General features: G+C 44.8%; 3 protein-coding genes across 3 annotated transcripts; 1 reads left to right on the forward strand and 2 right to left on the reverse strand.

Moving 5' to 3' along the window:
• Nucleotides 1-28617: 28617 nt before the first annotated feature.
• On the reverse strand, nucleotides 28618-31887 carry LOC136486195 (protein ZINC INDUCED FACILITATOR-LIKE 1-like). The gene is made up of 11 exons (XM_066483045.1): nucleotides 31842-31887; nucleotides 31722-31771; nucleotides 31562-31637; nucleotides 30833-31033; nucleotides 30135-30222; nucleotides 29586-29671; nucleotides 29395-29502; nucleotides 29235-29279; nucleotides 29049-29137; nucleotides 28850-28893; nucleotides 28618-28768 (listed from the first exon to the last, which is right to left on the reverse strand). Exons 3-11 carry the CDS (start codon nucleotides 31565-31567, stop codon nucleotides 28668-28670), a joined length of 768 nt encoding a protein of 255 aa, XP_066339142.1. The 5' UTR covers nucleotides 31568-31637; nucleotides 31722-31771; nucleotides 31842-31887; the 3' UTR covers nucleotides 28618-28667.
• Nucleotides 31888-33507: 1620 nt separating this feature from the next.
• Nucleotides 33508-37268, forward strand: LOC136486194 (uncharacterized). Its single transcript, XM_066483044.1, has 5 exons — nucleotides 33508-33874; nucleotides 35753-35802; nucleotides 35989-36192; nucleotides 36273-36408; nucleotides 36495-37268. The coding sequence occupies exons 1-5, from the start codon at nucleotides 33608-33610 to the stop codon at nucleotides 37266-37268; spliced, it is 1431 nt and encodes a 476-aa protein (XP_066339141.1). The 5' UTR covers nucleotides 33508-33607.
• A 3721-nt stretch (nucleotides 37269-40989) lies between these two features.
• On the reverse strand, nucleotides 40990-43189 carry LOC136486196 (protein ZINC INDUCED FACILITATOR-LIKE 1-like). Its single transcript, XM_066483047.1, has 6 exons — nucleotides 42950-43189; nucleotides 41861-41901; nucleotides 41599-41659; nucleotides 41414-41516; nucleotides 41191-41293; nucleotides 40990-41112 (listed from the first exon to the last, which is right to left on the reverse strand). Exons 1-6 carry the CDS (start codon nucleotides 43104-43106, stop codon nucleotides 41038-41040), a joined length of 540 nt encoding a protein of 179 aa, XP_066339144.1. The 5' UTR covers nucleotides 43107-43189; the 3' UTR covers nucleotides 40990-41037.
• Between the last annotated feature and the right edge of the window lie 28900 nt (nucleotides 43190-72089).

Genomic DNA, 72089 nt, shown 5'->3' on the forward strand with positions numbered 1-72089 from the left:
CCCACTGCAAAGTTCGAGCACCTAGGCTCAGGAATAAAGTCACTGACCCACCCAAACTAGACGTAGGGCACGTTGCCTGAACCAGTATAAACCCTGTGTCATTGAGAGCTAGGCCACCTTCGATCACAACGTACGGCAAAACTACAAATATTCACGAGTTGGTCACTTTCTGCACCGATAGTTGGCGCCGTCCGTGGGGAAGACGTTGTACGTTCAATATTTTTTGGTCATCGGATGGCCCACTTTTCCGCCACCCTCGCCGTGGTGGGCTCGGGCGATACGATTCGCTTCGGCTCGCTGGAGTTTCCCGCACTCTCACCCGCTGGGATGCGGGTTCCACCCATCTTCGAGCCATCCCAGGCCTTTCTCTTCAGAAGCCTAGACTTCATCGCTGACCGGCTCGGCATGCTACACCTCCGCAAGGAGGCTCATGTCCCGGCACCCATCGGAGGGGTGCCCTCCATCGACTCCGGGATGCACGACTTCGACGACGCAACATCTGCGCTTCTTTCCAAGCAAACTCTCTGCTCAAACCCCGCTGTGAGTAATATACACGCTGCTATTTACTTACTATTCTCTATCTTCCGCTGATTACCCGGCGGAACCCCGTTGTCCCCAATACAACCGCCGTACAACTGGTTCCCCTATGGCCTCGCGTCTTCCACGGACGTATACGCCCGAGGGCTCCGAAGGATGCCTACGCCGCCCCCTCTCGCATCCAAATTCATGGGAATGGCGAGCTATGCTCCCACCTGTTTCCTCGACCTCATGGATGACGATGGCGAGAGTGACGGCTCCAGCATCGGCGACATGGCACCTAGCCACCGTCCGTCCTGGGAGTGTGCCATGGCGGACCCCCTGGGACACCCACTGGTGGAAGCGGAGTTCTCATGGACTCACACCTCTGTGAACCCTCATGCGGAGACCCCCGAGCTCACACTTGAGCACGGGGAGGAACTACGACAATGGTGGCTGCATCAGCCACCAACTGCACCGGCACGCTCGGCGCACCACACTACACCCTGCGCGCATAGACCGGCGAGCGACGCCTGGGGGTGCACCCGTCAGGTCCAGCACAACACCATGGACAGGGGGAACGATCCCCCGCACTTCGCTCAGGCGAACCAGAACATCGCCGCCGCGGCAATGCTTCTATGCGACCTGTCCGAGCCGAACGCCCCTCATGAACAGGCGATCTACCGGAACCTCTGGGCACTAGTGGAGACTGCCGCCATTCAACAAGCGAAGTGCTCCATATCACAATGCCGACTCACGTCCTCGCTCTCCACCAGGGGAACGAGGATGCGACAGACGGGTCGCTCCACCCGATCGCCGCTACAATCGCTAAGTGCGGCATAGGAGGCCGCACTAGCACCTCATCTTGACCCAGTGACCGCTCTACACCGACCACCTGTATTCACGTGACTCGGACTGAACCAAGACACACACAGCAGCGACCGGAGTTCCAGCCCTAATGGCCCGAGACCGCGGACCTTTGTCCAAAACCCTCAACAAACGCCGCTCCCGCCACGCTCTGATGGAGGCTGGGGCAATGGCAAGGCCAAGCTCTGGGATTAGGACGAAGGCCCCTCCACGCAAAGGGGGAAAAGAACAGAAAGAATTGTCGCCAATCGGCCAACTCCGCGTTGGTCGCCACGGCTGATCATGCGGGCACGCAGCCCCAGCAGGGCCCTTCCCGCCACTTTCATGAGCTCATGGAGAGCCCATGCACCAACCATGACTACCCCATAAAACACCTCTACAAGGACTTCCAGCTCTTCAAGCACCTTCTACGGTAGGCCGGCAGGCCAAAGGAAGAAAAAGGCAAGGAAGCAACAACCAAGAAGGGGGCGTAGTGGGCTAGGATCCGGACGACTGAAGGATGAAGTGATCTGATCGGACGCGTACTGACCGAAGGACGACAACGACGCCCATTTCTCCGAACATCTGGAACAGCTATGTCGCTTTTTCCCTAAGCTTTAATCTTACCATTGTTTACTTAGTATATGCTCCTACAAAAGCACCCCGACCCGAACACTTTTTGGCCCGGGGCGCTCGGGGGCTCCACTAGGGTACACTACTATCATTATGCTTAATGACTACCTCCCTGTTTTGTTTACATATGGTGAAATTCCTTCCTACCCAACCAATGGAATAGTTTGTTCCTTAGTTTTGCTTTATGTATCTTTGCTTTAAAAACATTCCAACCGATCGCACCCCGCCTTTCCCTACGGTTACGAGCAGCCGAGCCTCACGGGCCACGCCCCGGGCTCCCAAGGTCATGGCCTGCGAGACAAACGGGCAGGTACGAGAAAGAAAGAATAAAAAACAAAATTATGCTAAGGGAAAACTAAGGAACAAAAGGGAATAGGCTCCCCCGAACGGAGCAATTCTATCACAGAAAACAAAACCGATGGTAGTCATTAAGCACACTGTAATATTTACATGGGGCTCCCCCACAAACTTAAACTTCTACCTTCACTAAACTACTTATATTTTGCAAGCTATTGGACCGGCCCGGCGGCATCTGCTGTCAGAGCGAACGACAGGGGCGCAGGCTGCTCACTCCCCGACGGCACAACATTCGGTTCACCTCCGACCTAGGCTCCGCGTCGTCTGGAGACTAGGCAGCATCTTCTCCACGCATGCTTCTGGTCATATCTTCACGGTGAACATCCATCACCCACTGGGCAGAGACTTGCTTCGCCACCGACCTTGCGTGCGGCAGCAAGCCCTCCCCGATCGACTAGATGTCCTCCATGCTCAAGCCTTCAGCATACCCACTGCAGATGGCGACGAAGTCCAGGTTTGGATGGTGCGTCGCCACCGATGTCAGCACCCCTGATGCCCCATAGAACAGCCTGCTCCTAATAAGGTCCCAAACCATATCCGGGACCTCCACTAGCTAGACTGCGGGCGTGCTAGTACTGGGCGCTGACCCGAAGACGTCCGAGATGACAAGCTAGGCAACGTTGCGGATCTGGTCAAGATCTCCCTCGAGAGCACGTCGCTCTTCATGGAACTTGGCTAGTTCCTCCGCATTCTGGCTGAGGGTCACCTTGATCGTCTCGAGGTCCCGCTCTAGCATCTTCACCTTTCCACCCAGCTCTGAGAGAAGAGCGACAAGCTCAGAAACAGGCTGAAGGAAAAAACCAACAACGAAGAACAGAAAAAGCACATACCGACGTGGAAGTTCTCAAGAATGGAGAGATCCTCTACCTGCCGGGCCACCTGCTCGCGTAGCTAGGCACTTGCGTCCTCCGTCCCCATCATCTGGCCTCGGAGCACGAGCACCTCCTGGTCTGCCTCCGACCGGGCCTTCCGCTCCGCCTCCAGGGCCTTCCGTGTCGACTCCAGGGCGTTCTATGCCAACACCAAAGCGGCCCGTTCTGGCTCAAGGGCCACCAAGGACTCTTGCAACGCCGCCTTAGTGTTCGCCAAGGATGTTTGCAACCCCACTTCGGTCTTCGCCTGACGGGCCTTCGCTGCCTTGAGCCCTTGCTCGGCGGCAGTCACCCGCTCAGCTGCACGCTACCCCTTCACCCGCGCCACGGTCGCCTTGGCTGCCTGGTCCTAGGACTCACGATGGGCAGACGCTAGCTGACGCTCGAGCTCGGCCATTCGGGCGTGCTCCGTTCGGAGAAAGCGGGACTTGTGGGACGACGTCCCCTTCAGTCTCTACGAAAAACAAACATGCTAAGGCAACCAACAAAAGATTCAGAGGTCAAAGACAAGTCCATGAAACTCACCTCCATAGCCAGCTGCAGGTCAACCTCAATCAATTACTGAGCGAACTTAACCTACTCCTGGGCATCTCCAAGCTTCATGGATAGATTGGCGAGTTCAGACACCGCGACATGCCCCATCTCCCCGAGGATGTCCCAGAGCTGACACTCCTAGGAATCCCAGAGGATGAACCACGCCTTCACCGGGTCCTCAGGGCAAGGCCACTCTAGGTCACCCTTCGACAGGTCACCAGAGGGCCTAGCCTCCGATCAGACCACCGCCAACTCCCATGATGACACCGACGGCTCCGCCGTATTATCTGCCTCATCATCGGATGGGATATCCACCACCTTGGTTGCGTGGACCGCCATCGGACGTTCAAACTTTGTCTTGACCGCGCTCTCCCCCAATGCCTTCGGCTCTGAACACGCGGGTGAGCCATGTGGCCCTCCGCCCAGCGAGGCAGGGAGCTCGGTCCCCCTCTCCTCTTTTGCCGCGACCGGGGGAGGAGGGGCCGCGGGGGTTACTTCCGACGTAGCCCCTGCCATCGGCATCGGAATCGCCACCAACTTCGACACCACCGCCATCACTATGGCAGCAACCGCCCCTGAAAGGGAAGGGCTCGCCGCTGCCATCCTGCTCTCCCCGCCACTCATCGCAGCACGCTGCAGGGTGGGCCTCCTTGCCTCCCACACGGGAGTTAGGGCGATGCTCAACCCCATCATCCCCCAGCCACTGACAGAGGGCGCAGGTAAATTACACTCTAGAGAAAAACTCAATGGCAAAAGATTAGAAAGAAACAAAAGAGAACATACTAGGTGGTGAGTGGTATGACTCTGAAGGCGAGACTCGACGTCAACGGGCCTGTAGGGCATGGGCTGCTCCTAGGCTGTGACCCACACCCCCTCGCTTTGGCCGAGGGTGGAGTCATCCCAACTAGCTCCTTCCTGACCTACGGGTTGCCCCAACCCTTGGCTCAAGACTCCCCGATCGGAGCAGGGGGTGGGGCATCCTCTGGCCATGAGTCGTGTGATGCGTAGGCGCCAGTCTGCTCCTCTAGCTGCTCAGCTTGCAAAACCGCATCCGCGATAGGTGGGGTCACCCCTGACTACGAGTCACTCACCGTCGTCGGCCCTGGCGACGCACAAGTGTTAGTCTGCTCCATAGACCGACCGGCTTGCTCGGCCATGTCCGCCATAGGCGGCGACGGGACCAACGACGCCGCCAAAGGTTGTGGTGACCGTGTCCGCTTTACCGCCCGTTCACCGAAAGCGTCCACGTTTGCCACGCGCTTCCTCGGCGTGGAGGCCACCGCGTGCCGCGTGGCCTCTTGCTCATCACCGACGGACATCGCCGTAGGGACGCGATGCTCCGCTGAGGTCACAACGACCTCTCAACTTCTCTCCTCCTCGGAGAAAACCATGCCATCCACATCTATGGGGTCCTCCAACTTGAGCTCGGCCTCAACATCGCTCTTCCTCTCCCTGGCCTTCATGCTCCAGCCAACCTCCTTCTCCTTCTTGTGCTTCCAATGGGCGACCTCGGCCTTCTTCTTCTTCCTGGCATCCACCACCTCCTTCTGACCGGCCTGCTTGGCCACGCCCTCCAAACCCTTAGGAAGGTGTGGCCGGGACTTGTAATTTCCAAGCCCCTACAGAACGTGTGACTCCCAATCAAAAAAGAAAAATACACATAGGAAAAGCAGAGGAGGACATGCGGGCTAAAAAGAAGTAAGCATACCAGGGTGGACACGATCGAGGAGTTAAAAGGTGCGGGCCTCCCTTCGACCTTCTCTCTGGGCTTCAACTGCAGCACCCAGCCAAGGCGACTCCAGACCTCGTCGTCCGGTAGATCCTCCGGCGACGCAGGGTCCGGGTCCGACGGACCGCTATACAACCACATCAGTCGTGCCAACGGCGTGACTCAGCGACGGTACAGGGTGTAAAACACCCGTACCCCATTAAGGTCGCACTTTACAAGCTTCCAAAGCTCCTCCTCGATGACCCCCACCTTATGCTTCTCCTTTTTGGCACAACCCCACGTCCAACTATCCTGCTTCTCCGGCCTCCCACCGGTGAACGCCGGGAACGGCGCCGCCACTGAATTCCTGATGTAGAACCACTCCCCATGCCACCCCTGATTGGAGTCCTAGCGGAGGTGAAAGGTCCTAATGGCTAGAGGGGAGGTGAATAGCCTAATAAAATTTCTACAACAACACTTAACAAAATGGTTAGACAATTATGAGGCGAAGCAAGTGTTGCACTAGCCTACTCAAAATGCAAGCCACCTACCACAATTCTAATTTAGATAGTGTCGATTCACACAAGAGCTATGACGCTACCCTATGTTGGTGTGCTCTCAAAGGCTAACTAAAGAGCAACACCAACCAAGCAAGTAAGCTCTCACAACTAGCTACACTAAAGAGCTTGTTAACTAGTTTGCGGTAAAGTAAAGAGAGTGATCAAGAAGGTTATACCACCGTGTAAATGAAAGAACCAATCAATCACAAGGATGAATAACAATGAAGACCAATCACCTTGGAATCAATGACGAACACAATGATTTTTATCAAGGTTCACAAGCTTGCCGGCAAGCTAGTCCTTGTTGTGGTGATTCACTCACTTGGAGGTTCACGCGCTAATTGGCTTCACACGCCAAACCCTCAATAGGGTGCCGCACAACCAACACAAGATGAGGATCACACAAGCCACGAGCAATCCACTAGAGTACCTTTTGGCCCTCCACCGGGGAAAGGTCAAGAACCCCTCAATCACCACGATCAGAGCCGGAGACAATCACCACCCTTCGCTCAACGATCCTTGCTGCTCCAAGCCATCTAGGTGGCAGCAACCACCAAGAGTAACAAGCGAAATCCACAGTGAAACATGAACACCAAGTGCCTCTAGATGCAATCACTCAAGCAATGCACTTGGATCACTCCCAATCTCACTATGATGATAAATCAATGATGAAGATGAGTGGGAGGGCTTTGGCTAAGCTCACAAGGTTGCTATATCAATGCAAATGGCCAAGAGTGTGAGCTTGAATCGGCCATGGGGCTTAAATAGAAACCCTTACGAAGTAGAGCCATTGTACCCCTTCACTGGGTACTGATCGGGGTGACCGGATGCTCTGGTCTAACTAACCGGACGCTGCTCCTCAGCGTCTAGTCGTCCGATGGCGGCCATGTGTCTCTTGCATTCAACAGTGAATGTTTGATCTCAACGGTCGACATGTTGATCGGACGCTCAGACAGAGTTGACCGGACGCTCCAACATAGTTGATCGGACGCTGAACCCTCAGCGTCCGGTCGTTTATAATAAGGGTCCAAAACGAGTTTTTGCCGACCGGACACAGCCCAGCGTCCGGTGCTTAACCCTAATCACTATGCCGACCGACAACACGACCAGATGCAGCCCTTCAGCGTCCGGTCACTGAGCGACCCAGCGTCTGGTCCTTTGACCGACGCCATCATCATTGCAACTAACTTCATTTCACCTCTAACTTCTTCACCCTTGCTCAAATGTGCCAACCACCAAGTGTATCACCTTGTGCACATGTGTTAGCATATTTTCACAAATATTTTCAAGGGTGTTAGTTCTCCACTAGATCCTAAATGCATATGCAATGAGTTAGAGCATCTAGTGGCACTTTAATAACCGCATTCCGATATGAGTTTCACCCCTCTTAATAGTACGGCTATCAAACCTAAATGTGATCACACTCTCTAAGTGTCTTGATCACCAAAACAAAATAGCTCCTATGGTTTATACCTTTGCCTTGAGCTTTTTGTTTTTCTCTTTCTTCTTTCCAAGTCTAAGCACTTGATCATCATCATGGCATCATCATCATGTTATGATCTTCATTTGCTTCACCACTTGGAATGTGCTACCTATCTCGTGATCACTTGATAACTAGGTTAGCACTTAGGGTTTCATCAATTCACCAAAACTAAACTAGAGCTTTCAATCTTCCCCTTTTTGGTAATTGATGACAACCCTTTCTCAAAGATATGAATTGAAATTCAATTGAATCCATATTGCTTGCCCAAGCATATTTACCATGTGCAAAAGGATATGGACAAGTTTCATGAACCCCAAATGGTAGGAATTGCTCCCCCTACATATGTGCTAAGAGTTTGGATTGTAGCTTACACATATGCTTAGATAGGAAATATAGGAGTCAATGTCTACCACGTGATGCTAAGATATAAAAGATGGACCTTTAAAGCGTGATACCAATCGGAGTGTACCAATATACCATCCTTGGCACCATGATTTGCTTAATACCACTTTAGAAATATTTGGAAGTGAAATCACTAGATATCCTATGCATGCCAGTTTTCATTTCATCATTCAAACCGACAACTAGCATACACCACACAAGCATGGATATTGAATTTTAAAACTTGTGCCATGCAAGCAAACATATGAAATGCACATTCAAATACACCATATAAGTTCATGAGCTTGCTCCCCCTACTTGTGTGCTTAAAATTTTAATTTATCCCTTTCCTTTTTCACTTTTCTCCCCCTATTTCATACATCAAGTATATCTTTATGTTTCTCTCCCTTTATGATATTTCTCCCCCTTTTTCACTATCTTTACCACTATCTTTGTTTCTCTCCCCCTTTGTCATCAATGACCACAAAAGTTTAAAATATAGATAGTATTACTTGTAGGGTCAAGATTATCAATGTCAATCAATGGGATGAGGATAAAGTTCCGAATTTGGTTCAAACTAGAATATATGCCAAAGATATTTGACTCGGTTTGATCCAAGGACAAGCTTTTTCACACCTCCAAATAAGGGTTATCTTGTACCATGTTGAGTTAAACACTTATAGCTCATTTTCTAGATTAAACACTAGGTTTACAAGCCCATAAACATGTCATATGCTATCACTAGATTAAGTCAAGCATAGAGGCAATAGTGATATCATATAAACATCAAAATCATTTGATTTTCATGAATGAGCCTAATAAAATAGAACCACTTGAAAGGTTCTAATAAAATTGAAAATGTGACTAGATGCACTAATCATGTCCTTAGGAAAGATATATGTCATGCCAATCAACTTTTACCTTGGATTGCTCGAAGGAGAGGCATGTCATATGAATGGGGGGTGCATCAACACATATTTGAGAAATCCAATATATTCAACTCATTCCTTAGCTTGCAAAACCTTTTCTCATCCAATGGCTTGGTGAATATATCGGCAAGTTGATCTTCGGTGCCTACACTCTCCATGCAAATGTCCCCTTTTTGTTGGTGATCTCTTATAAAATGGTGGCGGACATCAATGTGCTTTGTTCTTGCATGTTGAACCGGATTATTGGTTAACTTGATTACACTCTCATTGTCACATAGCAATGGCACTTTTTTGAACTTAATTCCAAAGTCACTCAAAGTGGCCTTCATCCAAAGTATTTGTGCACAATAACTACCGGTGGATATGTATTCGGCTTTGGCGGTTGATATTGCAACACTATTTTGCTTCTTTGATGACCATAAAACAAGTGATCTTCCCAACAATTGATATGTGCCCGAGGTGCTCTTCCTTTCAACCTTGTATCCCGCATAATTTGAGTCGGAGTAACCAACTAGCTCAAACTTTGCTCCTTTGGGATACCACAAACCAACATTTGGTGTATGCTTTAAGTTCCTCAATATTCTCTTTGTAGCCTTCAAATGACTTTCTCTTGGTGAGGCTTAAAATCTTGCACACATGCATATACTAAACATGACATCCGGCCTTGATGCGGTCACATAGAGTAGGCTTTCAATCATAGACCGATACATCTTTTGATCCACCATGTTGCCACTTGCATCACTATCTAAGTTGCCATTGGTTCCCATTGGTGTACTAATGACTTTGCTATCATCCATGCCAAACTTCTTGATCATGTCCTTGATGTACTTGCCTTGATTTACAAATTTACCATTCTTTAATTGCTTGATTTGAAGACCAAGGAAGTAACTCAATTCTCCAATCATGGACATCTCAAACTCATTAGCCATCATCTTTCCAAACTCATCACAAAATTCTTGATTTGTTGATCCAAATATGATATCATCAACATAGATTTGCAATATAAATAGATCTTTTCCAATCTTTTTGATGAAAAGAGTGGTGTCAACTTTGCCCATTGTGAACCCCTTAGAGAGTAGGAAATCCCTCAATCTCTCATACCATGCTCTAGGTGCTTGCTTCAAGCCATACAATGCCTTCTTCAACTTGTACACATGGTTGGGCTTCTTGTCATCTTCAAAACCGGGAGGTTGCTCAACATATACTTCTTCATTGATGTAGCCATTGAGAAATGCACTCTTAACATCCATTTGATAGAGCTTGATGTTGTGGGCACAAGCATAGGCTAGCAAGATTCTTATTGCTTCCAATCTAGCAACCGGGGCATATGTTTCTCCAAAGTCAAGACCTTCAACTTATGTATAGCCTTGTGCTACTAATCTTGATTTATTCCTTACTACTATCCCATCTTGATCTTGCTTGTTTCTAAAGACCCATTTGGTTCCAATCACATTGTGTCCCTTTGGTCTCTCTACTAATTCTCATACTTGATTTCTTGTGAAGTTATTCAATTATTCATGCATAGCATTCACCAAATCAACATCCTTCAATGCTTCATCTATCTTCTTTGGTTCAATGGATGACACAAATGAGAAGTGTTCACAAAATAATGCCAATCTTGATCTTGTTTGTACACCTCTTGAAATATCACCAATGATAGTGTCCAATGGGTGATCTCTTGCAATATTGGTTGGTTGGAGTATTGGAACTTGATTGCTTGCACTTGCTTGATCATTGGGTTGAGATGATGTACTAGTTACTTAATCTTGTTCATTGTCATGAGAGTCATTTGCACTAACTTGATTTGTATCATCTTGTATATTTGAGTTGGAGAGCACTTGCACTTGATCATGTTCATCATCATTCACTTGCCTAGGCCTTAATTCACTAATATCCATGTTCCTCATGGCATTTGAAAGTTGAATGCCTCTAACATCTTCCAAGTTCTCATTCTCTACTTGTGAACCCTTGGTTTCATCAAATTCAACATCATAAACTTCTTCAAGAGTACCATTATCCAAATTCCAAACTCTATATGCTTTGCTTATAGTGGAGTAACCAAATAGGAATTCTTCATCACATTTCTTGTCAAACTTACCCAATCTAGTGTCTTTCTTCAAGATATAGCATTAGCAACCAAAGACCCGAAAATATGTAATGTTGGACTTTCTACCATTCAAGAGCTCACATGGTGTCTTCTCTTTCAATCAGTGACAATAGAGGCGATTGCTACAATAGCAAGCCGTGTTGATAGCTTCGGCCCAAAAGGATTGACTCACATTGTACTCACAAAGCATAGACCTTGCCATATCAATAAGTGTTCTATTTTTCCTCTCAACAAGGCCATTTGATTGTAGAGTGTACTTGGCCAAGAATTAATGTCTAATTCCAAATTCATCACATAACTCATCAATTCTAGTGTTCTTAAACTCACTACCATTGTTACTTCTAACTCTCTTGATGGTTGTTTCAAACTCATTATGAATGCTCTTGATAAATGATTTGAATGTTGCAAACACATCACTTTTGTCCACTAGAAAGAATACCCATGTGTATCTACTGTAATCATCCACTATCACAAAGCCATATTTATTACCACCGATGCTAGTGTATTATGTTGACCCAAACAAATCTATGTGCAATAACTCAAATGCTTTACTAGTGCTCATCATGCTTTTCTTAGGATGGGTGTTTCCAACTTGTTTGCCGGCTTGACAAGAGCTACAAAGCTTATCCTTTTCAAACACAACATCTTTCAAGCCTTTAACTAAGTCATGCTTAACCAATCTATTCAATTGTTTCATTTCAACATGACCAAGCCTTCTATGCTATAACCAACCCATGCTAGACTTAGTGAACAAGCATGTAGATAACTTAGCTTTACTAGCATTGAAATCAACCAAGTATAGATTTTCATATCTAAAACCTTTGAAGATCAAGTTAGAGCCATCTACACTTATGATCTCTACATCATCTAACCCAAATATACATTTGAATCCAAGATCACACAATTGAGCCACGGATAGCAAGTTGAAATTCAAGCTCTCTACTAGCAACACATTGGATATGCTCATGTCATTGGATATTGCAATCTTACCAAGCCCTTTGACCTTGCCTTTGTCATTGTCACCAAATATGATACTATCATAACCATTATTACCATTGGTGTTGATTGAGTTGAACATTCTTGCATCACCGGTCATGTGTTGAGTGCACCCACTATCAAGAATCCAATGCCTTCCTCCGGCTTTGTAATTAACCTACAAAAGAAGATCAATTCTTTTTAGGTATCCAAACTTGTTTGGGTCCTTGAAGGTTAGTCACTAAGCTCTTTGGTACCCAAATGGCTTTCTTCTTTGAGCCCATCCATGGTTTACCAATGAACTTTGCCTTCACACCATTTGTGCCCTTATTAAGCATATAGCATGAATCAAGCTTAAGGGAGGATACATTAACATTTTTGCTCTTGTTTTTGCACTCTTGCTCTTTATGACCAACTTGCTTGCAACTAGTGCAAAACCGACCATTGTTCTTCACAAAACTAGTCTTGTGAGAGGCAAAGGCCGCCTTGCCTTTTTTGGGGGTATAGCCCAATCTCTCTTTGTAGAGAGAAGCTCTTTGGCTACCCAAGCACATAAGCAACCGGTCCTCACCACCATAAGCCTTAGCTAAGGTGTGAGTGAGCTTGTTGACCTCCTTCTTGAGGTTCTCATTCTCAACCACTAGTGAGGCGTCACAAGTGAGACCATCACTACTAGATGAGGAGGAAGTGGAAGTACTACAAGAAGGGTTAGTAGGAGCAACAATGATAGGCACAGATAGTGATTTATCAATTATATCACAAGTTAAACCTACATTGCAAGTTTCAACATGCTTCTTTTTATTTTGCTCTTTAAGCGAAGAAGAATGAGCTTTTTCAAGCTTTTGTGAGCTTTGCTAAGCTTCTCATGGGCTTCCTCTAGCTTCTCATGAGTTGCTTTGAGCTTATCAAGGGCTTGCTTAAGGGCTTTTACCTCCTTATTCAAGCTCTTGCATTCTCTTCTCTTAATGTCAAAGTGTTCTTTAGCATCTTCTAGCATGTCAAATAATTCATCCTTAGTAGGTTCATCATCATCACTATCACTATCATTTTCATTTTCATGTTCATTATCATCAACATGTTATTCATCACTTTCATCATCACAAGATTGTACCTTAGTGGCCTTAGCCGTGAAGCATGATGAAGATTCAAAGAGAGAAGGCTTCTCATTTATAGCAATGCTTGCAAGAACCTTCTTCTTGGTGGTTTTGTTATCAGCACTATCATCATCATCATCACTTGAGGAAGCATCACTATCCCAAGTGACTACATATGAAGCACCCTTCTTCTTCTTGAATGCCATCTTGTCCTTCTTCTCTTTCTTTTCCTTCTTGTCCTTCTTCTTGTTCTTCTTGTTGTCATCATCATTGTCGCTATTGTATGGACATTGAGCAACAAGATGATCTTTGCTTCCACACTTGAAGCACCTTCTTGACTCTTCTTTGTTCTTGAATGAAGATTTCTTTCTTCTTGCACGGTAGCCCTTCTTCACCATGAACTTGCCAAATCTTTTGACAAAGAGAGCCATCTTCTCATCATCATCATCATCCCAAGATTCATCTTCTTCACTTGATGTCTCTTGCTTAGCTTTGCCCTTTGATGATGTAGCTTTGAATGCCATGCTCTTCTTCTTATCATCCTTCTTGTCATCTTTCTTCTCCTTTTTTTCTTCCTTCTCATCATCATCTCTATAAGCATCATTGGTCATGATATCTCCCAAGATTTGGTTTGGTGTCATTGTGTTCAAACCGGTCCTCACTAGTAAGGTGACCAACATGCCAAATCTTGCAGGCAAACATCTCAAGAACTTGTTGGAGAAGTCCTTGTCCTCTATCTTTTCACCAAGTGCCTTGAGATCATTGACAATCACTTCCATTCGATGGAACATGTCCGGCACACTCTCATCTTCCTTCATCTTGAAGCTTGCAAACTTCTCTTTGAGAATATATGCCTTTGCACCCTTTACGGCTTGAGTACCCTCAAATGATTCTTCCAATTTCTTTCAAGCTTCATGAGCCATCTTAATATTCTTGATTTGCTCAAATATTCTCACATCAATTGCATTATGAATGGTACTTAGAGCAATGTCAATATTTTGGAGAAGCACTTCTTCGGCCGCGGTGGGATTTTCTAGATCATCAATCTCAATTTTGGTTTATACCACCTTCCACACCTTTCTATTGATTGACTTGATATGTGTGGTCATCTTTGTCTTCCAATAAGAATAATTTGAGCCATCAAATTGGGGTGGCTTCTTAGTGTTGTTGATTTGAGCCATTTTAACACCGAAGGTTGTTAAGCCTCAAATAACGGTGACCTCGGCTCCGATGCCACTTGAAAGGTCCTAATGGCTAGAGGGGAGGTGAATAGCCTAATAAAATTTCTACAACAACACTTAACAAAATGGTTAGACAATTATAAGGCAAAGCAAGTGTTGCGCTAGCCTACTCAAAATGCAAGCCACCTACCACAATTCTAATTTAGATAGTGTCGATTCACACAAGAGCTATGACACTACCCTATGTTGATGTGCTCTCAAAGGCTAACTAAAAAGCCACACCAACCAAGCAAGCAAGCTCTCACAACTAGCTATACTAAAGAGCTTGTTAACTAGTTTGCGGTAAAGTAAAGAGAGTGATCAAGAAGGTTATACCGCCGTGTAGATGAAAGAACCAATCAATCACAAGGATGAATAACAATGAAGACCAATCACCTTGGAATCAATGATGAACACAATGATTTTTACCGAGGTTCACTTGCTTGCCGGCAAGCTAGTCCTCGTTGTGGCGATTCACTCACTTGGAGGTTCACGCGCTAATTGGCTTCACACGCCAAACCCTCAATAGGGTGCTGCACAACCAATATAAAATGAGGATCATACAAGCCATGACCAATCCACTAGAGTACCTTTTGGCCCTCCGCCAGGGAAAGGTCAAGAACCCCTCACAATCACCATGATCGGAGCCGGAGACAATCACCACCCTCCGCTCAACGATCCTTGTGGCTCCAAGCCGTCTAGGTGGCGGCAACCACCAAGAGTAACAAGCGAAATCCATAGTGAAACATGAACACCAAATGCCTCTAGATGCAATCACTCAAGCAATGCACTTGGATCACTCCCAATCTCACTATAATGATGAATCAATGATGGAGATGAGTGGGAGGGCTTTGGCTAAGCTCACAAGGTTGCTATGTCAATACAAATGGCCAAGAGTGTGAGCTTGAACCGGCCATGGGGCTTAAATAGAAGCCTCCATGAAATAGAGCCGTTGTACCTCTTCACTGGGTACTGATCGGGGTGACCGGACGCTTCGGTCCAACTGACCAGATGCTACTCCTCAGCGTCTGGTCGCCCAATGGTGGCCACGTGTCTCTTGCGTTCAACAGTGAATGTTTGATCTTAACGGTCGACATGTTGACCGGACGCTCCGATAGAGTTGACCAGACGCTCCGACAGAGTTGACCGGATGCTGAACCCTCAGCGTCCGGTCGTTTACAGTAAGGGTCCAAAATGAGTTTTTGCCGACCGGACGTGTCCAGTCATGCTTGACCGGACACAGCCCAGCGTCTAGTGCTTAACCCTAATCACTATGCCGACCAACAACATGACTAGATGCAGCCCTTCAGTGTCCGGTCACTGAGCGACCCAGCGTCCGGTCCTTTGGCCGACGCTAGTATCATTGCGACCAACTTCATTTCACCTCTAACTTCTTCACCCTTGCTCAAATATGCCAACCACCAAGTGTATCACCTTATGCACATGTGCTAGCATATTTTCACAAATATTTTTAAGGGTGTTAGTTCTCCACTAGATCCTAAATGCATATGCAATGAGTTAGAGCATCTAGTGGCACTTTGATAACTGCATTCCGATACGAGTTTCACCCCTCTTAATAGTATGGCTATCAAACCTAAATGTGATCACACTCTCTAAGTGTCTTGATCACCAAAATAAAATAGCTCATATGGTTTATACCTTTGCCTTGAGCTTTTTGTTTTTCTCTTTCTTCTTTCCAAGTCCAAGCACTTGATCATCAACATGGCATCATCATCATGTTATGATCTTCATTTGCTTCACCACTTGGAATGTGCTACCTATCTCATGATCACTTGATAACTAGGTTAGCACTTAGGGTTTCATCAATTCACCAAAACCAAACTAGAGCTTTCAGGAGATACACGGGATACGAGTCTCCCACGCCCGGTTTTCTCTGTAGGGCGAAATCCCCCATCGGCGTGACCTCGGCCGAGTCCCCCACCATCAAGGCTCTTGGGAAGAAGAGCCACCAGAAAAAATCCGCATGTGGCTCCATCCTAAGGAAAGCCTCACAAATGGTGACGAAACCGGTGATGTGTAGCACCCCCATCAAATTAAGATGCTGCAGCTCCAGACCCCACTCGTTGAGGAGGCCATGTAGGAACTAGTGCGCGGGGTATCCTAGCCCGCGCTTGTGGAAGGCGAGAAAGGAAACCACCTCATCGGCCCGAGGTTGCAGGGACTCCTCCCGCTCGGGAACCCTCCAGCGCGCCACCTCCTTCGGCAGCAGAAATCCCTTCACAACAAAGGCCTTTAACACCGACTGCCTCACGGTGGATGACTTCCAGTCCGACATTTCGCTCTAGGATCATAGAAGGATCGGAACACTCATGACAAGAAGGGAGAGGAAAGACGATGACAGATGAGGAACAAGCAAAAGAACGGGTCGAAAACCCCTTCCCCTCTCCTACTTAAGGAAAAGGAAACAATAGTTAGGGAAGGGCGCGCCGATCAGGAGAAGGCAAAATGGTGGAGCGAGGAACTGTCTCTCTTTCCCATTTAATGCAGATAAGACGCACCCTGACCGATGAGATGTGCCCTGCCTAATGGAACGACTCCTGATCAGACGGGATGTGGCCTGGGCTGGGCCCACCACCGGGACTCCTCCCGCTCGGGAACCCTCCAGTGCGCCACCTCCTTCGGCAGCAGAAATCCCTTCGCAACAAAGGCCTTCAACACCGACTGCCTCACGGTGGATGACTTCTAGTCCGATATTTTGCTCTAGGATCATAGAAGGATCGGAACACTCACAACAAGAAGGGAGAGGAAAGACGGCGACAGATGAGGAACAGGCAAAAGAATGGGTCAAAAACCCCTTCCCCTCTCCTACTTAAGGAAAAGGGAACAACAGTTAGGGAAGGGCGCGCCGATCAGGAGAAGGCAAAATGGTGGAGCGAGGAACTCTCTCTCTTTCCCATTTAATGTAGATAAGACGCACCCTGACCGATGAGATGTGCCCTGCCTAATGGAACGACTCCTGATCAGACGAGACGTGGCCTAGGCTGGGCCCACCACTACCGCACGACCAACCACTACCGCACGCTGGGCACGAAAACCGAAGCGCCACCGCACGCTGGTGGCACCCCGCTTCCCTAGGCTCGGCCTTGAGAAACCCAAACAAGATCTCCGCTAGGGGAGATCACCGGGCTCCCTAAGTCGATCGAATCACTTAGGATAGACACCAAGAGACAAGTAAGGAAGCGAAGGGGCGCCCCATGTAGGCCATGCCAACTCCGTCACGAACGACGAGCATGGGTCCTGGTCAGACATTTCTGACTGAAGCTCTCCGAACCCCGTCACTCAGGTCATCAAGGTGAGCATGTGTTCATTAATACAAAAACTGTTCACACAAGGACTCACCCACGATTGACGAGTGCAGGTCCCGGTCAGACATTTCCGACCGAAGCTCTCCGAACCCCGTCACTCAAAGCCATCAAGGTGAGCACTACCAACCCCCTCTATTTCCTTACAATCATTTCATACACCCATACGTGCATTCATTCCATACGCCCAAATCTCCCGAACGATTCGGGCCCTGAACCACCTAGGGGCTCAGGAACTAAGCATCGCACGTGCAGCGAAATGCACCATAATGTTCCGTGTTGCATCACGAAGTGGCGGTTGCCTCATTCGACATGAGCAACCAATAGAGCCAGGGGAGAAAAACATAGATGAGACCCATGCGGCCCTCGCCTAGTCAGGCAGACTGGGTCATCTCAACCTTCTTGTTCGATCCTGAACATCTCGCCAAGCCCACAGAATCTCCATCCAGGGGAGGCCGTTAGGCCACTCGGGTCGATCTCCGGAATGACCCAGGTATCTGCCGGGTTGCAGGTAAAGGAGTATTGGAATGTAACAAGAGGGCTATGCCGACCCCGTCATGAATGACGGACTTTGATTCCACTCAATTATACCCATTAGCGAAGTCACCGAGAGACGTCGTTCGAGCCCGAGCGATCGGGACAGGCGACAAGACTCAGCCCCTCTGGTTGTGAGGAACCAAGGATGGGGTAATGTACACAACTCACATTGACCCCTACAAAGGCCCAACAGGGCTTGGGGGCTCAAGACAAACGCCAGGGACTACGACCCTGAACTCACTAGGATCCACGACTCTGACTCGCCCGGTCCCACGACGCGCACCGATGCTAGGATCCGCGAGCACCGTCTCGTCTGATCTGTAAACTAACCAACTAACTACACTTCCGACTACGCTCCAAAAAACTAGGGACCGCAACTCTGAACTCGCGTTGACTCCGAACTCACGTCATCCGGCTATGCTTCCGACTGCGCTCCAAACATTTAGGTCTACGACCCCGATCTCGCCCCATGACTCTGACTCACTCGATCCCATGACGTGCATCGATGCCAGCATCAGTGAGCTCTGTCTCATCCAAGACTGACTCCCTCGCTCGATCCCATGGCGTGCATCGACGCCAGCATCAGTGAGCTCTGTCTCGTCCAAGACTGACTCCCTCGCTCGATCCCACGGCGCGCATTGACGCCAGCATTAGTGAGCTCTGTCTCATCCAAAAACATGACTCCGACTCACTTGATCCCACGACGCCAGCATCAGTGAGCTCTGTCTCATCCAAGACTGACTCCCTCGCTCGATCCCACGGCACACATTGACGCCAGGATCAGTGAGCTCTGTCTCATCCAAAAACACGAGTCTGACTCGCTCGATCCCACAGCGCGTATCGACGCCAGGATCAGTGAGCTCTGTTTCGTCCACAAACATGACTCCGACTCGCTCGATCCCATGACGCGCATCGATGCCAGCATCAGTGAGCTCTGTCTCGTCCAAGACTAACTCCCTCGCTCAATCCCACGACGCGCATCGACGCCAGGATCAGTGAGCTCTATCTCGCCCAAGACTGATTCCCTCGCTCGATCCCATGGCGTGCATCGATGCCAGCATCAGTGAGCTCTGTCTCGTCCAAGACTGACTCCCTCGCTCGATCCCACGGCGCGCATCGACGCCAGGATCAGTGAGCTCTGTCTCGTCCAAAACACAACTCCGACTCGCTCGACCCCACAGCGCGCATCGACGCCAGCGTCAGTGAGCTCTGTCTCGTCCAAGACTGACTCCATCGCTCGATCCCACGGCACGCATCGACGCCAGGATCAGTGAGCCCTGCCTCATCCAAAACCCTTGACTGACTCCCTCGCTCGATCCCACGGCACGCACCGGCGCCAGGATCTACAAGCTCCCTCTCACCCAATCTCTCAAAACAAACTAAAAAACTGCCTCGGCTGCACAACAACGCCTTAGGCGACAAAACTCCATCTCAAAATAAAAAAAACTCCCCCACTGATAACACAGGAAACCCCCAGACGGTTTTGCCCGAACCGCTCAGGGGCTCGGGGGCTACACCCACGGGTGCAAGACAAAAATCCCCCGGATGATTCTACCCGAATCACCCGGGGGCTCCTGTCGGGTTCATAAACCCGGGGTCCCTCAGGGACCGGCTTCCACGCCAAGGCTCGGCTCGAGCAGACAGCACGTAACTCATGGGCCAGCCCAAGAGTCTAAAACGACAGGCCGGAAGGGCGGCCCAATCACCGACCGAAAGGTCTGGGCGAAGAGGAACAACGCCCTCTCGTCGGCTGCTTCGGCCCACCTCTCCGACCGGAGCGTTCGCTTCTGGTCTAGCCACCACCAGACGACCCCTCCGATCGGAAGGCCTGTCCCAAAACACTACTTTCAACTCGGGTCTCCGACCGGGGATCGCAGGAACCCTGCTCACTGCTCTTCTCCGACCGGCATACTCAGAGCCGACTGGAGCCATCCGACCAGGGACGCCCGCTCGGTAGGAACCAGAAGACATGCGGAGAAAAGCAAGGCAGGCTCACAAGTCAAAATCACTGTACCAGGGACCATACCCTACGCAGAACAGTACTCTGCAGCCACCCTGACACAAATAGTATTGTAGGCGTCGACATCTTCCTCTACAGTATTGTAGGGGCCGCTAAAACTCTCATACGGTAAGGCCCCCGCGTGCCTCTAGGCATCGAAAGCGGTATGTGCACTAGAATTTACCGTACCGGGTGAACATAGCGAGACTCCTCACATACTTCTAGGCATCAAACAGTATTTGCAGGTACCGACGACCACCATCCCTAAAATTTTGTTCAGGGTTACACAGTTTAGACATTCCAAGGCGAAAGAGGTGCGACTGATCGAGCATCTAGAGGAACATCGATGCAGATAGACCATCAAAATTATAGTGCTCAATGAGGTCTATAATTTTGTAGACAATTTTATCCAAAGTCATTTAGAGTTCTAAATATTCATTTTATTTTCTTAGATTCTAAAATTCAAAATTGAGAGACGTAGACATTTGAAAAATATAAATTTCAAATAAAAAAGAATTTTAATTTTTTTAAAAAAAACATCAACTACAAAGTTATAATCTCAATAAAATTTTGTTATAAAATTTGTCTCATCCAACTTCATATACAAAAGTTATGAATTTCTAGATAAGTACTAAGGTTGTACTATATTTTGGTTATTTTTAACTTCTCTCTCCCATACACTCCTCAGAAATAATATTTTAATAGCTATAGTGTCTAAGTAATTACCATGGTTGAATAGCATCTTCTAGTAAAGACACATTAATAGCTACAACGAGAATTTACCTATTTATACATACGTGCTTCTTTATGTCGTTCCCACACCTAATAACATGTTAGGAGCCTTGTTGAAGCGTTTGATTAGGACTTTTCTAAATCCCTGAACTATCATTTGTTGAGTCTAGTATGCAGTTTGTTGGAGCTTTTTATTATTATTATTATTATTATTATTATTATTATTATTATTATTATTATTATTTTGCTTCCACCCCCTAAATTGAGGATGGGTAGTCCATCGCCGGAGATGCTCTAACCGCATATACTCCTGACGTGACTTGTCATCACTCCATTCGGCTGGCTCTCCTCATAAAATACTGTTCACCTAATAGTCAGAATAGTGTTTTCCTCCCACAACAAATCAGTCAAAAATGACCGGCTGGCTTTAATCCAGCTCAGCCGAACAGACTATTGACTTCCAGCTTGCTTAATTTGTTTATACGTATTTGCCGGTAGTGGCTTGCCCCGCCGGTACTGTGGGTAGCGTACAGCAACAAAATGAATGTCGTAGCGGCCTCATCAGCCGTACGTCGTCCTCGACACCAACCAGCCTATAGTAGTATAATTGTACACGGACGCCAGCACAGTACAGTACCATAGTATACTACTCCGTATACCAGACGGTGGCGTCAGCACTTGCGTCGTCATCGGTGGTGAGCGAGTCCGAGACACAGCAGTCAGGTCGAGGTTGTTTGCTTGGCTGCTTGCGTTGCGTGCTTTGTCGCTCGCTCAACCGTCTGGGTTCATAAACCCGGGTTTTTCGGGAACCAGCTTTCACGCCAAGGCTTGATCCGGGCAGACAACACATAATTTATGGGTCAGTCCAAGAGTCTAAAACGACAGACCGGAAGGACGGCCCAGTCACCGACCGGAAGGTCTGGCCAAAAAGGAACATTGCTCTCTCGTCGGCTACTTCGGCCCACCTCTCCGACCGGAGCGTTCGCTTCTAGTCCAGCCACCACCAGACAGCACCTCCGATCGGAAGGCCTGGCCCAAAACACTACTTCCGACTCAGACCCCGCGTCTCCGACCGGGGATCATAGGAATCCTGCTCACCGCTCTTCTCCGACCGACGCACTCAGAGCCGACTGGAGCCATCCGACAAGGGACGCCCGTTCGGTAGGAACCAGAAGACGTGCGGAGAAAAGCAAGGCAGGCTCACAAGTCAAAATCACTGTACCAGGGACCATACCCTGCGCGGAACAGTACTCTGCAGCCACCCTGACACAAACAATATTGTAGGCGCCGATATCTCCCTCTATAGTATTGTAGGGGACGCTAAAACTCCCATACGGTAAGGCCCCCACGTGCCTCTGGGCACCGATAGCGGTATGGGCGCCAGGATTTACCGTACCGGGTGAACATAGCGAGATTCCTTACATGCCTCTAGGCATCAAACAATATTTACAGGTACCGACGACCACCATCCCTAAAAAAGGCAGCACGACCTCCCGTATGCATCTGACATTCAACAGTGATATCAACAGTGTTATCTTATACCCACCGGCGTGGGCGACAAGGCTCAGTAGACGTGGGCAACAAGGCTCGGTAGCATACGTACCCTCACCCTCTCACTTGTAAAGCCATCCCTTTTATCTATAAAAGGGGACGCGCCCCCTCCAACAAGGGGAGAGCCCTTCTGGAAGATAACCAGCATCGATCGAGTTCATCAGCTCACAACCACAGAACCGCCGAGTTTGTACCCCAAGCACACGCTTGAACACTTAGCTCATAGCGTAGCTCCTGTCGCTCTTGGCCCTTCCGACCGGAGCCGACCGGACCTCCTGTACACCCCATCTTTCTCTTTCTCGTTTGTAACCCCACTGCAAAGTTCGAGCACCTAGGCTCAGGAATAAAATCACTGACCCACCCAAACTAGACGTAGGGCACGTTGCCTGAACCAGTATAAACCTTTGTGTCATTGAGAGCTAGGCCACCTTCGATCACAACGTACGGCAAAACTACAAATATTCACGAGTTGGTCACTTTCTGCACCGACAGTTGGCGCCGTCCGTGGGGAAGACGTTGTACGTTCAATACTTTTTGGTCATCGGATGGCCCACTTTTCCACCACCCTCGCCGTGGCGGGCTCGGGCGATACGATTCGCTTCGGCTCGCTGGAGTTTCCCGCACTCTCACCCGCTGGGATGCGGGTTCCACCCATCTTTGAGCCATCCCAGGCCTTTCTCTTCAGAAGCCTAGACTTCATCGCTGACCGGCTCGGCATGCTACACCTCCGCAAGGAGGCTCATGTCCCGGCACCCATCGGAGGGGTGCCCTCCATCGACTCCGGGACGCACGACTTCGACGACGCAACATCTGCGCTTCTTTCCAAGCAAACTCTCTGCTCAAACCCCGCTGTGAGTAATATACACGCTGCTATTTACTTACTATTCTCTATCTTCCGCTGATTACCCGGCGGAACCCCGTTGTCCCCAATACAACCGCCGTACAACTGGTTCCTCTATGGCCTCGCGTCTTCCACGGACGTATACGCCCGAGGGCTCCGAAGGATGCCTGCGCCGTCCCCTCTCGCATCCAAATTCATGGGAATGGCGAGCTATGCTCCCACCTGTTTCCTCGACCTCATGGATGACGATGGCGAGAGTGACGGCTCCAGCATCGGCGACATGGCACCTAGCCACCGTCCATCCTAGGAGTGTGCCATGGCGGACCCCCTGGGACACCCACTGGTGGAAGCGGAGTTCTCATGGACTCACACCTCTCTGAACCCTCATGCGGAGACCCCCGAGCTCACACTTGAGCACGGGGAGGAACTACGACAATGGTGGCTGCATCAGCCACCAACTGCACCGGCACGCTCGGCGCACCACACTACACCCTGCGCGCATAGACCGGCGAGCGACGCCTGGGGGTGCACCCGTCAGGTCCAGCACAACACCATGGACAGGGGAACGATCCCCCGCACTTCGCTCAGGCGAACCAGAACATCGTCGCCGCGGCAATGCTTCTGTGCGACCTGTCCGAGCCGAACGCCCCTCATGAACAGGCGATCCACCGGAACCTCCGGGCACTAGTGGAGACCGCCGCCATTCAACAAGCGAAGTGCTCCATATCACAACGCCGACTCACGTCCTCGCTCTCCACCAGGGGAACGAGGATGCGGCAGACGGGTCGCTCCACCCGATCGCCGCTACAATCGCTGAGTGCGGCATAGGAGGCCGCACTAGCACCTCATCTTGACCCAGTGACCGCTCTGCACCGACCACCTGTATTCACGTGACTCGGACTGAACCAAGACACACACAGCAGCGACCGGAGTTCCAGCCCTAATGGCCTGAGACCGTGGACCTTTGTCCAAAACCCTCAACAAACGCCGCTCCCGCCACGCTCTGACGGAGGCTGGGGCAATGGCAAGGCCAAGCTTCGGGATTAGGACGAAGGCCCCTCCACGCAAAGGGGGAAAAGAATAGAAAGAATCGCCGCCAATCGGCCAACTCCGCGTTGGTCGCCACGGCTGATCATGCGGGCACGCAGCCCCAGCAGGGCCCTTCCCGCCACTTCCATGAGCTCATGGAGAGCCCATGCACCAACCATGACTACCCCATAAAACACCTCTACAAGGACTTCCAGCTCTTCAAGCACCTTCTACGGCAGGCCGGTAGGCCAAAGGAAGAAAAAGGCAAGGAAGCAACAACTAAGAAGGGGGCGTAGTGGGCTAGGATCCGGACGACTGAAGGATGAAGTGATCCGATCGGACGCGTACTGACCGAAGGACGACAACGACGCCCATTTCTCCGAACATCTGGAACAGCTATGTCGCTTTTTCTCTAAGCTTTAATCTTACCATTGTTTACTTAGTATATGCTCCTACAAAAGCACCCCGACCCGAACACTTTTTGGCCCAGGGCGCTCGGGGGCTCCACTAGGGTACACTACTATCATTATGCTTAATGACTACCTCCCTGTTTTGTTTACATATGGTGAAATTCCTTCCTACCCAACCAATGGAATAGTTTGTTCCTTAGTTTTGCTTTACGTATCTTTGCTTTAAAAATATTCCAACCGATCGCACCCCGCCTTTCCCTACGGTTACGAGCAGCCGAGCCTCGCGGGCCACGCCCCGAGCTCCCAAGGTCATGGCCTGCGAGACAAACGGGCAGGTACAAGAAAGAAAGAATAAAAAACAAAATTATGCTAAGGAAAAACTAAGGAACAAAAGGGAACAGGCTCCCCCGAACGGAGCAATTCCATCACAGAAAACAAAACCGATGGTAGTCATTAAGCATACAGTAATATTTACACGGGGGCTCTCCCACAAACTTAAACTTCTACCTTCACTAAACTACTTATATTTTGCAAGCTATTGGACCGGCCCGGTGGCATCTGCTGTCGGAGCGACCGACAGGGGCGCAGGCTGCTCACTCCCCGACGGCACAACATTCGGCTCAGTCAGGGCCGGGGCGACGTTCACCTCCGACCTAGGCTCCGCGCCGTTTGGAGACTAGGCAGCATCTTCTCCACGCATGCTTCTGGTCATATCTTCACGGTGAACATCCATCACCCACTGGGCAGAGACTTGCTCCGCCACCGACCTTGCGTGCGGCAGCAAGCCCTCCCCGATCGACTAGATGTCCTCCATGCTCAAGCCTTCAGCATACCCGCTGCAGATGGCGACGAAGTCCAGGTTCGGATGGTGCGTCGCCACCGATGTCAGCACCCCTGATGCCCCATAGAACAGCCCGCTCCTAATAAGGTCCCAAACCATATCCGGGACCTCCACTAGCTAGACCGCGGGCGTGCTAGTACTGGGCGCCGACCCGAAGACGTCCGAGATGACAAGCTAGGCAACGTTGCGGATCTAGTCAAGATCTCCCTCGAGAGCACGTCGCTCTTCACGGGACTTGGCTAGTTCCTCCGCATTCTGGCTGAGGGTCACCTTGATCGTCTCGAGGTCCCGCTCCAGCGTCTTCACCTTTCCACCCAGCTCTGAGAGAAGAGCGACAAGCTCAGAAACAGGCTGAAGGAAAAAACCAACAACGAATAACAGAAAAAGCACATACCGACGTGGAAGTTCTCAAGAATGGAGAGATCCTCTACCTGCCGGGCCACCTGCTCGCGTAGCCAGGCACTTGCGTCCTCCATCCCCATCATCTGGCCTCGGAGCGCGAGCACCTCCTGGTCTGCCTCCGACCGGGCCTTCCGCTCCGCCTCCAGGGCCTTCCGTGTCGACTCCAGGGCGTTCTATGCCAACACCAAAGCGGCCCGTTCTGGCTCAAGGGCCACCAAGGACTCTTGCAACGCCGCCTCGGTGTTCGCCAAGGATGTCTGCAACCCCACTTCGGTCTTCGCCTGACGGGCCTTCGCCGCCTTGAGCCCTTGCTCGGCGGCAGTCACCCGCTCGGCTGCACGCTACCCCTTCGCCCGTGCCACGGTCGCCTTGGCTGCCTGGTCCTAGGACTCACGACGGGCAGACACTAGCTGACGCTCGAGCTCGGCCATTCGGGCGTGCTCCGTTCGGAGAAAGCGGGACTTGCGGGACGACGTCCCCTTCAGTCTCTACGAAAAACAAACATGCTAAGGCAACCAACAAAAGATTCAGAGGTCAAAGACAAGTCCATGAAACTCACCTCCATAGCCAGCTGCAGGTCAACCTCAATCAATTACTGAGCGAACTTAACCTGCTCCTGGGCGTCTCCAAGCTTCATGGATAGATTGGCAAGTTCAGACACCGCGACGTGCCCCTGCTCCCCGAGGATGTCCCAGAGCTGACACTCCTAGGAATCCCAGAGGACGAACCACGCCTTCACCGGGTCCTCAGGGCAAGGCCACTCTAGATCACCCTTCGACAGGTCACCAGAGGGCCTAGCCTCCCATCAGACCACCGCCAGCTCCCGCGATGACACCGAACAGACTATTGACTTCCAGCTTGCTTAATTTGTTTATACGTATTTGCCGGTAGTGGCTTGCCCCGCCGGTACTGTGGGTAGCGTACAGCAACAAAATGAATGTCGTAGCGGCCTCATCAGCCGTACGTCGTCCTCGACACCAACCAGCCTATAGTAGTAGTAGTAGTATAATTGTACACGGACGCCAGCACAGTACAGCACCATAGTATACTATACCAGACGGTGGCGTCATCATCGGTGGTGAGCGAGTCCGAGACACAGCAGTCAGGTCGAGGTTGTGTTGCTTGGCTGCTTGCGTTGCTCGCTCGCTCAACCCTACCCTTGTTTCGCCGCGGGTTCGTTTCATCATCATCTCAAGATAATTTCGATCTCAACCGTACTACTGCAGAGGAACGAACAAGAGTCGCAATGAAGTTGCACTACTCCAGATGAGGCTGATTACTCCAGTCCGCGGTCCGCGGACGGAGCCGTCCGTCGTACATCAACGACGACCATGGAAAACAGCCACCTAACTTGCACTACTCTAGCTAATTGATGCAAATTAATGCCACGCAGCCAACTACTGACGCTTACTCGGATTCGCAGGAGAGGGGAGCAGCGCCGATAGGGACGACGTATCTTTTTTGTCGTACGTGTTGCCCGTGTAAAGTAAGCACACACAGTACGTTCGATTTTTGTTTCTCTCGCTGCCTTGGCTTGCCTCTCCTCTCCGCCTCTCGTCCCTGGTTGTACATCGAACAACAGCCTGTATGATATGATTAATAATTTCTGGCAGGGTGGATGAACGTCGACGAGGAGCGTCGCGTCGTCGTCGGCGGCCACCGAAAACGTGGAGTGGCGCAGATATATATGGGCGCAGAGGGCAGTGAGAAGAGATGGATGCATGCATCCACTCCCTCCCGGCCCATTTTACACCCATCGATCAAGATCCAAGACACCATTTCACATAAGACAAGAAGCATATATATATATGACCATTATATTTGACACCAGAAGCAGAGTTTCTGTCTATTTAGCCTGATCAGACACGTACGCATACATAGTATTCAGTAGTAACTTGCCATTCCTATCACGCAGAAATCAAGAGGGTTGTATTGTTAGCCACATACGTATTCTCGATCGACAGCGGGGCATTGTCACGTCACGTCACTTGCTACAAATATGTTATATGTGATACATGCTCCCTCCATCCAAAAATAAGTGAGCTTTTTTATTTTTCAGACATCTTATTTGATCTTATTTGATCGTTCGTCTTATTCAAAAATTTTATATAAATAATATCTCTTTTGTTATGACTTGTTTTATTATTAGAGATAGCTAGTACTTTAATAATGATTTATTTATTTTATAATTTACACATTTTTTTTAAATAAGACAAACGGTCAAATATCTGAAAGTCAAAAACGTCACTTATTTACGATAGAATTAGCAGGACGACGGAGTATATATATACTCATTGATGATTAATTAATTGAGACAGACAGTAACAGTTACAAGGATGCATATACCATTTTTCCTCTCCTTTGACAGAACTTTCTTTATTTTTTTTTATTTGAGAAACACACAACTTTCTTTCCTGCGTTTGACTGGAAACTGCGAAAAGAAAATTCGAGCGAAGAAGGCCCGTTAGTAGCCCAGCTGCCTGCGTCTCCGGCGTGGGCCGAATTGCTGATACCTACCGACTCTACAGCCCACTATGTTAATGTCTCTATGTATGTTGATGGGCTGATGGCCATGGCCACGTAATGGATCCCATGCTAATAGCTCAACTGGTAGACATAATAATGACATGACATTCCTCTAAAAAAAATGACATGACATCCCAGTTTAGCGAGCACCAACTAGCATTTGTCTAATTGGTAATCGTCAAATCATATACATCATAATCGATCTGAATGATTCAATGTTCCTGTAACTAAAAATACAGAAGAAAAAAAGACTAGTCCCGATCATACTGCTCTGGACTCTGGTGAGGCCATGAAGGGTTTGAATGTGAGGATAAGTCCAAGAAACTCGATGACATTGAGAAGAAAGAACACCATCTGATCACCTGTGTATATGGAGGAATAAGGCGAAAGTTTACACCACAGTAAAATATTGCATTACCTCTAGCACTTAAAAAAAAACTGACCTGGGAAGAAGAAAGCATGCTGCCGTGCTTGTGTCCAAGAAAACCTGCATTTGTAGGTAATTAACAAGTCATGAGGACCCAAAATGCCAAAGAAGGGGTTTGGCGCAATGGCTTTAGGAGTCAACATAGAAGTAGGGATTTGGTGCTAAAAACCCAAAGTTTATTCTCACAAAAGTGGTTAGTAACTAAGTATACTCACACAGTGCCTGCAACTGCAGGGGCGATTGCCTTGAATAGGGACATTACTGTCACTGACAGTCCATTTGCAGCTCCTCTTTGGTCTTGAGGCTGTAAATAATTGGGCGTTCATCAATCAGCTACATATTGCACCAGTCATTTTTATAGATTGGTGTTGAATTCATCTTAACTTATGGGACATACATACCACAGCATTATTTTGAAGGATGAAACTGCTCGAAATGATGGTAGCCTGATACAACATATCATGGATGAAAAATATAAACATGAATTATATATACAGATCCTAAGTGCTCTCCAAGTTATTTGGAATCTGTCAAGGTGATGGAGAAAAGAAAAATACTCACAGCAAGATTAATTTTCAAGATCGATGCAATATTCAAGATGATCGATAGTCCAGTTCCTGACAGATATGTCATAAAGGGATATCCAAAGAGAACAAGTATGCACAGAATCTGCAAGATCAGGCACAGCATAAGACATGCAGCCAGAAGAGACAGAGCATATCTGCAGTTGAACACTAGCAGTTTTAACTCACAGCTGCAACTCGAGAAGTCTTGATAGGTCCAAGAATTTTATTAGTGTGAGGATATACAGAGAGTTGGTATATAAGAAGACTGACACCTGGAAATGCAAGGGCCAAAATACTGCCATGTGTCAGTACTGATACACGTATAAAATACATAGAAAAGAGTAAGGTGTAAATGACATAGGGAAAAAACGATAGCTAGACTCAGGGAAGGCTCGAATACTCTGTCCCACGGGCTCTGTTGGGCTGGAGTTGTGGTTTGGGCTCGGGCTGCTTGTTATTTTTTAGTGTTAATAATATTACTAAAATGGAATAAATGTTTTGGGCCTGCCTGATTTTTTTTTTGGGGGGGGGTTACGGTCACTGCTGCCCAGGCCGTGTCTAGCAAGGGCCTCGGGGCTGGGCCTGGCCTGGCGGGGTAGGCCAACAATGTTGAGGTCTTTTATTTCCTAGCAACCTAAGTTTGACAGAATGGTAAGTACATACATTACACGAGATAAAAAAAAAGTACATACATTACACTAGCAAGGCTGGTGAAAGTACTAAAAGAAATGTTACCTGTAATTGAAAGAACTTGACCTACAGCCTCAGATGATAAACTGAGGCCACCATACTTCTTATCACTTTCAGTCCATAAAGAGAACACCTGAAGTTGACTTCAAATGATATCAATAATCTAACTACTGACAAAATCTAAGGTTTGCTTATTACATGTGTTGTAGTATTAATGTAGTAGATTTATCATTGGACACCACAAGTCAAATTTTCTTGTGGCTACAAGTTTTTTGAGATAAGGTCTTGCGTCATGACATGTACAGATTGCATATTAGGATTTATTAGGACATATATTCTATAGGCTAAAAAATAAAAATAGTGTTACACTAACATCTAGATAACTCGTTTCTTATAGCTGCAATTAATAAACATTGTTCCACTTAAAAATCAGTGCTGAAAACATCAAGTACTATGTCTCACAATACGTAAAATGGTTCAAGAGTTCAATTAATTGCAGAATCATCCAAAGTTAACTACAGGCACCACAGTAATTGTAACCATCCAAAGATAATTACACTATTAAGAACACATTATATTTTGTTATACTAAGTCCATCTCTATCTGTGTCATGTTAGTCTAGACATATTTACGTGTGCCTACTAATTATATTGTACATTTAGCACATGTTTTTGGTGAATGCATAATTAGCCATCACATTTCAGTACTCGAAAACAATAAGAAACTGAGATCGAGAATAGTACCTCTGAATAAGCCATATCATGAAAGGAAAATACACAATATGTAATTAAGGATGACATGAAGGGCCAATTCTTGAATAAACTCTTCTTGTCGTCCAAACTTGCAATTTGTTCAGCATTCTCTTTGTAGTCACTCTGGTGGGCCTCCAAAGCTTCAACATTTTTATTTTCATTCTGGTGAACTCTGTGCTTGTGTAATGTCTCCTAAAATACATCCAAGATAATTTACTATAGAATGAGGAAGAATAAATTTGAGGGACAAAAGGTCAACATCGTACAAATGAAATATGTTAAAACGTGATTTTCCCCTCATTGTTCAGGCTTTACTTCAGTTTACATTTCATTAGAAGAAGCGGGGTGCAGCCTGTGCTGATATCTTCTACACAATGTGAGGTCTAGGGAAGGAAATTTCTAGACACTCTCATCCTTACTTATTTTGCAAGGGGGCTAATTCAAATTGTTAGGACCTTTTATGAAAGTTAAAGGAGGCATACTGTCTATTAAGATAGTTGAGATTTTTTTCTATTTAATCTTGATAGATCGTTGTATTGTGATTGATCATGGATGTAATCAGATGAAATCATTTGCAACTACAATAGATAAGTTTGTTTTGTAACTTCATGTATAAGTTGTAGATTGATCAGTAAGGTACACTAAGGTCAGCAAACAGCCTTCGTTAAGTATATTTCTAATTCCAAAGCTAATATTTCTAACTAATGCAATCTCACGTACCGGCATCCATATGCAGCTCACAAGAACAACAGTAGCAAAGAGTGAGGTGCATAAGCATGGCAGAAAATACGGGAACCTGTCAAGTTTCTATTGAATGTAAGTATTCTAAAAATCAAGTATGTTACACAATATAATAAAATCTTCACTGAAGAAAGAATACCTCCCGAAGAATGAGTCAGGTGAAAATAGGTTTGGAAATTTTTCTGCAGGCTGTCATAATATAATTAGATCATAATGCATTTCCAGTTGACAGCCTAAAATTATTGGATGTCTACGGTACCAGTGCAAGGTAGCCTCCTAGAGCAGGCCCAATGATCAGACCTATACCCCAACACTACCGGAGACACATTTTCTCCCGTCGGCCCAGCCCACTCCCCTCGGCTGCACGTCTCCCATCAGAGGCACAAAACCATCCCCCACGTGACCTGTATACCGTCCGGGAAGGTTTCTCCTGCCGTCACGGGTGCTCGTCGCCAGCCCATACAGATGATTTTCGCGGGCTACCGCAGCTGTTGGCCCACAGAACAGAGAGAGGAGCAGATCGAGCGCGCGGGATTCTGACAAAAAATTCCGATGCGCGCGTCCAGTCCGCGCCAACAGCCCCGCGTGACCGGCTCCATCCCCAATCTATTTTCCTCGGGTTCCTTTCCGCCAGCCTGCTCGCGCCGCATCCAGCCTGCCGCATCGAGCGACGCCGCCTGCCTCTCCCCACCCAGCGCCCAGCATCGCCGCCGCCGCCGCCGGCAGCCCGCCACCGCCCGCCCGCCGTCGGCCGTCCTCAGCCACCAGAACAGTCGCTGCTTCTCCTATTCCCTAGCCCCGGCGCCTAGAAACCCTAGCGCCGCCGGCCGCCGGCCGTCGGCCACCCGCCGCCATGCTGTCAGCCACCGGACTCGTCGCCCCCGCCCCTATACCCTAGCCCCGACGCCGTTCCCCACGACGTCCAGAAGCCAGGTACGAGGTACCACCAATTCTGTTGTTGCTTGTATGTGTTCGATGGAATTTTCCTTTTTTTTACTAAAGCAAATTCGTTCTTGCTTGTATGTGTACGGTGGAAAAGGTGGCTGCCTTCAATCTCACAGATCTGGTATAAGTTGCATCAACAATCCAAGTTCATCCCCTTGCTCTGTGATTCCAGGTACTCACGATAGTTCTGTTATCACCCCAACTGCTTGTGGAGATTTCTTCCTTTTCTTTTTAGGCCTGAAGCAAATTGTGCTGTGCATGTACAGAAGTGGGAGAGGTGAATCATGGCCTGAGAGACATTTTCTTAAGCACCTATTGACGACCTGGAATTTCTGCTAGTGATTGTCCAGTGAAGATCTAGTTGGTTAGTTCATCCTCTCAGATTTTTATCGATTCATGCTATACAGTATTTCTTCTTTGGTTTTGTCGGACATACATAAGTTGTAAATTTGTAACAGGTAAGTTGACTCGAGGCTATTGCTGTTGCCATTTCGCTTCTGGCTACACTGGGAGTTACCATTTAGTGGTAAGCGTTTCTTTCAATGAACCTTAATCTCAATAGTACTATAACTTATCTGAATTTTTTGGCATTGTTAAAACATTTGGAGTGTAGTTTTCGTTTCAGTATACTATCCTATGTTCATGTCTGCTACTTTCTTACTGGCACGGTAATAGAATTGTATTGTCATTTAATCTGATTGATTCCGTCCTTTGTATTGTGGTTGTGATATGACTTGTGACCGGATTTTGCTCTATTTATTATATCTCTGGTTTGCTTGAAATGGTTGGTTAGTTCTTCGCTCCTTAATTCCATTGTCATTCTCTATAGCCATCTCTTAAAATGGGTTAAATCATGTTGTTGATTCTGCACTGTATTAGTATTTAAAAAACTGACTTTTTTTGTACATTTCTTGTTTAGCAATGACTGATATTTTCATTCGATGTTTAACAGGTGTCTGACTGCTGATCTCATTGGTTGTTCTTGTTGCCATTCCACAACTGCTTCCAGAATTGTATGCACAGAATTTGATTTGCAGCTGGTTAGTAGTTCTAAACTTCTCATAAGTTTGCAGATAAGATATGGCAGATCGTGGCTGGATGTATAGTGGTTGGAAGCGTGGTAGGCCAACGAATGAATGGGTTGAGAAAACAAATGAGTTTTTGGATCGTGCCTACTCAATCCCTGAATTAGTTGAGTCTGATACAATTAAGTGCCCTTGTGCCATGTGTCGGAATTATTTCAGGCATAAAAGGCCTAAGATAGAGTTGCATTTGTGCCACAATGGGTACAAAGAAAATTACCAAACTTGGACATCACATGGAGAGAGGCGGGAAAACCATGAACATGTGATTGGTTTAGAGGTACAGCCTGAGGGATTTGGTGAGACGGATCGAATGGATGATATGCTTGTTGACTTAGCTGGTGGGCACCCACCATTAGATGAGGAAACACCAACTGGTTTTGCTGAAGCTTTCTATAGAATGGCTGTTAGTGCAGATGAGCGAGTACATGACCAAACCTTGCACTCTAGGCTCTCTACTGTTGCTCGTCTATTGGCCATTAAATCACAGTACAATCTGTCAGTAGCATGTTATGATAATTATGTGGGCCTTGTGCATGAACTCCTTCCCCCTAATTCTAAGATCCCCCAAGATTTCTATCGTTCCAAAAAACTGCTAGAGGGCCTTGGCATGCAATACCATAAAATTGATGTTTGTGAAAAAAATTGTATGCTATACTACAAAGATAACAAGAATAAGGATACGTGTGACATATGTGGTACCTCCCGCTATAAGGATGGATCAAACAAGGTTCCACGTAAAGTGTTGCGCTACCTGCCTATTACAGATAGGTTACAAAGATTATATGCACATGAGGGCACAGCAAAACTAATGCGTTCACACAAAGAAGATCATGTCGCAAGGTCTACAAAAATGTTGCATCCATGCCATGGCAAGGCATGGAAGCAATTTGATGATGATTTCCCAGATTTTGCAGAAGATGCTAGGAACGTAAGACTTGGGTTTGCAACTGATGGATTCACACCATATAAATTGAATGCAGCTTCTTACTCTTGTTGGCCAGTTTTTTGGGTTCCCTATAATCTTCCTCCTGGTGTTTGCATGAAGCCTGAGTACATATTCCTTGCTATGGTCATCCCTGGACCAGAACATCCTGGAAACAAACTAAGTGTATTGCTACAACCTATGATAGATGAATTGCTAAATTTATGGGCTAGGGTAAAAACATATGATGCTTCGGTGAAGCGACACTTTACTATGAGAGCATCATACTTATGGTCAATACATGATTTTCCAGCATATGGCATGTTTGCTGGATGGAGCACCCATGGGATTTTTGCATGTCCACAATGCATGTGTGAGGGCAATGCATATCGATTAAAGAAAGGCCTTAAGGCTACATGGTTTGACTGCCATAGGCGGTTTCTTCCTATAGATCATCCCTTTCGAAACGAAGCAAATGCGTTTCGCAAGGGCAAGGTAGTACATGAAGGACCCCCTAGGAGTTTAACCGGAGTGGAGGTTAAGGATCAGCTATACAGACTGGTCGATGATACAGACAAATATGGAAAACAACACAACTGGAAATATATAAGTGGCCTTTGGCAGCTTCCTTACTTTACTAAATTACTGCTTCGTCACAATATAGATGTGATGCATAATGAAAAAAATGTGGCTGAAGCTATTTGGAACACATGTTTTGATATTAAAGATAAGACTAAAGATAATGTGAAAGCTAGACAAGACATAGAGCTGCTTTGTGACCGTCCATCTCTTCATTTGTATAAAAGGAATGGGAAGTGGCAGAGACCAAGGGCCCCATACTGTATAGATAAGGATGATAAGATCAAAATTCTAAATTGGTTCCAAGAACTCAAGTTTCCAGATGGGTATGCTGCTAATATTAGGCGTGGGGTTAATCTGCTGCAAAAGAAGATTTTTGGTTTGAAAAGTCATGACTTTCATATCTTTATTGAGCGTGTACTGCCTGTTGCATTTCGAGGGTTTCTACCTGAAGGTATTTGGACTTCTTTGGCAGAGTTGAGTTATTTTTATAGGCAGTTGTGTGCTAAACAAATCAGCAAAGATTCAATATTATCATTGAAAGAGAACATAGCAGTGCTTATTTGCAAACTAGAGAAAATATTCCCCCCAGGTTTCTTCAATCCAATGCAACACTTAATAATTCATCTTGCTGATGAGGCATTATTAGGAGGCCCTGTCCAATATCGATGGATGTATCCATTTGAGAGGTGAACCAAAAACTTTCCCTTTCATCTATTTAGTATGGTACCTATTGGATTTACTAAATGGAATTTAACATGTAGGTATATTCTGGGCATTAAAAACAAAGTCCGAAATAAGGCTCGAGTTGAGGGCTCCATTGTTGAGGCTTATCTTGTTGAAGAGGCCACAAACTTTCTCTCTCTGTATTTTAGATCTAATGTACATTCTGTTCGAAATAAAACACCTAGATATGATGATGCTGGCTCAACTTCTGTAAGGGATTGTGGCATTGAACTGTTTGAACACATTGGTAGATGCTTCATCTCACTGGGTTTTCGTGACCTCACAATAGAACAGTCAAAGGCAGCAGCCCTATACATATTAACTAACATCCCTGAAATGGATGATTTCTTCAAGTATGCCTTCTACTTATATGGTTCAAAGTTATTTTTTGATTGATACTTGTACTGTAACAATGTCAAATATGTCCTTGTAGAGAATTTGATAATGAACAATGGAAGGGTCGCTCACAGCCAAGTGCACGGGATATTAGTAACTTAAGATTAAATGGTTGGAAAGGCACACGTGGTAGAAATAGAGGCCCCAATTTCTTTGATTGGTTCAAAAACATAGTAATGTCACAACTCAATTTTAGCAAGTTTTTTTTTCCTATTTAAATCGTAATAAACACTAATAAATGAAATGCAACTGTTTGCAGTGTGCAATCAGATCAAGTGTTCACAATGTGTTGCGTCAAATTTCATATGGGTTTCGCAAAAGGGTGTCCTCCTATGGTTGCTATGATGTGAATGGATATAGGTTTCGGTCTGAGAAGTATGAGAGTAAGCGGGCAGGATTGGCTACAACCAATAGTGGTGTTTGTGTGACGTGTACTGATGACAATGGAAATGCTCTTGAGTACTTTGGTGTTATTGAAGACATCATTAAAATTTCATGGGAAGGCAGGGAACAACTTGATCTAGTTTTATTTTATTGCCGCTGGTTTGATCCGACTTCTAGGGGTGTTAAGCGAACTGAAAATCTTGGTCTGGTGGAAGTGAAGCATAGCTCTAGGCTTCAAAATTTTGAACCGTTTGTGTTGGCAAGTCAAGTTACACAGGTTTATTATCTATCATATGCTAGTGACGACCCTAGTTTAAAAGACTGGTGGGTAGTGTACCATGTGGCACCAAGAGATCGTTTGCCTCCAATCGACATCAACAATGATTCCATTGAAACTGAAGGGCCAACAAATGACATCTCATTTTTCCAAGAGGATGGATTGGAAGGCACATTTGTGATCGATCTAGGTGACATTGAATTGATTGACACATTAGCCTCAGATGAAATAACTGATCCAAAAGAATTGGAACAGCTAGAGAAGCAAACTGTTGCTCCAGAGCAGGAAGAGATATTAGAAAGTGATGAAGAAGGCGACGAAGATGATGCTGAATCCTATGATGAAGACTGCTACGAAGAAGAGGATTTCTAAAAATGATTGTTGTATTTCTGAAATTATTGTACTAATGTTTAAGTCTTATTTCTATCTAAAATTTGGACTCATGTATCTTGTTGTTTAATTTCTATTTCTATCCAAATCTGGACTCATGTACCTGCTATGTTTCTTATATGTGTGATGCTATGTATCTTGTATGAGAATGTGACGGTTTTAGTTTCTTTATGTGCATCTTATTTGTGTTGCTATGTATCTTATGTATGCAGTTTTTGTTTTTCTACAGCTTGTACTTCTTTTTGTAACATTTTTTTGTGGCAGGAGATGCAGTCGTTCAATCATCGGACGGATAGGCGACCACGGTCAAGTGACGTCACAAATGACGTGGACAGTCAGCCCCCCGAAGCAAAGAGGATAAGGGGCCGCAATAAACCGCATAAGCCTCGCAATGGTCAGATAGCCTTAATACCTGAGGGTGACAAGTATGTGACCACTATTTTTTTCTCCCTAGTGTGGACAATGCTACTGTTAGAACTTGCTAATCCATTTTTTGCCTTGATTCACTTTTCTGATTGACGCAGCCAATTCCGCTACGCTAACTACTCAATTGATGATAAAATGAAGAAAGGCCCCATCCTTGGAGTGATTTTAAAGAAAGAATATCCCCCAATCATCAAAGGGACTACTAGAGATGGTTGTGAGTTCAAATATCATGCAAGCAAATGGTCCCACTATTCGCACATTGTAAGGAATGATGGTCAAACACCAGCTGACCGTGTGAAACAAGAGTTTTGGGTGAGAATTAAGTTTTGCCATTGCACTTCTTTCATGTTGCACAAGAATTAGGTTCTGTCCACTGCAGTATGCTTGATGGTTGTTTCTTGTGCAGAGCATATATTCAGTTCCTGAAGAACTTGAAGACGAAGCAGACCGTGTATTTGAGAAATATGCACACAATCAATGCAAGAATATGATGTACCAAGCTCGTCCAGATGCTGTCAAGTACTACTATCGGGAGATCATTAAAAGCCCAAAGACTGATGCATTTGCATCTTCTAAGTTACTTACTTTTGAAGAGTACATGCAGTGCAAGCCTGATTGGTTCACTGATGAATGCTGGGAGTCCCTTTGCAAGTATTGGTGCTCTGCTGAATACTTGAAGAAAAGGAAGCTTGGGCAAGATTCTCGGAAAAAAAATCCTGATGGCGCTCAAAATAGGGGTGGTTCTAGGCCATTAGTTGAGACTCAACAATTTCTGGTAATCTACTTTATCACAAGCAATTTCTTTCTGAATGACTTTGATTATTTATTAGGCATTAACATTGATCACTCCCATTTGAACATAGCTAGAAAGTATAACCAGCATTTAAACTTATCTGTACCTGTTCTTTTCACCTCTACTTAATGCAAAGGCAGAGCACCTGCCATTTCATGCTCAAAAAAACATTGATCACTTCTTTTTATGCCTTGAAGGGAGCAAAGTATGGACCTACGAAAGGCACAGTAACAAATGCTTTCTGCTGCATGAGATCTGGTGTTAAAAATTGTGATGCCAATGGGAATGCTGGGCCAATTCCTCAGCAGACAAAGAAACTTGTTGTATGTAGCAGAATTTCTATATACTTATGTGCTTTTCCATTCTTAATTCCTGGCTAACTACTTGTGTTGTTTTTAGGATGCCTACAATGAGGCATTACAAGAAAAATACCCAGATAACTGGCAAGAGCAACCCTTTGATGGTCATATTGCATACAAGATTGGTGGTGGCTTGGCCCATGGTCGTCTTGCAATAGGAGATGGTGCTGTGAAGAAGGCTATGATAATTGATGTTGCTAAGGCAAGTGGGACAAGGCCAACAACCTCAAGGGCTTTTCAGAATCTGTTTGCAAGATATGAGCATTCAGTTGCAACCGTTGGTCAGTTAACTCAACAAAACATGGCCTTGGCTCAACAAAATGCTGCATTGACTCGAGATGTGAAGCGTAATGCTCGTCTACTTGAGGTACAATTCTATTCTGGTACACTATCTCTGCAATGGAATTGAAGGTCAGATTGCAATACTAATAATTCTTCACTTGCAGCTCATTGTTAGCAAAGTACAGATAGAGATACCACCTCAACTACTGCAGGAAGAAGAAAATGAGATGGTGAGATTAAATCTTAAGTGTTGATGCATATTAAGTTATCACATTGTCTACTAGCAGCCATGCACGTAATATCTGAACTACTGCTACTCAAGTCTGATCATTACACTTATCACTCACTTGGGGGTTGGGGCTGATGGACATTGCACTAACTTGGGGGCTGGGGCTGATATTGATCAATATGAAGAATAATTATTATCTTACTGAAATTGATGTATTGCTTGGCCATTCCAAATAACATGAACCAGCAGCCGCAACATTTAGCATCTTTCATCTTTTCATAGTGCCTGATGTTGGTCCACATATAGATATGTTCCTTTCAAAGTTAATCATTTCCACAATTTATCTGGTCTACATATTCTCATGAACGGTCCAATTTTTTCATTTTGAATGTAGGGAGGGGCTATAGATGGATCCTCTCATGCGTCAGCCAACCTAGACAATAGCGATGGCCATTGATTTGTGTGATGGCAGGAAGTATTTTTTTGGAGCCGTAGTCTTTTGTTCATCAGACTACAGGTTTTGGCAACAACCAGCAAGTTAGAAGGGCAACAAAAGTGGATTTTGTTGCTATTCAAAGCATGGGTGCTAGTTGTGAAGTAGCAGCTGCATAATGCCTACTCAGAGCATGCAGGCTTGCGAAGAAACAGCAGCACATTGCCACCAAAGCTGCATTTTTTGGTTGAGAGAGCAACTAGCTACTAGCAGATTGCCTTCTCAAGGGTCAAGGCAACAACCAGCATGCTGTTTGAAGGACATGTTGTGCAACAGAGGTATGTTGGTTGTGAGATAGCAGCTACCTACTAGCAGATTGCCTCCTCAAGGGTCATGGCATGTCATCTTAAAGTAATAGATGCTAGATGCCTATTTTGGTTGGGAGCTATATATCGCCTTCATAGGTTCCTGTTATGAAACTGCCATTTGAACATGTGGCTGATCCTGTACTTCAAATTATGCTAGCTGTACCTAACTAGATGGCCAAGTAGGAGGCAGTAAGTGCAATGCAGCTTTGGATTGAGTGTTCGTGTGAATACTTGAATGATATTGGAAGACCATGGAATGTAATGTAAATGAATGGTTCAATGACTTTGTAATATTGCTGCAATTAGTTGCTGTTGAAAGTATTTTTAATGGCTCTAATAAGCTGTATTTTGGGAAAAATGAATTCCTGTCAAAGCTATACCGTCAGGAGTAGACAAAACCTTTCCTGACGGTAGGTAACCGAGAGGAAGGGAAAAAGGTTTCCCTGACGGTTTGATGGGTGACAGAGAAAGTTTGAGAAATTCCTGACGGTTAGACAACCGTCACGGAAAGTTTAAACCTTCCCTGACGGTTTAGTACCCGACAGGAAACATTTCCTGACGGTATGCCCATGAACCGTCGCGAGAGACCTTCCCCTGACGGGCCCAGCCGTCAGGAAACATCCCTGACGGGTTTCCGTCAGGGAAACTTCACCTTCCCTGACAGTCAATCCCTGACGGCCAATTCCTGACGGTTGCCGTCACGGAAAACAATCCCCGACGGTTTACACTATTTTTCCTGACGGTTCTGGCCGTCACGGAAAAAGTTGGCTGGGGTAGTGCAAGCTGTGCCGACCTAGAGTTACAAGGAGTGAACTTTAGAATAAAAAATATATAAATAGAACAAGAAAAGTTGAGATTTCATCAGTGTAGTCTTTTGTTTACAAGTGATATTCCCAATGCTTCATGTTCAGGCCTGCAAACTTCGATAGAATAAGCCTGTGAAATTACACATTAGTATAAGTATATTAGTTGTGCAATACATCTCACATGAAACAAAACCCCAATTCACAGCACCTTAATTGGCCCAAGCAAACCATTTAAAGCACCAAGGAGAAATCTTGTAGCTATTGCCATCCAATAACTAGTACTAAGCCCAAATAAAGTATTGAATACGACCCTGAATATTAACAAGAATTAAGTTAGGGGAACACAGTATAAAAAGGAAAAATAAAATAAAATGGGAATAAATAAAATAACACTTTAATCAATAGTTTTAGAAGCAATTCCTTTTACTAACACAGAGACAACGCCAAGTATGGCAACTGGCTTCCTCCCAAATCGATCTGCTGCTATTCCCCACACAGTTGAAGTCAAGCATCTACCAAGCATAAATGAAGCACCTGAAAATATCCATAAAAAAAGTTCAAAACACCATTTATACTAGAATATCTCAAATGAGAAACAACAATTATGCGGACTAACCCACAAATCCAGCATAGAATCCAATGTCTTCTGTTCTTTTTGCAACATGCAAGTCTCTAATCTAGTAAGTGATAAACTTGTTAGCCAAAAATGTTTCAAATATGTGCACGTACATGTGCATGTATATATGTATGATAAAACACGAATGGATCAAATAATCTTTACGGATCAAGTGCTATATAATATTAGTTAGCAATTACTGTAGAGTAACCAGAAAAATATCTTTAGTTATTAGGGTAAGAGGACATGATGAAATACGTACCATGAAGTACAAGAAGGGGAATAATGATGACACCGGTAAAGCTGACAAATTATAGGCAGGGGAAATATGAAGTATTAAATATGCAATTATATATATGTGTGCGAAAAGAATATAATGAGGTGCATGTTAAGAATTATAAAATACAGGGTTCCCAATAATGCTTCTAGATCAATATGTGCTTATGGCTATATTTATTAATACTATTTTTATCCACTAAGGCTAATTCTAGCAGCTTTCAGTGCACCTTTCAGTTATCCATAAAACTCTTTAAAGGGATAGGGTTAGTTAATATAATGGTCTAGGATATTTTCAGAGGCGGATGAGGCAATCCTCTTTAGTCCTTTGCCTCTGAAAATCCTTTTATAGATGCAGATGTTGCTTGTGCGTCCCTATGCATTACCAAAGGCAACATTTTTTTTCTGTCCTCTGAAATGAGTTGGGGTGTGTCCTAAGATATTTTCTATAGTGAATGAATATTGATATTTTGGTGTTTAAGTAGATTGTAGAGAGTTTGTGCATAATTTTCCACAACTAAGAATCATTCATAAAACCAAATAATTCTTAGTATCCATAAAACTCTTTCAATGTCAGCATTTTCAGGAGGCTACCTAAACACACCCTGACAAATGAGTCCACATGTTGACAAATGAGTCTACATGTCATTGTGCATGTACAGGAAAGTACCCCTGACTTATGTAAGCAGGGGCCTTTTTAGCTAGTACTGCACTGGTACTACCGGTGTGGACTATGCTGTTGGTACTACAACTGAATATCTGATCACCCCAAATAACCAAATTAGACAGTTGTGGGTGCCTAAAAGCAGAAGCTTTGGGGCTGATTGGTTAGCTTCCAAAATTTACCATGGATTTGGCGAGCCATGATTTTGGATAGTATTTAGTTTGCTATCAAAACTTGTGAAGCTCTCACATTTGGCTTGCCAAATCTATGGCAATGTTTTTACCCAACTTTTGGCTTGCCAAATCTTTAGCATGACAAATTTTAGATGTCAACCAAGCGGCCCTTTCATACAACACCAAGAGCTCATACACAAGGGCATGCAGGGACCGGGAGGACAGAGAAACTCCTTACAAGTCGCGAGGCAGACGATCCAGACATACAAGAACTCCTTGTACGGGAGGCCCTCCTGGAGCTCCTTCCTCCGGTCGTTGGCACAGCCCGGGCATCCCTCGTGGTACACCTTCTCCTCCTCCTGCAGCAATGGCGACGTGACGCTCTCCTCCTCCATTGGCCGGCCGCTCTTCAGTCGTCTTCACAGAAGAGAAGCAGGAGAGGAGAAGAGCCGCCAAGTCAACGCACGCAAGAACGTACTACGCCAGGAGCGAGCGAGGAGGGAGGGCGAATGGAGGAGGAGATTGCAATGGTTTGGTGGCCTGGCTTGGTTTTTTGGTGTGGTGACCCCGCGTACGCCAAAGCGATTCCGTCACGGGTTACGACGTCAGGAATGGCTGGAGGCTGGAGCAGACAGCTGAGGAATTTTAATTTGCGGGAGCGACGACGAATGGATGCAGAGATGGTGTGGATTTTACTGGCACGGATGGTGGATGATGCGGCGCTGTGGTGTTGCACTTGTTGTCTCATCTGCAAATAGAATATAGAATGGCTGTACAGAGATCGTTAGTATTGTTAATGACTGACCCTTGTCACCGTCGATAGAGTTTGGTCAGCGTCTCAGCGATAGTTTAATTAATTGAGAAATAACAAAAGCTCGTCAAAAATTAACCGTGATCGAGCAGGGGTGGATCTAGGCGTGTTTAACTGACCCCGATAATTTAAAAGTTTAGTAAATCGAGAGACAATTAAAAAGTTTGGTAAATTGAGAATGGAATATCACTGGCCTTAGCCTAAATGGGATTGGATAATCCGATCCCTACCGTCCCGGCATCTGTTGAGCCCAACTTCAGTTTCAGGTACGAGTTCAAAAATCAAACCAGGCTCGGTTCAACTTTAGCTATAACCCCCGAGTCAATAGTTACATGGGATTTGATCTCTTGGTAAAAAAAAATATTATGTTTATATAGCTTAGGAAACCAAAAGACGATATTGCTATATAATAATTGATAATTATAACTATTTTTTTTCCATCTCCGCTAAAAGAGTTGCAGCGCCCTGAGGGCTGAGGCCCTCCAGGCCTCTATTACTGCAATGCCACTGTTGGGTCTTTATCGGGAATGCTACGCTTAGGGCGTCCAACGCCCCAGCCAGAATCGGATGGCTTACCCACTATGAAAACGCATCTCCTTACGAATAAAAAAGAAATCCCACACCATGCTTATTTACACGCCTCTTCATTCCTATGGATCTAGCATAGTCTTATCCTCTCGCCTGCTCTCGTTTCGCAAACACAACATTATCCTCTCGCCTGCTAGCTCTCCTCCCATCGATGCTAGCACCCGAGCCAACTGTAACACCCTAGTGTTAAGCATTGCATTTGACACTTGCATTTCATGAGCACAAGCATCATCCAAGCATTCATGAGTATGAGCATATGGAATTTCGTCTTATTCTTACATATTATCACATGTGATGTTGATTATATACATGCATTTGCTTGTGACAATGTGTGACCAATGCCTTTTACATGATGCTAGTGTGACTAAAATTGAACAGTAGCTTAGATTGTTTGCATGACAGTGCACCCTTAATAAAAAGTTGTAGTTCTTGACATAGGGAACAAACTTTATTTAAGGGTCATGAGCTAATTTAGTGCCCAACATAGTCAAAAACAGCTCCAAAGTAGCAATCAAATGTTGTTTAGGGACATAAATTTTGTTGTCTAAAGCTGATTTTCAGTTTCAAAGTAGCCTAATTTGGAGTATTGTAGTTTGAAAACCATCGCGAATTGGACAAAACTTTCTGAAGGAAAGTTGTATATCTCTTATAGCTCTACAATTCTTAGTAATGATGTTTTTGCTAAATCACCACGGATTAGGAGATCTAGGAGCTCAAAGTCGCCCTGTCAGTCGACTAAATCAGGCCTGATGGCCGATTTCAAACGGCCTCGGTGGCCGACCGCGCGCAGGCCAGGCGCACCATCTGGCGGCCATACGCCGGCGCCGGGCCGCGCTGCCAGGCCAAAGGGAGGGCAAGCCTTGCGCGCACCCTCTCTCACTCTCACCCGCGCTCTCCTATCTCTCTCTCGCTCTCGCACAATGCCAAAGCGGAGGAGCACCGTGCCGTCGCCGCCACTGAGCTTTGCCGGCCTAGGTCGCCGCCCACGCAGCACCACCACCCAATCCACCTCACCCATAGCTCCGCCATGAGCCGCTCCACCTTACCGACCCTCCAGTGCCACCATCCGAGCCGAGGTAAAGCCACATTTCACGTCGCCGCCGCCGCCATGGCCGCGGAGCGCCGCCGAGCTCCGAGCTCGCCCCTGGCCAGCCACCACCGTAGCATCTCCGACCTCTCTCTCCCTTGTTTGATCATCACCGTAGGGACTAGTTTCTAAGACCGTAGCCGGCTTAACTGCTACTACCGCCGTCGCGCGGGAACGCGCCGCCGCACCGAGCGCGCCCGCCATGGCTGCGAGCTCAAGCTTACCGCGGCCGGCCCTCACTAGATCCCGTCTTCCCCCTCCTGTGTTTGTTTCCGCACCGCCGTGACCTATAGCACCTTCTCCTATGACGGAGACCAGTCACCAACCACCGTCTCGTTGGAATGGCAAGCGCCGCCGCGTGCGCTGTGCGCCGTCGTGCCGCCATGTGTGATAGAACCGCCTAATTTATACAAGATCAAGTACAATTGTCCTCGTTTAGCTCGTTGACACGCACATACTTTCACTTATATAAACCCGGTAGTCCGCCGAGTGTCACGAAGTACCTCGGTAAACCAACATCACAACTAAGATCGTGTGATTAAGCAAATACCCATCACATACACAGAGTTGCAGCGGAAATAATATTACAAGTTTGGGTTTCAAAACCGGTTAAGGGAAACAACATAGCTTTCAATGATTACATTAATATAAGTTTTAAATACATTGCTAGCATAAGTGACATCCTCTGACAAAAGCATATAGATGAGAAATAAATATAGAGTCATCGAGCCCACCAGTAGTTAGCCACCATCTTCCTTAGGCCAAAAAATTCACTTACAACATGGTGGGATAAACCCTGAGTACTCGAATGTACTCAGCTAGACTTACCCATCATAAACCAAAAATAAAGTGACTCCAAGGATCATACAAGGCTTTATAAGTGGAGCTAGCTTGACAATATTTTGTATAAAAAGCCACTAATTCAGCTATACATTTTATAATTCGGTGATCAAGTTAATTATAACTATTCATCTCTAGATTAGTAACTAACCTATGCCAAACATGTGGTATATCATTTAGTAGCATAACAATAGTAACCATAGCCGGTGTAATAATTCCATGTTCATCATAACCATCATATTACATAATTCAATTACTACAATGCTGGTGTGAGTCAGAGTTTCTTACTATCCGAGAGAGACGACGATTCGAATCGATTTCAACCAGATGAGAATTTATTCCTAACACAAACCTAGGTTTACCAGCCACGGTAGCCTTAGGTCACCTTTGATATAACTCAGGTCCACATTTCACGGGTTCGACCAGCGCCGCACAATCAGGGACGACCAGCTGCCAGGACGATCAGGACTACTCTACCCTTGGGCTCATGTCTGACTTCCCGCACATCCTTACTACCATCCAGAGTGCGTACTTTTATAGAACGGGGCCCGACCTGCGTTGAGCTACTCGGCTTCATGGTCGGAATGAGTTATCCGGCCAGCTAAGTGAGAGGCATGCGTTCAACCTCGACAGATTCGCCAACAACAGTACGGTCCTTAATCGACACAGACGGGATATAACATGCACATAAGACCTCCATGTCCTGCTACCTCTCAATCACCAGATCCCGTCCGGTCTCCATTTATTCATCATCACATGGTTATTTTTTACGATAGCAATATAGCCAACCGTGCTTTGGTATCCACCTATATTTTACCGGTGACAGGAAATCACCTGACTTCTACCGGTCTAATCATTGCTAAGCATATATTCGATCCTGGACCTACATAGGGTTCAATGTATATTACTAGACAAGGAAGTTATATGCATCAAGTGGTTCCAATCAACTCTTATAACCTAATGCATTAAACGTAAAAAGACTCAAGTTGATATTTATAAAACATAGGAGGCTTAGAACGCTCCGAGGCTTGCTTAGGATCCAACACTAGGTTAGTGTTTGTTAGATGACACTCGTTTGGCGAGCATCTCCCATATCGCACTTGCTTAGTCCTTCCGTCTTCTGGATGGATTCACCAAACTCCATCTTCGGATTCAGCTCCAACATCATGTCCTTTACGTGGTGCATCTAGCGTACCTAGATGAGATAAAAAATGTAGATGTATGAATGCATAGAAAACAACTCATGATGCATTGCAATAAGCATACAAAGGCAAGGACAAGGTAGTGATCTCAGACATTTTATAAAGCTTAAGTAGTGATCTCAGACATTTTATAAAGCTTAGGAAAATAAATACAACTCTCATATTATCACCAATATATGATTCCATGTTTAAATGAACCAAACAATACAATCATTCAGATTTGTCCAGAGGACATGCAAAAACCTGACAGCAACTTCTAGACTCTATAACTCATAAACCATCAGTCCTAAAATCATGAAATTTAATTACAAACAAGATAAGGAAATTATCTACAACTTTTGTATTTACCATATTTACAGAAAATATCATTTGATCCATAAAGTTATCATCACAACAGAAAATACACATGCAGCTATTTCAGAATGTAACAATTTGATGTTTCACTTGTTTTTACTAATAAAGAGCATGCACACATGAGCCATTTAAGAACTTTAACCACCACTAACATACTTAGTAACACTTTATTGAACCCCAATCACTCAAAGCATCACCAAATACAATTACAAACTTTATCTATAATTATGCTTTTATTAATCCTTTTTCCCAATAAACATATATATAATTTTAGTGATATATGAGAATAGCTAGTTTGGGGCTGAGAATTTTATGAGTGGTAGATGTTATCAAAACATGGCTACTGTACAAATTTCACATGCTCAGGTTTTATAATTTAATTATTAAAAAATACAAATTGCTAATGCAAGAAAACATGTAAAAGCAAGATAAATCTAAAGATCATCCTTTTCTATAAATATATAGCCATATTATGATTTCTCAGGTCACAATATCACCATGCAAAAGCAAAGGAACCACATTTCACATTTTTGCATATATAATTTATTTATAAACCATTTATCAAGCATTAATCAAGTTAAATCAATAACTCAATCATACTTCATCCAATGAACATGAATTTTTTACCACAACACACACATAATATCAGTAGCCTACCATAAAATTTTCACACTAATTGGAGCACCACAACTTTTGATATGAATTTATCCCTAGAAAACTCTAATTAACCTAGATAAATAAAAAAAGCAAAAACCTTCTACTAACACATATCATAAGATGACTATACTGTGTAGATCTATTTAGAAGGATTCCAAAAAGTCTTCATTTGCTATTTTACAATTTATTATGATTTTCCAAAGTTTCAGCCATAAAAGAAAAACAAATTTACACCGAGGCCCCTGAACTTCCACTAAAATAAATTCCAGCGAAACCGTCCTTCTAGTCACTATTCACATGAGTCATGGCTTCTGCATAAAACCCCTTCCCTTTCTTTGAATTCCTGTGTGAGGCCTTCACGTGATTTTAAAACAGGGACGCGCGGGAGCTCGCGGTTCCGGCCAAAGGAGGCCATGCCGGCGGCCAGGGAGTGGCGGTGGAGCATCGCAGGGACCGCGCGCATCCGTAGGGCTTCTCAGCTCGGCCGGAGACGGCCCAAGGCGGCCTGGCCACGCGCGTGCGCGGAGCGCAGAGGCGTAGCTCTGGCGACGGCCAACTACAGCGGCGGGCGAGACCGGAAAAAGGTGTGCGTCGAGGCAGCGTGTGGCGGTGGAGGCGTAGCGGCACTCGGCTGGGGTGGAGAAGGCCCGTAGGGTAGGGAACACGACAGCGGCGAGCTTGACCCGCCTCGGCCATGGTGACGTCCGCGCGCCGCAAGCTGCAGAGGGAGTGCATCGAGAGGGCGAGCGAGGAGTGGAGCTCGGGCGCATCCACATTGACGAGTGTGGAGGAAGAGGCCAGTAGGGGCTCGGGGAGCAGGGGCACGTGGTGCTCAGCATGGTCGCCACGCCGACATAGCATCGAGCACGTGGCAGGCGACGATGTGGCCACTGCAGGATGCCGTTTTGGGCTGGCTACGGGCCGAAATGGACCTTGGGCCCAAAAGCAAAGTTGAAGCCCACGAACTGGCATGAATTGGATTGGAGACACCTGCTGCTACATGTTCTTATGTTTGTTTCTGTTGTGCCATTAATCGTCCAATGTGGATATTTAGATCAGCCACGTATGATCGCTGTTAATTAGAAGGGTCTGCATTATTCTATTCTTTATTTACAGTTTGGGCTGCGACTATTTATTCTCCTTTTGTTTTCTTTTGCTGCTGTTATCTTCGGTCCAGTAACACTACTACAGAATGGACTTGTTGTCCCGGGCGGTAACAGTCTTTAGTCCCGGTTACCGCGCCGGGACAACGATTCCGGGACTAAAGGTGGAACCTTCAGTCCCGGGTCATCGAGCCGGGACTAAAGAGGGACCTTTAGTCCCGGTTGGTAACACCAACCAGGACTAAAGGCCCTCCAGCCGAGCGAACCTGGCGCATCCTTTAGTCCCGGTTGGTAACACCAACCGGGACTAATGGTTCACCCTTTAGTCCCGGTTGGTAACCCCAACCAGGACTAAAGGTTCCTTTTCTTTTTCTTTTTTTTTTGTTTAATTTGTTTTCAGTTCAGTTACACATATTTATTTAATATATAATATGTTTTTATGTATGTATTCTACGCTGCTAATATAAATACACGCACGCATATAACTACATCTAATTCTCATCTCGAGCATTATTATATTCGAATAAAGTATGAAACTATATATATTATAGATATATATGTATATATACAACATTTTCATAATCTTGTTCTAAAAAATAACGATATCAATAAATATTTAATTTACATCATTTATTCCTTAGGATCAAAGTAGAACTCGCCATTGGAATTTAGCACTTTTTCTAGAAGAAATCCTGCTATTGACTCTTGAACTGCTTTCAGATGGTCTTTTTGCATGACCCTTCGTTTCAACCATTCAGTCTTGCATTTGAAATAAAAGGAAAAGTATTAATACATATATATATATATTCATTTAAAAATAAATAAAAATTTGATATATACGTACTCTGAGGACATCTTTAGGAGTTTTTCTTATGTGCGCAGTGATAAATTCACAAACGTAGTATCCACACAAGTTATTACCTGGTTCCTGCCGCAAACACCACTGTACGAGAAGAAGATTATTCTCATCATCTCACACGTAAATTGAAGTACGATATAGTAATTAAACACGTGGGGAAGTGTATATAGTACAACTTACTGGTATTTCAACTACATTAAGTGGTGCCTTGCAATCCTTACGATGTTGCCGAATAAACTCTTTCCAAACCCTGTGCGACCAATAATGTACGATCGTTAATAAATTATGGCAAAGTCTATTCAATAATAGTTGTGCACGAGAGATCGAAATTACCCCTAGATAATGTCTATCATATCTTGGTATAGTGCTCGTTCTTTTCTCAACGAGTCAAAGATTAGTAACCGACTTGAGTTTAACTCAATGACAATGAGTATCCAGTGAAAACTGCATTGGTTTATACACACACGTACATGCATATAAGTTGTATTGATATTACATAAAATATGTAGACTACATTATTATTAACACTTACTCAAAGTTGTACGGGAAAAGTATTGTTGTCTTGTCGTGCTGCTTCACGAAGAACATCATGATATTCTCCTGTACTTCAGATACCCATCGCTCCTTGACAATAATACCGGTTTTGAATACGATATAAGGATCAATGAAGCCAACACTGGTGTCTTGTATTCTTTGGAGCTCTGACATCTGGAATCTGTATATAAATATAAGTTACATGTGAGGATAATTATATACACGTACGCATGGAAGTGAGTTTATTAAATAAAAGTAAGAATCACTTACAAACAAAAGGAGCTAATGATTGATTTGTCCAGAGCGTCTATGTGGTATAGTTGATGCAATTCTTCGAAACTAATATGTAAGATGTCATCGCCACGGAAGTAATGATGGTCTCTAAATCTGACAAAGATCCACTGCTCACCCCTGCCACACGCCTGCATGTACCACTTGTTGAGCAAGTACATTTGCGTACCCAATTCATTCAGAGCCGCAGGGTTGTACAGACTTTTGCCATATTTATAAGTCTTCCAGGTATCAACTTCCAGGTTCTGGATTAGAGCTTTGCCCGTCAATTGATCCAAGGTTAAACCAGTATCTTGAAAAAAAAAACATTAAGGGCTTGAACCGACACTTCTCCAGAGTTGTCTGGTCGATAGACTTCTATGTTGGAACCATATTGATTAGCAACAACAAGATTTTGCATTGGTTGCTTCTGTTGTACGAGCTGTGGGACATCCTTCCCTGATGCTCTTTTCCTTTTCTTATCTGCATCATGTGACTTCACGAGGGAGCGGTCATAGTCTGATAGTGGCGAAGGCTTACGAAGTTCAATCATCTTTTTCTTGTGAGCATCGACCTTCTGCCTCAGCACCTCTCGTGGTAGGTAAAAGTACGGCTTCTCCTTAAGCTTCGCTTGACTCTTCTTTTTGGTATCTATAAAAAAATCTTTCACTTTTTTGTCTTCTTCAGCTGCTATTTGCTCATCAGTTTTTTCAGAAAGTATTTCTTGAGAAATAACTCTTTTTCTCGGGGTCTTCTTTGCCGCCGGGACCTTAGACGTCTTTGTAGTGCGTCGCTGTGGAGGGGGTGGGGGCGGTGTTGGAGACCGGCGTGGAGGCGATGTGGCCGGTGTTGGTGGAGATCGGCGTGGAGGCATTGGAGATCGTTGTGGAGGCGGTGGGGCCGGTGTAGGAGTTGGAGATCTTCGTGGAGGCGACGGGGCTGGTGTAGGAGTTGGCGATCGCTGTGGGGATGAAGTCGTCTCGCCCCCCGCGACGCTGTGATGAGATGGGGAATGAATGATTAGGCTAGGCTGGGGGGAGACCCTGCTACAAAATAAGTTGTGTATCAATTATTTTTTAAGCCAATAGAAAATTAATGGAAAATAATATTTCATTCACTTTCATTCGTACCTAGGGTGAGGTAGGGGAAGCGGTGGTGCCCCAGGAATGATGATGAAGCGTTTGTGCCATTGAATAAATGTCTTTTCTGCTTCTCCTAGTGTCTTCTCCCCATCACCGCCTTCAATGTCAAGAGGAACATTGCTGTAACCTTTGAGCACTCTATCGATCGAGACGCTAGCATATCCAGGTTGAATAACTGACCCATGGATTCTTGGTGTCTTCGTTCGGTCTATTGAAGATACAACCCCGACAGCCACCATGATTGATGCATTATTACCATCTAGAATGTGCAGCTCACATGTTGTTAGAGGCTCGGTAATGTCATCAACAGGGAAGCGCAACCCAGCGTCGTCTTGAATAACTGGCAGCTCCGTAGAAGCACAACTACTTTTCATCTGACCAACGGGGCTAATGGTGACTCCCGGCGTTGATTGCGATTGCATTTGACTCATTGCTAGCTGCACTTGCCTCTTGATCTCCTCCTGCATTCTTGCCTCAAGAGATTTTTCTTGTTCACGTGATTCAAGCAATGCTTGTCGTGACTCGTCAACAAATTGCTCCAATGCACGGATTCGTTCTGCCTCCTCATCCTTCTTTCTTTGGCGGCTTCTGTAGGTATCCTTGTCTGCTGGGAATGCGTGTAGCCACGGAACCGCCCCATAGCCTCTTGTTCGACCACCGTATTCGGGATTCTCTAGTGCATATGTCAATTCATCCTTCTCTCTGTTGGGCTTGAAAACACCACTATCAGCTTCTTCCCTAGCACGAGCTAGTCTCTGTGTTGCTCTCTCAATTTTTTGGCCAAAAATTAGCTTGCCAATGTCTAGGTCTAGGCTTCCCCCATGAGCGTAGAACCAATTCTTCGCGCGTTGAGGCCAGTTCTTCTCTATTGTTTCAGGTATGATTCCCTTGGCAGTAATCTCTGCTTCTAGGTTCTGCCACTTGGGAATAGCACTCTTATAACCACCTGATCCCATGCGATGATGGTATTGCTTCTGTCGGGCATTCTGCCAATTTCTCATCACACGTTCCTCACTGTCTTGGGATGTCTTGTATTCTATGAAGGCATCCCAATGGGACTCCAACTTGACAAATGCCTTAGCATTGAAATTCGGCGTAGCATTCTTCAAGATAAACTTTTTATACAATGTCTTCTTCCAACTCTGGAACAATGTTGCCATCTTCTTCATTGTCCAATCCCTCACTAGCTCCTTCAAAGCATCATCTGCTTGTAATGTGAAATGTTGAGTGATATCACTCCAAGCTAGGTTCTTGTCACGATCAGATACAAAACTAACATTAGGAGCGGATATCTTCTGCTTCCATTCACGAGCACTAACTGGGATCCTATCCCTTACAACGAACCCACATTGATTGACATATGTTTGAGCATGTGGTCCCAATGGTTTGCCGGTGTCGGTGTCGAATTCTGATATTATGAAACGGCCCTCTAATGGCTTTTTTGGCCCTCGGACTTTCCTACTTTTGTTGGTGGTTGATGTAGATCCAGAGACCGGCTACATGAGTACAAACACAACGATTAACAACAAATATACGTATGCATGCATCTATAAGAGATGATAGATAATCGAATATACCTCGCCAGTATTTTTTTGCGCGATAATTTGTTGATCTTCAACCACCGACATATTCAGGATATCCTCATAATCAGCAAAGTACTGACTCGTGTCATCTACATCCATATTGGTGCCGGCGTTGATAATATCCGCCATTATGTCATCACTCAAGTTATCATTCGGAGCAGCCATTTGTATCTTCAAGATAACACATAGATAGAATTACTATGGTACATAATATAAGTACATGTGATAACACATATAGAATTACTAAATCCAATTAAATATAATAACACATAATATTTCATCAATATGGAAATAAGTACATGTATATATATACACATAGAATGATACAATATATTTTCTCTCTCTCAACACATAGAAATAAGTGTATATGTCTATATCTCTAGATATGCATGTGATACACATAGAATATCTCTCTAGATACAATTTTCTCTCTCTCAACACATGAAAATAAGTACATGTATATATACATATAGAAATAATTAAGTACATATGTATACATATAGAATCTATCTCTAGATATAATATATATAGAGAGATAGAATATATAATTACTAAATCCAATTAAATAAATCTAACATGAAATTAGATAAACTAGTAAGATAATACATTTTAATCTAACATATATCAAAAACTATAATAAAAAACTATCTAAAAAACTATCTAAATAAAATACTAATTAAATTTTAATACATTTAAATCTAATATATCAAAAACTATCTAAAAATAACTAAAAAACTAACAATAAACTACATGTACTTATTTTAATCTAACATACAGCCGAGACTTTGTAAAAAAAATCTAAAAAAAAGCCGATCGAGAGCAGCAGATCATATCGAGTTCGATCGACGGAGGCCGTACGGCGTGGGCGCGCGGGAAGCGTCGGCGACGGATGGTGGGGTCGGGTGCGGCGGCAGAGACGGGATGCGGCGATGCAGGCCTGGAGAATGGCGCGGCCGGGCAGGGGTAGACGACGACGGCGGCGCGACAGAGACGAGCTCGATGACGGCGGATGGCGCGGCCAGGCGGGCGGCTGAGCGACGGAGGCGAGATCGAAGATGAACAGAACAGACGTTCGATATATATAGCCTGCGACCCTTTAGTCCCGGCTGGTAACACCAGCCGGGACTACAGGGCATTTAGTCCCGGCTGGTAATACCAACCGGGACTAAAGGTCCAACCCTTTAGTCCCGGTTGATCTTACCAGCCGGGACTAAATGTCCTTTAGTTCCGGCTCGTGTTGCCAGCCAGGACTAAAGGTATTTTTTGGCGGGCACCTAAATTGCCGCCCACCCTTTAGTCCCGGTTCTTGGTCTGGGCCAGGACTGAAGCCCTAAAAATTTGCCAACCCGCCAGCGTAATTGAAAAGGCCTGGGATTTTGTTTTTGTTTAATACTAGGTTAATCAATTAATTCCATAGCAACTTCAATACTTTGCAATATTTATTTTAAAAAATACTATTGATTAACTAATTATTTATTGTAAATAGGAAAATTTTGTAACCTAAAGTTTTTAATTTCTTTTATGAATATAGAATATAAATGTTACTAATACTAAGTATTTTGTTAATGCAAAAATATATTTCTAACTTAAAATTAATAAAACTAATATTATTCGATAGGAAATTTATTATCACATTATTGTAACGTCAATGTTTCAATTTTTTCTCGGTTTTTGACCAAAATTGACAGGAATTTTTTGTTGAACCTATAAAAATAGAGAAAATGTAGTATTTTTTGTTCTACAGCTTTCTCAAATGAAAAAATAGCCTATATAAGGATTGTATATATTGATGAGCTTAACAAACTCGGTATTCAAAACTTTTCAATTTGAGACAATCTAGGGTCCCGAAAACTAGTTTGTAGGCGTCGAAAATTTAAAAATCACAAATTTGAACCATCCAAACTTTCTCAAATGGAAAGTTGACCAAAACAACAATTGTAGATCTTTTTGAGTTTAACAAACTTGGTATTCAAAACTTTTCAATTTGAAGTCATTTAGAGTTCATAATACTAGAGTCAAAGTGTTGTTTTTTTATTTGACCAAATTTGACTTGGTCAAACTTGCTCAAATGAGACACTAAATGACCTCAGATGAAAAAACTCTGAATACCAAGTTTGATCATCTCAGAAAGATCTACAATTGTTACATAGCTCATTTTCCCATTTGAGAAATTTTTATCAAACACTAGTCACAACTTCTTGAATCTCATATATACTTTCTAAAACTATGTCACACACTTGTGAAATTTGAACTACATTTTGTTCAAGCTTTCTCAAATGAAAAAATAGCCTATATAAGGATTGTATATATTGATGAGCTTAACAAACTCGGTATTCAAAACTTTTCAATTTGAGACAATCTAGGGTCCCGAAAACTAGTTTGTAGGCGTCGAAATTTAAAAATCACAAATTTGAACCATCCAAACTTTCTCAAATGGAAAGTTGACCAAAACAACAATTGTAGATCTTTTTGAGTTTAACAAACTTGGTATTCAAAACTTTTCAATTTGAAGTCATTTAGAGTTCATAATACTAGAGTCAAAGTGTTGTTTTTTTTATTTGACCAAATTTGACTTGGTCAAACTTGCTCAAATGAGACACTAAATGACCTCAGATGAAAAAACTCTGAATACCAAGTTTGATCATCTCAGAAAGATCTACAATTGTTACATAGCTCATTTTCCCATTTGAGAAATTTTTATCAAACACTAGTCACAACTTCTTGAATCTCATATATACTTTCTAAAACTATGTCACACACTTGTGAAATTTGAACTACATTTTGTTCAAGCTTTCTCAAATGAAAAAATGGCCTATATAAGGATTGTATATATTGATGAGCTTAACAAACTCGGTATTCAAAACTTTTCAATTTGAGACAATCTAGGGTCCCAAAAACTAGTTTGTAGGCGTCGAAATTTAAAAATCACAAATTTGAACCGTCCAAACTTTCTCAAATGGAAAGTTGACCAAACAACAGTAATTGTAGATCTTTTTGAGTTTAACAAACTTGGTATTCAAAACTTTTCAATTTGAAGTCATTTAGAGTTCATAATACTAGAGTCAAAGTGTTGTTTTTTTATTTGACCAAATTTGACTTGGTCAAACTTGCTCAAATGAGACACTAAATGACCTCAGATGAAAAAACTCTGAATACCAAGTTTGATCATCTCAGAAAGATCTACAATTGTTACATAGCTCATTTTCCCATTTGAGAAATTTTTATCAAACACTAGTCACAACTTCTTGAATCTCATATATACTTTCTAAAACTATGTCACATACTTGTGAAATTTGAACTACATTTTGTTCAAGCTTTCTCAAATGAAAAAATGGCCTATATAAGGATTGTATATATTGATGAGCTTAACAAACTCGGTATTCAAAACTTTTCAATTTGAGACAATCTAGGGTCCCGAAAACTAGTTTGTAGGCGTTCGAAATTTAAAAATCACAAATTTGAACCATCCAAACTTTCTCAAATGGAAAGTTGACCAAAACAACAATTGTAGATCTTTTTGAGTTTAACAAACTTGGTATTCAAAACTTTTCAATTTGAAGTCATTTAGAGTTCATAATACTAGAGTCAAAGTGTTGTTTTTTTATTTGACCAAATTTGACTTGGTCAAACTTGCTCAAATGAGACACTAAATGACCTCAGATGAAAAAACTCTGAATACCAAGTTTGATCATCTCAGAAAGATCTACAATTGTTACATAGCTCATTTTCCCATTTGAGAAATTTTTATCAAACACTAGTCACAACTTCTTGAATCTCATATATACTTTCTAAAACTATGTCACACACTTGTGAAATTTGAACTACATTTTATTCAAGCTTTCTCAAATGAAAAAATGGCCTATATAAGGATTGTATATATTGATGAGCTTAACAAACTCGGTATTCAAAACTTTTCAATTTGAGACAATCTAGGGTCCCGAAAACTAGTTTGTAGGCGTCGAAATTTAAAAATCACAAATTTGAACCGTCCAAACTTTCTCAAATGGAAAGTTGACCAAAACAACAATTGTAGATCTTTTTGAGTTTAACAAACTTGGTATTCAAAACTTTTCAATTTGAAGTCATTTAGAGTTCATAATACTAGAGTCAAAGTCATAACATATTACATAATATCCGTCTCTAAAACATAATATATTAAACATGCATCGTTATATCATGCGGGCACAACAGTGAATTTCTTCTTGACGTATGACCCTTGGTTATGATCTTGTCGTAACCATGGAGTGTCTTCATCATTTAACATGATGCTTGGATCTTTCTTCACTATGAAGGGTGGAATTCGGACATTTCTTTCGTAATCTTCTGACATGTCTGACTTGTCTTCAATTCCCACTATATTTATTTTCCCAGAAAGAATTATGTGGCGCTTTGGCTCATTGATCATTGAGTTGATGTCTTCGTTTTTTCCTCTCTTTGATTTTGTAGACATGTCTTTCACATAGAACACCTGACTCACATCGGCAGCAAGGACGAATGGTTCCTCTTTGTACCCAATATTGTTGAGGTCCACTGTTGTCATTCCATACTCTTTGTCGACTGTTACCCCTCCTCTGGTCAGCTTCACCCATTGGCACCGGAACAAAGGGACTTTAAAATTAGGTGCAGTAGTCTAGTTCCCATATCTCTTCTATGCGGCCATAATATGTTTGTATATTCCCATTTGGATCTGTTCCATCTATGCGAACACCACTATTTTGATTGGTGCTCCTTTTATCTTGGGCAACTGTGTAAAATGTATTCCCATTTATCTCGTACCCTTGGTACGTGAGGATATGCCACGATGGCTGCCTAGCCAACAAATACAGTTGCTCATCAATATTGTCATCGCCTTGACATTCTTTTCGCAACCAACCACTGAAACTTTCCATGTGCTGACGCCTAATCCAAGCTTCAGTCTTCCCTGAAAATTTGGATCGTAAGAACTCCTTATGTATCTCGATGTACGGATGCACCAATGACGAGTTCTGAAGAACTGTGTAGTGTGCTTTATTGAAATAATCGTCTTCCATGCCGATATATGTTTTCTTCCCTAAAGTTCCTTTACCACTGAGTCGCCCCTCGTGTCGTGATTCGGGAACACCAATCGGGGCAAGGTCAGGAATAAAGTCAACACAGAACTCAATGACCTCCTCTGTTCCATAGCCCTGGGCGATGCTTCCTTCAGGCTTAGAACGGACTTTCACATATTTCTTCAAGACTCCCATAAACCTCTCGAAGGGGAACATGTTATGTAAGAACACAGGTCCAAGAATACTAATCTCCTTCACCAAATGAACTAGGATGTGTGTCATGATATTAAAGAAGGATGGAGGGAACACCAACTCAAAGCTGACAAGACATTGAACCACATCATTCTGTAGAGTAGCTAGTTCCACTGGATTGATTGCCTTCTGAGAAATTGCATTGAGGAATGCACTATAGCTTCACGGTGGCTAGACGTACATGTGGAGGTAGAATTCCTCTTAAAGCAACTGAAGCAATTGCGTCATAAGCACGTGGCAGTCATGGGACTTTAAGTTTAGGAATTTCTTATCTGGCATATTTATTATACCCTTTATATTGGAGGAGAATCCCGATGGGACCTTGATGCTGCTTAGACATTCGAACATGTTGTCCCTCTCTTCTTTGCTAAGCGTGTAGCTAGCAGGACTTAAGTAATGACGTCCATCATCTGTCTTCTCTGGATGAAGATTGTCTCGTTCTTTCATGCCCTACAAGTCCTGGCGTGCTTCAAGTGAATCCTTTGGCTTCCCATACACACCCATGAATCCTAACAGGTTCACACAAAGATTCTTTGTTAGGTGCATCACGTCGATTGCGTGGTGGACCTCTAGGACTTGCCAATAGGGTAGCTCCCAAAAGATGGACTTCTTCTTCCACATGGGTGCGTGTCCCTTAGCATCTTTGGGAACAGATTCACTACCTTGTCCCTTTCCAAATACTACTTTCACATCCTTGACCATTGCGAGTACATCTTCCCCGGTTCGGTTATGAGGCTTCTTCCGATGGTCTGGCTTACCTTTAAAATGCTTCCCTTTCTTTCTTACTTGGTGATTCAACGGAAGGAATCGACGATGGCCAAGGTACACAACCTTTCGACATCTTTTCAAATATATACTGTCAAGGTCATCAAAACAATGTGTGCATGCATTATATCCTTTGTTTGTCTGACCTGAAAGATTACTTAAAGCAGGCCAATCATTGATTGTTACGAACAACATTGCTCGTAGGTCAAAGTGTTCTTGTTTGTACTCATCCCAGACACGTACACCTGGTTTATTCCATAAAACTAGAAGTTCTTCAACTAATGGCTTCAGATAGACATCAATATCGTTGCCAGGTTGCCTCGGACCTTGGATGAGGATCGGCATCATAATGAACTTCCGCTTCATACATAACCATGGAGGAAGGTTGTAGATACATAGAGTAACTGGCCAAGTGCTATGACTAGTGCTCTGCTCTCCAAAAGGATTCATACCATCTGTACTTAAGGCGAACCTTAAGTTTCTAGCCTCATTTGCAAACTCTGGAAATTCCCTGTCTATCACTCTCCACTGGGACCCATCAGCTGGGTGTCTCAGCATATTGTCTAGCCTTACGGTCTTCTTTATACCACCACAACAACTTTGCATGGTCTTTATTTCTGAACAAACGTTTTAAGCGTGGTATTATAGGAGCATACCACATAACCTTGGCAGGGATTTTCTTTCTAGGACGTTGTTCACCCTCGACGTCACCAGGATCATCGCGCCTGATCTTATACCGCGATGCTTTACATACCGGGCATTCATCCAAATTCTCGTATTCATTACCATGGTAGAGGATGCAGTCATTAGGACATGCATGTATCTTCTGGATTTTTAATCCCAATGGGCAGACAACCTTTTTTGCTTCGTACGTAGTGGTGGGCAATTCATTTGGCTTCGGAAGCATCTTCTTTATGAGGTTCAATAAATTCCCAAATGCCTTGTCAGATATACCATTCTTTGCCTTCCATTGTAGCAATTCCAGTGTTGTACCCAGCTTTTTTTGCCTCTCTTCGGCCGTCGGGTATAGCAACTTCCTATGATCCTCAAGCATGCGCTCGAACTTAACTTTCTCTTTTTACTTTCCCATTCTTGTTGTGCATCACGAATGGCATCGCCAAGAGCATCACCGAGATCATCTTCTACCTGCTACCTCTTCTTCATCTCCCCTCATTGTAGTATCATCAAAGGCACCATACTGAGCAATAATGTCATCAATGTCTAAATCTTCTCCTTCACCTTCTTCCATCATGACCCCGCTTTCTCCATGCTTAGTCCAACATATATAGTTTGACATGAAACCTGACTTAAGCAAATGTGAATGAAGACTCATTGAGCTTGAATATTCCTTTAAATTCTTACATAGGGCACATGGACAGCACATGAAACCATCCCGCTTATTTGCCTCGGCCACACCTAAGAAATAGTGCAAGCCCTCAATAAAGTCTTGGGAGCGGCGATCGGCATTGTACATCCAATGGCGTGACATAATCTGTATTACACGACAAATTATGAAAACCTTGAACATAATTTAGTATTTTATTACACAACATAAATGACACACACACGGTTGATTAATTAACTAAGTCTGGCTACAACGTAAGCAATCCCAACTATCACTAAACAAACTAAAACTACAATGCACTTCAGTAACATAATTATTTCGTGATCGTACGCAACTAAAACAGACAAATCATTCTTCTGTTGAATATCAATAAGCTTCTCCTGCTGGCTCACTGCCTCATCAGCAGCAGCCGCTACCTCAAGCGCACCCAAATTCTGCACGTATGTAGCATAATCTTCCTCCCAGTACCAACCATCGCATCCATTGCCCTCCCACTGTAATTAAAGCCAAAAAATATTTAGTCAAAAATATTCAAGAAAAGCAGGTCAATTAGCCATAAAGATAAAATGCGTAAGAAACTCACATCGCGATCCGGGCACTTGTAGAAAACACGGCCCTTGTTGGGTCCCTGTCTCTTGACTCGGTACTCCATCACAATCTTCTGCTTACACTTGCCGCAGATAATGAGAGGGAGTTCTGGCCTCAGTCGTTTCGCAACCGAACAAGAGGCCGATGATCCGGTACCAGTTGTCATCTACTTTCTATACTTATTTTTGCAAACTAGTGTAAATTTCATATTTTCTAAAATGATATATTTAAACAAAACTAGTACGGATTTCACATGTTTCAATAAATAACCACCCGTACTAGTTGACCTTGCTTACGTGATCATCTCGGTCCAGCATTTCTCCACCGGACGGCACCGTACTTGGCCAAGGAAGAGCTCCGATTCTACGAGAAAGGGAACACGGTCTTCCACGACCGTTGCAGCTCTCCCTCGTAGCATCAAAGTTCCTCCTTGACGTCCGTTACCGCTCGGCAGAGAACATGTTGGCCGAGCTGAACACGGTCCGCAAGTTCAACTAGTACGGATTTTCTATAATTTTCTAACTATTTACTAAGTTTTTCATTTCATGGAAAATTTAATTCTAAAAAAAGGCATGATTTCTAAGTAGTTCATTTCATGGAAAAAATAATTCTAAGTGACCTGCTCGATATCGGCGAGCTCGCGGACGTTTAGGTTGCCGAGGATAGTAACATTTGTAGATGACATTTGTAGGTCTGAAGTTATCAAATATCCATCAAATTATAGCTCAAAAACATATTTCAATAAATAACCATCCGTACTAGTTGACCTTGCTTACGTGATCAACTCGGCGAGCATTTCTCCACCGGACGGCACCGTACTAGGCCAAGGAAGAGCTCCGATTCTACGAGAAAGGGAACACGGTCTTCCACGACCGTTGCCGCTCTCCCTCGTAGAATCAAAGCTCCTCCTTGACGTCCGTTACCGCTCGGCAGAGAACATGCTCGCCGACTTGAACACGGTCCGCAAGTTCAACTAGTACGGATTTTCTACAATTTTCTAAGTTTACATATAAAATCATAATAAAGTCCAACATATAAAGTTACACATGCATCTACATCGCAAAATGAGATAAGCTACTGATAAAACACAAGAGGATTAAGTTTGTTACCTCCAAAATCGAAGAGCAACACCAATGGAGGGGGAGAGAGCAAGAACAACAGCAAGCTGAAAAACAGAGGCAGTGAGTTTGAATGGAATGGCTCGGGCTCGGGGAGGAAGAAATGAGCTGAATTATAGGCCGGGATTATTAGTCCCGGTTAGGGGTCCAAACCGGGACTAAAGATTAATCTTTATTCCCGGAGCATCACCCAAACCGGGACTAAAAGCTTTAGTCCTGGCTGGTATTACCAGCCGGGACTAAAGGTTTACCTTTAGTCCCGGTTGGTAATACCAGCCGGGACTAAAGGCCCCTGCCCCGTGGACGACCGTTGGGCAGGGACCTTTAGTCCCGGTTGGTATTACCAACCGGGACTAAAGGGTTCTTTAGTCCCAGGGGCAAAAAATGTCGAGGCTAATGCCAAATTGGGACATCGTTCTAAAGTCTGTTCTCTAGTAGTGTAAGCCATATACCGATACTAGAACATTAGGCGCCCGAATTACCTCAAAGTTTAAAGTATAATTTTTTATTCACCATATTAGCAATTGCTAATTGAACACATGACTTTTTTTAACATATGTCCACTTCCATCTCTGCCTATGTTGTCTCAACATAGCAGGTCCCAAACTCTAGGAAAAGATGAGGGTTGTGATAGGCGTGGCGAGCCAACGTTAAATCTAGCCATTCTATTGGAGATAAAACCCGAAAACACGTGCGTGAACCTTGATTGCTTCTGCTGGGTTTCAACTCTAGCCTACCCCAACTTATTTGGAACTTAAAGGCTTTGTTGTTGTTGTTGTTGTTGTTGTTGTTGTTACTGTTGTTGTCGTCGTCGTCGTCGTCGTCCACTTCCATCTCAATACAGATTATACAAGCCCTTTGGTAGTGTAGCAACTTAAGTGTAAAGACAGACATATATTGGACAGGAAACAAACTCTTTTGCCATAGGTACATATTTAATAAAATTGATGTATATCTTATTCTCAAGAAATGAAATGAGAGTAATAGTAGTTAACTTAAATTATTAATCTGAGCTCCACAACCCATTTAAAAAGTTTACTGTTAGATACATTAACAAGGTTCATCATGCACCTTTCCATATCAATAACATGGAAAGAAATGGTGCAAACAAATGATAATTCCTGTGACACCTCTACACTCGTCTCCAATAGCACAATGCCTGTAAGCAAGTTTCCTTTTTGTTCTCATGATCATAGGGTGAACTGAAATAGTCAACGTCAAATCATATAAGATCAAGTATCTCCAATCATCATATTCACTCAAAAGCATTGCTTCCTTTTTGTTCTCATGATCATAGGGTGAACTGAAATAGTCAACGTCAAATCATATAAGGTCAAGTATCTCCAATCATCATATTCACTCAAAAGCATTGAGATTGGGTTTCATCGTAGTTCCATATACAAAAAAAGAGAGAGACTGCCCAAATGAGCAGCTGAATGACTCAGGAAGAATAGTAACTGCGCAAAAAAAAAAGGTAGAATGAATTATGTAAGTACAGTCCATTGGAAGATTTCATCTACGGGGCAAATCAAAGTAGCTTGCAAAGGGATAATTGCATTGCCACACATCTTATCAAGAATATTGAGGGTGTTTTTGCAAAATTAACAGAACCACGCTTCGGCGCCTGGGGGAGCCACCAATGCTCCGATTTCTGTGGTGCGACGAGAACAGAGTGGGTTTTAATCAACCTCGATACGTGGCTGAAAATTTTAAGACCGTGTGCAGCCTGATGTGGTCGCCTTTGCAAGTTTGCATTGTGAAAAGGTGGTTATTGAATTATGAGGTATAGTAGTTAGTACAATGTTGCCATTGGTGCAGATTTCAGAAATCCATGTTCATAGTGATGCATATTTTATCGGTGGTGTATATGACCTTTTCCCTGGATGGCAGCTACTTGTTCGATTGTCTTGTGCTTCTGTATTTAGGGCCTGTTTAGTTCCCAAAATTTTTTACGCAGTACCCATCACATCGAATCTTGCGGCACATGCATGGAGTACTAAATGTAGACGAAAAAAAACTAATTGCACAGTTGGGTGAGAAATCGTGAGACGAAACTTTCGAACCTAATTAGTCCATAATTAGACACTAATTGCCAAATACCCATCTAAACACGCCCTTATTTGTACTAGTACAAGTTTTGCTCATTGGTTTATTTGCTGTTGACATTTCCCTTCTCATTGGTGTGCTGATCTTTAGGACATTGGGTAATGGAAATGAATTGGATTTGATCCGGTTGCTGCTACCAAATTCAGCCCCCGTCTTTTGTTATGTTTGTTTCTGCTGTGGCGTTAATACTCTGATGTGCATGTGTTTGATCAGTGGATATCATTGATGTTAACATGAAAAATATAGCCGATGTGTGTAGACAATCTTCAAGAAATTGCATTGTGCTTTATCCTCTATTGAGTCTGGGCTCCAATTATTGGCTCATTTCTTCTCCTTTTTTTCTTTTTTCTTTTTTCTTTTTGCTGCTGTTCGTTACGTGGCTTGACCTCAAAAATCAAAGACGGTTCAAGCCTGATGCGGTCGCCCAGTGAAAGATTTGGGTTTGAAAAATTTCCACGGTATAGTATATTTGGCCGCTTAATTGATCCAACAAATACTTGCGTGTATATTATTCTCCTCTCTAGTGTTTTGGGTTGTCTTTTAAGTCAACCGTTCCAAAAAAATAGTTGCAATGTTGCTTTTGATACGTTGAGTTTGGATTCATTCAAACCCAGACGGGCCTAAACCTCCCCATCCCTTCACTCGCTTTGTCTCGTGGATCCAACTGGAGCTCCAGCCCAAGTCGAGAGCGCCGAACAACAGTGTCTGCCATGAACACAAAGCCTCCATGTCGCCGCCGCCACCGTCTCCCGCCATGGCGCCGTCCGAGTGAGCAGAACATTCCATTCTCGGTGACCTCACTGCCTGTGTCTGAGACTGGTAGTTAATCGCTGGCGGAGGAGGAGGGCAGTGCCAGAGCGGGGTGCCAGCGCCCCCTCCCCGGCCAGATTCCTCGCAGCAGCCGCACGAAAAGAAATTTTTTTAATTTTAACCCTTTTTCAAATATAATTTTAAATCTAACACTGTCGGTTTTTTTAAACTAACACTTTTAGCTGCGTCTATTGCCCCTGGCGCGGCCAAATGCCTGTGCCGCGTCATGCATGGCGGCGCGGCAGAGGCCTTACGTGGCGGCGACCATCACCGCTGACCGCTGACGTGGCAAGGCTCTGCCGCGCCACCGATCTTGGCGCGGCAGTGCCGTGCCCTGATCCGTAGCGCGGCAGAGCCGGGTATAACCACGCGGCCAGTCCCGCTGCCCGAGCAGCAAGGCCGCGTAGGCGTCGCTCCCACGCCCGTCCGTCGCCAACGCGGCCGCCCGTCGCCAACCATGCCGGCCGCCGCGCCACGAACGGCGGCAGCCCCAACCGCCGGCCCTCCATTGCCGCCTCCCTCTCTTCCCTTCCATTCTCCGGCCGCCTCCATCCCTCATCGTTCTCGTTTAAGGTTCTGACGCACATTTTATTTTCGTTTGAATGCTGGATATGATATTATGAATGGAGTTAAGGTTAGCAGAAAATTATGTTTAGGAACTATGGTGAAGATATAAGTTTGAGTTTGTCAATGTTAAGGTTAATTATTTAGTTAGAAGTATGTTTGCCATGTATTTTTTTGTTGCTATAATTATTGTTTATAATATTTTAGTTCCATTGCAAATGATTATATTTTTCATTAATTTGCGTTATTTTGATTGATGTTTAATTTAAACCATTTTATTAGATGGAAGACATGTTTCGGGAGCCGTTGTGGCAAAAATGGGGTCGTCCTAGTGAAATGTACCCCCGACGAGTCTAGCAAAGATGCCCCCGTCCCTCCTTAACTCCCTGTCCCTAATTGTGACTGTGGTCGTCTGGCCGACGTGTTTCAATCGAGACATCCGGACACAGCGGCTCGTTGCTTCTACACGTGCAGTCGTTTTAATGTAAGTAATTATTTCCGTATATTTTTCTTTTCATTTGTATTACTAGATTACTAATATTTTGTTGAATTTTTGTTGTGTAGGACCATGAGAGGTGCTTTTTCTTTCAGTGGATCGACGGTGCAGACAAGTTTGACCCCAGGTACCTCCTTTTCGATGATTGGTGGAGAGGGCGACATCCACGAGAGCACTTCGAGCGGTGGGTTCCACCTCCCCCTAACCCCTCTCCAATGACGGCTAAGGAGAAGCACTTAGCCGTAGTTAGATGACTCGAGGAACCTTCTCTGTGCCATTGCGGAGACCGAGCCGTGATAAACCCTGATAATACGTTGGAGTTTGTGTGTCCAAACAAGCATGAAGTAAGTGCAAACTGTATTTGTTCAAAAGTTGAGCTATATGTGTCATGTACTAATGTCACGTTATTTAGGTGTATTCAATGGTGAAGTATCGTTTTAAGGAGTGGTTGTATGGTCCTAAGAACAAATGGCCCGAAGAACCTCCAAAAGCAAAACAAAAGAAAAAAGAAAGGTTAATTTACAAAGCACCACTAGTCAAGTGCGAATATGGTGTTAAATCTAAGTACGGTCTAGTCCCTTCGAAGCTTGGAATAGGCCATTATTGCGGTCATATGATTGACTATGATGATGTTTGTTATTTTTGTGGTAACCATGAAATCGTATTTTGTTTCTTTTGCAAAGGCATATATGATATAATATATCTTTTGAACCGAGCACAAGGAAATGCAGGTGGAAATGTTATGATGGTCAAGCTAAGTTTTTGGATGAACTAAAGGGGAAGCAAGTAATTGCATGGAAGAGGGGATATAGACCTGACTACGTCAACCTTTTCGTTAAACATCACAAAGACAAGATACGTGAGTTTGCTAGACAGCGCGGTATTTATAACCCGATCGACGTTGGCCTTTTCAAATGGGGATTGGAGAGACGGATGACATTAGAGGAGGAGAGGGCAAGGAAGGAGGCAAGTGAGGAGACAAGAGTACATATGCAGGTCTTGAACGAGCATGTTGTTTTATTATGTGCCAGTAAGTGCTTGAAAGCCTTTTTTCATTGCCTGATTTTAAATATAATATAATCCCGTTGCTAACTGATTGCATTTTATATATGAAGGGATTGGATGTAGCGAGGACCATGCCATAGAGTTGGCTCGTGCAAGGTACGAGTAAAAGAAGCTAGATGAGCACAGAAAGCGAGCTGGTCGCATCGTTGAATCACCGATTGTGGTGTCTAATGAGGGGGATGAGGAGGAGGACGACACTACAAGACTGAGCGAGCTCATCGCTCTAGCAGAGGTGGGCTTGCCGGTGGAGGAGGCTGAGGACGACACTGCTAGACTGAGCGAGCTCATCGCTTTAGCAGAGGCGGGCTTGCCGGTGCAGGAGGCTGAGGATGACACTGCCAGACTGAGCGAGCTCATCGCTCTAGCAGAGGCGGGCTTGCAGGCGGAGGAGGATGACGACGCGTTCTTCACTCAGTCCACAGAGGCTATAGATGAAGCGGAGGCTGCTTACTACAGGCGAAAGGCAGATCAGCGCAATGCAGGTGACCCTAGCCACAGCAACAGGGTTGTGGTTGATGATTGGTACTCGGACGACGAGTTGCTCACTCAATATGTTTCTGACTGAGAGTTTTTGATTACGACATCTGTTAGTTTCATGCATTATTAATGGTCAATGTAGCAGTGTAGTAGAAATTCTATTGTGTTGTCTTATATTCGATTTGAACTACTGATGTATTCGTTGAAGTCTCCCACAACAACATGCCAGATTGCTTGCAAATGGAGCAAAGATTCCTGCCATGGGTCTTGTTGAAGTCTCCCCCGCCGTACATGTCTTCGCCGTACCCTCTCATAGCGTCCATGTCCCCCTTCAGTCGCTTCTTCTTCCTTCTACCCTTTCCAACCTTCATTAGATCCGGATGCGGCACGTAGTCATAACCATTATAAGGTGGCCACTGTGTTGGGTCTAGGTATGGCTCGAAGCTCATCTCCCAAATACTAACGGTGTTTGAACGGAGATACAAGGTTGACATATATGGTAGATCCTTATAGTTGTACCTGCGAACCCTGCAGGCCGTGATCATATGAGAGCAAGGGGCATGCATGATCTGAGGGACGTTGCAACTGCACTCTACCTTTTCAAGATCAACTCGGTAGTTTCATCCACCATAACGTTCACCGCTCAAGCTTGTGTCACCCTTGCTCCGTACACTAAAGATATGGCAGCGGGGTCCATACGGCTCGACGGTGTGCTGCTTGGCCAATTCCTCGGCCTCCTTCAAATGTTCAGCTCTGGCCGTTCCAAAATGCCCTTGCTCAACTATATTCCTCTATGCAAGTTCCCACCTCTTCACAAAATATTCGTTGCACTTATGAAAGGAGAACTCAACAATTCCAGACACAGGCAACGATCGAACTCCGCTGAATACATGGTTGAAGGACTCCGAGGAGTTAGTAGTCATGATGCCATGCCTGAAACCCCCCTCATCATATGCTAACGCCCACTGAGCCTTCTGTTCCATCTGCGCCTCTAACCAGGCCTTTCCCTCTGCATTTACCATCTTGTCTAGTTCTCTCCTTGTCTCCTTGAACTCGTGCTCCGTACGTACACAACATAGAGCCTTTACTTTGTCACATACCTCCTTCTTCCACTAACGTCGCCAGAAATTTGCGGCAAAGTGTCTCATGCACCATCTATGTACTAGAGGCGGGAACCCATCTATATGCTCACCTGCAGCATTAAGAAGCCCTGCATGACGGTCGGAGATCAAACATATAGTGCGAGTTGGGCCAAGCACTTGCACACATAGAAGCCGCATGAACCAAGACCACGATTCATTGTTCTCTCCCTCTGCCAAAGCAAAAGTCACGGGTACTATCTGGTCCTCAGGATCAACAACAGCAGCCATCATTAAGGTGCCCCTGTACTTTCCTATCAGGAAAGTGCCATCAACAAGTACGACTGACCGACAAAACTGGAATGCATGTTCTGTTTGCGCGAACGACCAAAACACACGATAGAGGATATGCCTCAATGGGCCCCGAAAAAACATCCCTCCGGTGTCCACAAACAATTTCAAGCCAGGGTTGTAATAATGCATTTCACATAAGATGCAGGGCAACATGTTGTATGCTTCCTCCCAAGTACCCCATCAAATCACGAGAGCGATTTGCTTAGCACGCCAAGCCTTTCCGTACGACACATCGTACCTAATGAATCCAGATATGGACTATTGTAAAGAAGACACTGAGATGTCGTTATTGTCATCAATGAGCCCCAATATACGACGGGCAAGGTAACATGTAGTGAGCTGCTGATGATTTTCCTTCCCCCTATTGTCTAGGCAAGTGTGGGGTTCAATAACTTTAGTTATCCTCCACTTACCATCACTCTGTCTCCTTCGTGTATTTAACCTCCATAGACAACCGTTTTTGCATATCAAGTGATACCTCAACTCCTGATCCGAATGAGTGACGGTGTACGGTCTATGGTGGTACACAGCATAGTCCTGAAGGAAGAGTTTCATCTCTGACATTGTGTTGAATATCATCCCCTTCCTAAGGGGTTTTTTCTCATGGTTATACAATGAATTCCTACACAGCTGGAGACCGGTATCACGAACTGCCATATCCGTCATGCTGACATCTCTATAGTTCGGAACGCCCCTGAAAGGTACATTCTTGGACCTTAGTTGCTCAAGCTCAGTCGCTGTGTAAGGTGGTGGTAGAACATACTGCTGCGCTTCGCTAATTCTGGCCCATGAATTATAGGGGTTATCATCTGCAGCCAAATCTGTGACTAGTCTACCCTGAACATGGACACCATGCAAAACCTCGGTTGGTACTGGTAATGGCATAGTATGAACCGGTACTGGCATGGCATCAGCCGGTGTTGCCATAGCATCTGTACCTCCTTGGTCATCATCAGAATCGTCTGAATCACTGCTAACTACATCACCGATCATGTCCTCCTCCTCCCGCTCCTCCTCTTTCCGTTCGAACTCATTCACATCGAAGTCATTGCTTATACAGCCTACTACAGTTGAATGAACTGCTCCTGCGTCAACTGACCGTCCAAATCCATGTTATCCTGAGTTGCTTCCCCTTTGACACCTAATTCTTGTTCATTGCCTCCAAAACTATCAATGGACGGGCCGTCCTGCACACCATGCATCCTGTACCCATTCTCCACCACCACCTCAGCCATGGGCACATTAGAATCTTGGAGAACCCTAGTGTAGCGGGACCAGTGAGCAGGGTCGCGTAAGGGCATGAGGACATAGTGTGCCCTAGTCTTCCCAGTATCAAACCTCCTCTTCAGTGTGAAATCACCCCAAACTTTATATTCAAACGGACATAAATGTCGTTGAAGCTAGGAGGTTCATCAAACCATTCCAATTCTTCTTCCATATCCTCAAACATACCATCTTCTCTCCTAACACTTCATCCGAACAAAACTCTAACACAACAATCCATCTGCAAAAGCATTTCAAGAAACTTCATCAAGTTGTTGAAATCATCGTACATAATGTCCATACTAACATTATTACATTTTCTAACTATAACTATACTAACTAATCAAATATTAATATCTATACAAGGCTAATTACAACAACTTATTAGACTAAATCCAATGTACAACTAGAGTAAATAACTGTACTAACTAAACTACCTTACTTTACTACCTATACTAACTTATTATATTACGTATACTAACTAAACTAACTAACTTTATTAACTATACTAGCTATACTTTGATAATTTTACTAACTTTATTAACTGTGCTAACTATATTAGTGGAGTACCTCGCTGCAGCGCCGGCGGGCAGCCGCCCTGCGTGACCGGAGGTTCTGGCCGGAGGGGGAGGCGCGCCTGCGTGCGGGCGCGGTGGCTGCACCGGGCGACCGGCGGCCTGGCTGCCTGGCTGGCGCGGCTCGCTTAGTGCCTGGCTGAACGCAGCTGGCTTGCTGGCGCGGGCGGGCTGGCTGGCGTGGGCGGACGCGGCCGTGGCGGACGGCGTCCTCGGCGGCGGGCAGGTGCAGGCGAAGGAGGGCGCGGCGGCACTGCCTTGCTGCGTTTCTCGCGGAACGCCGACTGCTCGGGCAAGAGGCCGCGGCGGTGGTTATACCCGGCTCTGCCGCGCCATGGATTAGGGCGCGGCACTGCCGCGCCAAGATCGGTGGCACGGCAGAGCCTTGCCACGTCAGCGGTCAACGGTGATGGTCGCCGCCACGTAAGGCCTCTGCCGCGCCGCCATGCATGGCGCGGTAT

The sequence above is a fragment of the Miscanthus floridulus genome, chromosome 10 (genome assembly GCF_019320115.1).
Source record: "Miscanthus floridulus cultivar M001 chromosome 10, ASM1932011v1, whole genome shotgun sequence".
In the NCBI taxonomy this organism is placed as follows: Eukaryota; Viridiplantae; Streptophyta; class Magnoliopsida; order Poales; family Poaceae; genus Miscanthus; species Miscanthus floridulus.

What these genes read in the sequence shown, in the direction of transcription:
- LOC136486196 (XM_066483047.1), bottom strand. Translation starts at nt 43,106, where the DNA reads ATGGAGGAGGAGAGCGTCACGTCGCCATTGCTGCAGGAGGAGGAGAAG. An exon ending in GATCGTCTGCCTCGCGACTT is followed by an intron (nt 41,902 to 42,949) that starts GTAAGGAGTTTC and finishes ATAATTTGTCAG; the next exon opens with CTTTACCGGTGTCATCATTA. An exon ending in GTTTGCTTGGGCCAATTAAG is followed by an intron (nt 41,113 to 41,190) that starts GTGCTGTGAATT and finishes GTAATTTCACAG; the next exon opens with GCTTATTCTATCGAAGTTTG.
- LOC136486195 (XM_066483045.1), bottom strand. An exon ending in AGACTTCTCGAGTTGCAGCT is followed by an intron (nt 29,503 to 29,585) that starts GTGAGTTAAAAC and finishes CTGATCTTGCAG; the next exon opens with ATTCTGTGCATACTTGTTCT. An exon ending in GCATGCTTTCTTCTTCCCAG is followed by an intron (nt 28,769 to 28,849) that starts GTCAGTTTTTTT and finishes CCATATACACAG; the next exon opens with GTGATCAGATGGTGTTCTTT.
- LOC136486194 (XM_066483044.1), top strand. Translation starts at nt 33,608, where the DNA reads ATGGCAGATCGTGGCTGGATGTATAGTGGTTGGAAGCGTGGTAGGCCA. An exon ending in GAAATGGATGATTTCTTCAA is followed by an intron (nt 36,193 to 36,272) that starts GTATGCCTTCTA and finishes ATGTCCTTGTAG; the next exon opens with AGAATTTGATAATGAACAAT. An exon ending in TTGATTGGTTCAAAAACATA is followed by an intron (nt 36,409 to 36,494) that starts GTAATGTCACAA and finishes AACTGTTTGCAG; the next exon opens with TGTGCAATCAGATCAAGTGT.